The sequence below is a fragment of the Sciurus vulgaris genome (assembly GCF_902686455.1).
Source record: "Sciurus vulgaris genome assembly, chromosome: 1".
Classification (NCBI taxonomy): domain Eukaryota; kingdom Metazoa; phylum Chordata; class Mammalia; order Rodentia; family Sciuridae; genus Sciurus; species Sciurus vulgaris.
The window spans coordinates 157,867,944-157,940,032 of NC_136461.1; the positions used below are offsets into that span (position 1 = coordinate 157,867,944).

The window sequence follows — 72,089 nt, forward strand, 5'->3', positions numbered from 1 at the left end:
AAAACTAGGTCAGCTGATTTGGAAAGACTTGGTAAAAGGATAGGCCAGAACACCATTACAAGATTGATAAAAGGAAAAATAGGCATTCTGTCATAGATTCTTTCATGTGTGTCTCCAGCCTTCATTCTACAGACACCAAAGCTGGAACCTGAGAATGCATCGGGGTACACGAGAGTCGGAAACTCAGTAGTGAAACTGTTATCAAAGAAAGGCCTCAGACCTTGATTAAAAAATTGGCAAGTGAATATATATTTATGTAAATTAGGTTATGTTCCTCTCAGACTTGTCAACATCAGGTAAGAGAGCAGCTGCTCTGTCTGGAGCTAGAATTGATGCAACAGTGGACTAACAATAACATGTGTCACTTGCACAGGCTGCAGTTCACTTCTACTTGGTATTCCCCTCTGTTCCACCTTTAAGGAACAGGTAAAGTGACTTTTTGTTAATCTTGGTCATTTCTGGTTCTCACATCCCTGTAATTCACTATGCATCCCCCTATTACCACTTTTGCCACAGTGAGGAACAACTTTATCCCTGAAAAGAGTTTTAGAAGTCAAGGAAACCTTGATGTATTTAACAGACATTTCCCGTTAGCTTAAAAGAGAAACAAATTTTCTCCTTTTCCTTTTGCTAACAAAATATAAGATACTATCCCAGGTGGATGCCCCGTTTTTTAATCGATCTGCCAGCATAAAATACAGTATCACTCTGAACTCCTTAAAGAGATCATGTGTTTCTTTTATTTTTATAACTCAGTACCAACAAATAATGAAGGCTCAATGTTTGTCGAATGAACAAATAAATAAGCAATGTAATCTTTTGAACTGAGAAATATCTTTGTAAACATTTAATGATGTTACATCCCTACTAAAGTTTATGGACCACACTCTACCCCGCCCCACATCAATTCATTTGTTGAAGCTTTAGTGTGGCTCTATTTGGAGATGGTATCTTGAAGGGATTAAGGTTAAATGAGGTCATTAAGGATGAGAGCTTGATCTGAGTGAATTGGTTTTATAAAAAGACATACCAGAATGCTCACTTGAAGCTCGCACAAAACAAATAAGACATCACTTGAACACGTAGTGAGAAGGTGGCTGCTTATAACCTAAGAAAAGACCTTGGAATGAAACTTATCTTGTCAGTGCCTTGATCTTGGGACTTCTGGACTTTAGGTCTATGAGAAAATTTCTGTTGTTTAAGCCACCCTGTCTGTGGCATTTTATTATGGCAGCCCAAGCAGACTAGTATAGGTAAATATAAAAAATTACACACTTTGTCTCCGACATATATTGTTTGCAGAAGAAGTCTCAGAAGTAAGGGAGCTTTGGTATGTCAAATAGATATTCCCTCCCTTTTTAGCTTTCATGAAAATATTTTTTTTCACTTTTTTTTTTTGCTAACAAAATGTCCAGTATCATTATAGATAAAAAAGCTGTTTTGTACAATTTTTTTCTCCCTTAAGTTCACAATCTACAGCCCAAATTTAAGATGGTTTTTATCTTGATGTAGTTAATAACAAACCCATAACTTAGGGTGATTTAACTAGTAGTCTGAGTCTCCGTGATTCTTTTCGCTCCTGTTTGTCACATGTCCTCTGACCATCATCTGAGGTCAAAATGACAAGGAAGGGATGAGGTTATATCCACAGTATGCCTGCCCTCTTATAGGAAGACTTCCTGGAAGCAACTAGCAGACTCCCATTTGTCTCATCGACCATAACGGTAACACAGGCTCAAATCTATCTGTAAGAGAAGTTGAGAAAATAACATTGCTTTCTGATTCCTGTCTTGGTGGTGGCAAAGCAGAACTACAAACACATTATCTGTTGTGTTAGCCACTGAACAGTGTCTGTTGCCTAAAGAAAACAGACGTTTGGACTAGCAGCTGAACTAATTCTGGAGAAAGTCCTCCAGAATTTCAGGCTTAATAATCCAATGGAGGAGCTCACATTTCATACTTTAGCAAAGGCCTCTAGTTGTGATTTGACTATTGCTATTACCTCTGATTACAATTAGCTAGGTTGCAAACATTACATTAGGTATCGAAGGTTTATACTTATTCTCACCAGTAGCAATTACAACAAAGAACTACCTGTCATTTACTGGTTGTATTGTTCTTTGTTGTTCTGTGATTTTTCCTGCAAATGACAAACATGATAAAGTGGTGAGGTATATTTGAGACTGGTTAAAACTATGGTCATGAACTTATTCATATTATGCTCTGGTCAAGGACCTACCTACAGCTCATTACTTGCCAGCATTTCTAAATTTGAACTCTGTATTCTTTGATCTGCCTGGTTTTTTTTTTTTTTTTTTTTTTTTTTTTAAGAGAACAGTTTAGCTTTTTGCAATTACTGCATCACTCACTGGTGGTGGTAACTTAGGTTACTGGCTGTGGCTAGTTGTCACCTAAGTGTTGTCCAATATGTCATTCAAATCTTTATCAGGACAAAAATACATGGGCTCTAGTGGAATAACTTAAATAAGGAAAATAACTGGAATTAAGAGAAAATAAAATAAAGCTACAACTACTATTACAAAAGTATAACCCATAAAATCCTACCTACGTAGTAGCTGCAGGCGAACTACAACTTGGCTTAGAGCTGTTCAAAAGGCAAAAAAAAAGGAACAGAGTAAAAGTCTTTTTTTGTCGGTACTGGTGATTGAAACTAGGGGCATTTTACCACTAAGCTCACCCCCAGACCTTTTTGAGATAGGGTCTCTCTAAATTGCTGAGACTAGCTTCAAACTTGTGATCCTCCTGCCTTAGCCTCCTGGGTCTCTGAGATTACAGTGGTGTGAATAATAGCATCTTTAAGATAAAGACAAATCAACTGTTTAGAAGTATAGGTTTCACAACTTATGAGACCTAAGAGAATTGTTCCTGAGTCCTCCTCATAAAGGGTAGACTGTGATATCATAGCTGTCAGCCTTAAAAACATGCACTTCATTTACGTGAAATGTTCAGAACAGGTAAATTCCAGAGACAGAAAGTAGATTCATGGTTGAAAATGCAGGAGGAAAGTCACTAGGGTGGGCCCTAATCCAGTATGACTGGTGTCCTTCAAAGAAGAGATTAGAACAGAGAGGAAATGCCATGTGAAGACAGAGAGAAAATGGTATCTTCAAGTCAAGGAGAGAGGCCTTGTAAGAAACCATGCTGTCCACACCTTGATCTTGAATTTCTAGCCTCTAGAACCATGAGAAAATAATTTTTCATTTAAGCCACCCAGTTTTTGTTCTTTGTTATGACAACACTAGCAAACTAACGTGAGGGATAAAGAAAAAACTTTTTTCCAGTGGTGACCAGGTCTCAGCATTCAGGCCAAGGAGATGAAATTCAAAGTTCCTCAGTGGACACTTTAATAAAACTCTCTAAAAGAGGTCAGCATTAACTATCATGTGCTTTCTGCTCTTTATTCTTGCTTTCTTCCTGGAAGAGGAATACAATGCTGACAGTGAAGCAGTCAAATTGAGATCATGAAGCAACAGCTGAGGATGGCTGAGTGGAAAGAAAAAAGACCTGGAGCCTGATAGTATCAAAGAACCATGATACCAACCTGGAACCATCAAACTCCAGAATAAATCATACCACATGTAGTCTTTGTATTTAGTCCATTTCACTTATAATGTTTCTGAGCTTTGTCCATATTGTTGCATTTATCAGTACTTCATTTTTTTTTGATGACTGGATAATATTTCATTGTATAAATCTTGCTTTGATTAAAAATATTTTTTTTTGTTGTCGGTGGACCTTAATTTTATTAATTTATTTATATGCAGTGCTGAGACTCAAACCCAGTGCCTTATACTTGCAAGGCAAGTGCTCTACCACTGAACCACAACCTCAGCCCTGCTTGCTTTAATTTGAAGAGTTCATTATTATCAAATATTTTTTCAAATATTAATTCTGAGACCCTGGAAAGACAATAAATCAAAATTAAAATTAAAAAAAAACCCAAACACAAAAAACAAAATAAAAACATGCATTAAAAATATCAAGTTTTGATGATCATTTCTGTTTAGAAGTCAACAGCATCAAAACAAAGTCCAATGCAATAAAGGTATTTCTATGAAGAGCTAAAATGTGGACCAAATATGTAGCTCTCTGAAGATCTTCAGAGATAAACTGAAATTCATTTTTTTACCAGTTGGGCAACAAGAATTCCTCTTCCTAAAAGTAATAAAATACATTGCAAAACCAGACAAATGATTTTTAGATCTAAGGCCACTTTTCCCGTCTAATGCTGCAGACAGCTGAACTAGATTATATACAGATGTATTGAGGAACACGGTTTTCTCAAGGTGCATTAAGTGGCTACGTTCAGTGTAGTGAAAAGGTGAAATACATTTTAAAATTTGAAGTTTTATGGTTACAATACTATTATGTGAACTTAATTCTTAACAGTGTAAGTTTCGAGACTGCAAAAGTATCTTCAATTTAGTTACATTTAGCTTTTTTATTAATAATGGTTACATATGAAGAGCACTGCACCTATTCACAAAGATTTTTCAAAGATATCAGTGATATGAAGTATAAGTTCAAAAGGAAAATCAGACTCATTCCACACCTGTGAAATGCAGCAGCCCTTAAACATCAATCAATTTACAGTAATTATAGGGAATAGGGAGGACACATAAAGTGGAAGGGGAAAATGGTATTCAACATCTGAAAACAGCTACTGTTGTAATGAAAAAATAATTTATTAAACAAATATAATAATACTGGGAATAAAATGAATTATAAAAGTAAAAAAGTAAATCTAAATCTAAGTAGTAGTGGTTTACCTAGTCAACACAGTTAGTCTTTACCCAACTAGAACTTTAAATACGAAGTTCTGAAAAGTCCGAATTTCAAAGTATATGGTTCCCTTTAAGATGTGTTGCACTGTAATATCTGAAACTTGGCAACGATCATCTTGTTTTATTAGGCTGAAAATGGTTATGAATTCATATAAATGATTTCTCTTTTTAAGCTTTCTGTAAAGTCTAGAATAATAATTTTAAAATGAATAAGCAGATTCATTTATTATATTCATTTCTGTCTCTAAGGATAATAAACATTTCTAATATACTTCGTGGAAAATATTCTGAGCTTAGCATACCTGTGCATTTTGGAAAGACTTAAAATTTTAGATATGTTGGTAAAAAGTAGTCTCCTTTTAAGAAAAAGATAAACAGCCACAGGATATGTTGATTTATGTCAGGAGAATTTTGAACAACTACATCTTAGTATGTACATTAAGATACTGATAAACTTAGGAAAGAGAAACAAATGAAGACTTATTCTACTTCCTAGTAAATGTCTCTCTGATTTTAGAAAGCTTATGACATTCCACATACCAAATGAAGATTTCAAAATGCTACCATGATTACAATGTATACTGAGAGCAACATGCAAACCAGTAGACAGAAAATAAGTGACTAACTTCATACTATAACAATGAAACAAGGCATTTTCAATAACTGTACACAAAGCTGAAACAAGCATAAACATTTTTCATAAAACTGACTCACAAAACCTAGGAGACTTATAAAAGTGAAATAGTGAAGGCACTACATAATTCTTTCTGCTAACTCCACTTACTAAAGAAATTCACCAATTAAACTTGGCACAAAAGAGTTTAATTTTCATAAAGTGCATCACTTGGTTAAATACATTAAAAAGAAAATCAGCATAATACAGCATAACAACATCTTCACAGACACAGAAATAAAACCACAATGCCACAGGTCAAGCCAGTTAGGAAATATGCAGTGTCTATGGTTTTCTGCTTTCTTTTTTTTGTATAACTCCCAATTTAGAATCTATAATATATTTTCAAAAGAATATACCTTGATTAGAAAAGAGAGGAAGGGTTCTAAAAGAGGAAAACTCACTGAACCTACTGGTAGAGATTTAAGATGATGATGTGGTAAATATACTAGTATAACATATTAATAAACTGGGACACTTATAAAATCTTGATATCAATGAATCCGCTTTTAAAATCAAGGCTATTTTGTCACTTTAGCTATATGATTACAACTCTTCAAAAATTTTCCTTTGGTATTAGAAAGTCATTTTCTTCTTTTAAATGTATTAATATTTCAAATAAGAAATTTTTATTTAGAGATGGCAAACATGTCAACATTTCAACTCAATTCATCTTTACCTTTACTGTGATGTTCACTGATTTAAGCCATTAATGAAAGTATGTCATTTCAGAGATACAAGGAAATATACATCACCCAGATAGTAGCATGCAATTAATTTCCATTTAACTAATGTAATTGGTGATCACAAACACACACACACACACACACACACATACCTGTAGCATTATACAAGCAAAACATCATTATAATTTATGCACAATATTTAAGAATGTAGACCTTGATAACAGAATTCTAACTAGATTTTTTTCAGTGTATTAAATACAAAGCTGGATCAAAGACAATTAAAAGCAGCAGTGAATATATTTCCTATCCCAATAACTTAAAAAAACTTATATGTAAACTTTATACATATACATTCTTGCTCTTTTCGTCAATGTTTCATGGTCCTTTTTTTTTTTCTTTTTTAACAGTATTTGCCACTCTATTCTAAATTTGCTGAAACGTTGAAATGGAGAGCTGCTTGTGTTTTGTATTAGTCTTCTTCAGCATTATATGCCAATTCTGCTACTTCTATCTCTGAGATAGCATTTTCAGGTTCACAAAAACTTAAATGTGGCTTATTATCAGCTCTGTAAAAAAAAGAGAAATATATCAATGAAGGGATTGCTATTTTACTTTATTAAAAACTCTTTTTTTGTTTTTTTTTGCAGTGCTGGGGATCAAAACTAGGCCCTCATGCATGCTAGGAAGGAACTCTACCACTAAGCCACATTTCCCAACCCTTATTTCTCTTTATTATCTTTAAACATTGTTTACCTAGTGGAAAGGCTAGACATTCAATGTAAAAGTAATAAAATATTCCATTACAAAATACATAAATTAGTATATTTAAGTTGTTGTCAGGTAACACTTTTGGAAATATAAATAAAATAAAATAAACAAATATATTTTAAATTCAGCTCTCCAAACTACCATTTACCAATAAAAATCTACTCTGTTGTTACCAGAATACAAAATTTGTTTTCATAATTATAGTTAAACAATTACACTAGAGTATTGACAATTACCTTGGATATATATGCAATAAAAAATTCTATGTACTTTCAAATACATTATCTTTTCATCATTCTATTAAGGCAGAAGGGCAGTGGCTATTATAGTATTCTATTTTTTGAATGAAAAGATTTACAAAACTAACTCTGTCAGAGCCCAGAAATTCAGGCATAGCTTCGAATTAAACAATGAGAAAAAACACAGGCTGATGCCAAAGACAATTTTAGGAAGAACCTGAACACCTATGGTCTTTGCTTGCTCAGCAGAGGCAGGACACACTAACACTGAATGTTTAAAGAATGCACTACAGAGTATTAGAACAATTTCCCTCTAATTATTTAAATGATTAGGCTATAATAAATAAAATATATACCTAGATTCTTCATCCACAACATCTTGATCAACCTCAACTCCACAAGACTCCACTCTTAGGATTTGTCCGCCTTCTACTGCTGATACATACAGTGATTCTTCAGCTTCTAAAGATAATGTTCTAAAGTATGTTAGAGCAAAAAGTTATTTTATATTAATAAAATTGGTATATGTTTATTACTGTGAATATATGTAGCTTTAGTAGTCTCCAGTTGTTGTGTCTAATGCAGTCACTTGGTTAATAAATTGCTTACCTCATATGAGAATCAACGGAGAGATTAGTAGTTAAAAGAATTTTCAGCCTCAATTTGATATATGCTGATGAGAAGGTAAATAAGTATATAGCCCAAGAAGGCTTTCATATGTGAAATGTTGGCATATATGCCCAGAAACAAAGATACCCCTTAGGTTACAACAAATAATGTTTGTCTTTGTTGAAAAGCTAGAGGTTGATTTTCCTGATGTTCCCCATTCCACATATGTTTAGCCTTCTAATTTAAATCAAAAGATGATTTTTCCAATTTACAAAGGAGGCCGACATTCTGTGACTTTAAGAATCAGAAACTTCTGAGATCTTATTAAAATATACAGGGCAGGTAGCCCAGAGTATCAGGAGTAGAATTAGATTACAAAGGCAATTATCACAACACACCTGATTCTACTCTCTAAAGCATCTATGTGAAGTTGCTTCTCACTGAGCAGTTTCTTCAAGGATTCCACCTCTTTTTGTTTTTCAAGTAGTTCCCTCTGTAAATGGTAATTAGTCTCTTCTAAAGTTTCACAGAAAGCCTTAAAAAAACGCAGAAAGAGAATAAAATTACTTACTATGCAGTAATTTTCTTAAGTACATTACTGAATAGCCCAGGAAACAGATCAAAATCATAAGTATATAACCCAAGTGGTTGACTCTCTATACTCATCTTCTTAGGTCTCTATTATCTTGGCTCTCTTAGTCTCTAACTATAAATCCCTTTTGTTGAGAATTACTGCAGTGGTAAGCCAGTGAGACTGAAAGTGGGTACACAATTACCAATAAATTAACAGATTTTTAAAATCATGTTAGAATATGAAGAACAGCCTTAAGCAAACATCCATGAAATTATGAATTTCTAAAAACATACAAATTATCAAAATTGATAACTGAATCAATTGTCAATAATTCAGTTCATTGGTAAGTTCTTTAAAAAATTCTATAGGACTTTTGTTTGGAATTAAAACACATTTCTTAGTTTTGGAAAGTGTTGTCTTCATAGAATTGAATCTTCCTATCAACAGATCTTTGTTTACACAGGTCATCTTATCCCATTTTTATGGATGCAAGCAAAAGCATTAAACACACACACACACACACACACACACACACACACACACACACACATCCTATAACTTCAAAGGAGAAATAGAAAATAACTTTCTTAACATAAAAACAAAGACAATAAACAAACAATTTACAACCACCAATGGCTTACAGTAAACACCATATGCTAATGGGGAAATGCAGGATCATTTCCTTTAAAATTAAGAAGGGAGGAAAATGATAATAACTTCAATTTAACTCCAAGGATCTGGGTTAATACAATAATACAGGAAAATGAAATGAAAGCTATTAAGTACTACAAAATATAAAAATGTAACTGTTAATATTGAGGTGATTATGATTATACAGAAAATCCTAAAGGATCTATAAACTAAAAAAATATTTCAGCAAGGATGTGTCATATGAAATTAATATACAAAATCAATAATGTAACAGTAATAATTTAGATTATAATAAAACACCAATTATGATATCAACAAAATGCTAAGAATAAATCCTGTGACTTTTCTCAGAAGGTTAAGAAAAAATTAAACCTTTATTGAAGGACTTTAAAAGACTTAAGTAAGCAAAGATCTATTGATAGAAAGATTTAATACTATAAAAATTTTTCAAAATTAACCAATAAGTATATTGTAATTCCAAACAAAATGCTAACATGAATTTTTAAGGACCTTACCAGTTGATTCTCAAAGTCACATGGAAGAGTAAACAGCCAATTTCAAAAAATAAGAAAACTCTTGCTCTGCTAGATACCAAGATTATTTATGAAGTTATAGTAATTAACAGTCTCATAGTAAGAAAAGAGGCTATTGAGACTGACTAAAAATAGTCACAATGAGTGATTTATGATTGAGGAAGAATTTTTAACTAGTGAAGGAAGGAGGAACATTTCCATAAATAACATATGGTCATCCATTCGTAAAAAGCTAAGTCAATTAAAGGACTTAGGTTTTTCAAGTGTGAAAAGCAGAAGTTTAAATCTAGTAGAAAAAAAAAATTAAGGAGAATATCTTTATAACCTGGGTTTAGGGAACAAAAAAAATCACAGAAAATATGACAAAGGATGGGAACAGAAAATTCATAGAAGTTCCAAAGAGCTACTAGACACAAAAGTTTTATAAGCCAGCTAGTAATCAAGAAATAAAATGCTGACAATATTCAGTATCAATGAAGACATGGAGCAAGAGGAAAATATATTATGGGTAGAAGTGTAAACTAATATAATAAATTTGGGAATTACCTCAGAACTGGAAAAATCTCCTAGCAAATGATCCTAAAAATTGATTGCATTACTTTTCATAATTCAGACTGCATTCTTTATTTACCTTTCTGAATTTCTCAAAATTAGGAACAAGAAAATTCAGTTCTCAACCTTTAGCATAATTGTAAATTGGAATCTGAGAAAAGAAAAGCTTTAATGATTTTAGATTTAATTATTTGTATTCACATGTTTCTTTAAAACAATTTTTTATAATTCATTTCTAATTGTAAGCTATTCATTAATGTTAGTATACTAAGACTTCATTTTGTTCATAATTATTTTCATACAAATAATAGATTTGAATTTTTCTAAAGGAAGGTAGAATAAATTTAGGTCCTTATCCTTACTCTCCTATTTCAGTGCAGGTACACAAGCAGATAGAAGTGATGGCCTTCAACAGAGAGTAGGAAAAGTAGGTTAGAGATAAGGTTTACTGGACTAAGGATTCCTTATTCTTCAAATAAGCTCAATAATCCCACTCTAAGGGATGTGGATTAATAAACCATTTTGAAATTTTTCTTAAAAGTAGAGGTTGCTTAAGGAAATTTGCAGATCAAGGAGATATATATCTCATTAAGGTCACTGAATATTTTATTTTGAAGGAAAAGAGCACAGAATTTCTTTAAATTTACAATGCAAATAAACAAATCTGTGAGCTAGAGAAGGAATGATAAACAATAATCTTCTTTAGCCGAATGCACACTTAACTTAGAAATCTGACTTTCCAAACAAATTCTAGATTAAAGTACAATATGAGCTGGGACAAAAGTGACCACATATTTCTGGGGAGACAAATATGATGGATTTAATTCAGGCAAGTCAGTAAACAAACCAACAAAATAAGAACAATAATAAACACTCTAGGGGGAAGAAATTAGAATCAAGAGTTGTTAACATATATTACCTAAAATGTTTGGTATTCAAGAAAAAATTATGTGACATGAAAATAAATAAACAAGGTAAAACTAGACATATTCAACAGAATGCAAGCAGTCCATAGAAGGTATTTAAATAACTTTAAGCATTGGGTATATGCTTAAAGTTTGTAAAGTGGCTATTACATATCTCAAATGAACTAAAAACAATAGAATTAAAGGTATTTATTACTTAATAAATAGAGAATCTCAATAAAGAGAATAACACAAAATAAGCCAATGGAAATTCTGGAGTTGAAATATCTAGTAACTAGAATGAAAAACTAACAGTAGGGGCTCAAGAGCAGATTTGACATGACAGAAAAATGAATTCACAAACTTGTACATCAATAGAAATTAACTAATCTTGAGAAGAGAGAAGAAAATAAATGAATGGCACCTCAGGTACACAGGTATGACATGAAGTGTACCATGTCATAAGCAGAAGGAAAAAATGGACTGAAAAAATACTTGAAGAAATAATGGCTAACAAATTCCCAAGTCTGTTGTAGAGCACTAACCTCCCAAGAGGCTCAATGAAGCCAAAGTGACATAAATACAAAGAGTGTCACACCTTGAAACATCAGTCAAATTACTGATAAGATACTGAAAGCAGAAAGGGCAAAATACTTCATTAAGAACATGGAAACAATATAATTAAAGGTGAACTTTTCATCAGAACAAAGGAAGCCTGATGGGGGTGGAATGACACAAAGTACTGGAGGAGGACCTATCGGCAAAATTCTCATTCAAAAATGAAGAAAGATGGTGTCAATGTTTGAGGGCACAAAACTTTCCTGTATTACTAGTGGGAATGCCACATAGTACAGCAACTTTAGAAAACAGTCTTTTAGTTTCTTTAAAAAGTTAAATATAAAATTGACATATGACCAAACAATTCCCTACCAGGGATCAACTCAAAGTTAACAAAACCATTTCCACACAAAGGACTCTATGAAACTGCTCATAGCATTAGTCATAGTAGCACAAAACAGGAAACATAAGTATCCCTCAACTAGTAAGTGGATAAACAAAGTATGGTAATGAATACAATGAAAAACCATTCATAATAAAATATAATGAATGATAGCCAAATGCAAAAGATCATATTAACTGTATGTTAATTACACACACACATTCACATACACACATACTATATGATTCTGTAGATATGAAATATCCAGGAAATATAACTTTGGAGAGACTGAAAGAGTCTTGGGCTGATTGCAAAAGAGCTTGTAGGAATTTTTGTTTGAGGTGATAGGAATATTCTAAAACCAGGTTATGGTGATGGCGGCACAGCTCTATGAATTTACAAAAAAATTATTAATTTTTAAAAATTATTAATTTTTAAAAGGAATAACAAATAGCATATGGATGAAGTTTTTGGATAAAGATTTTACTTCAATGAAGTTGCTTTTTAAAAGTTACAGCATTCATGCTAAAACACAACTGTCTCAGTGTAACTGAATAACACTGCTAACTTATCAATTAAATCTGTTCCATTTAAATACCATTAAACATTTGGGGAAAAAACTTACATAAAATGCTAGCTAATCTATTATTACCCAATCTGTTTCGTGAATCTAGCCTACTGCTTAAAGAAATAGGCCACTTTAACACGTCAATTAATGTAATTTGAGTAGCATCAAGCATAAACTGAAATGATAAGGAGACAATTACTTGAACTTCTGAAGATAAATTTTTATTTGATTTTAGCTTTAGATTCTTTACTTGGATATGTGAATTAAGAAAAAAAACCTCAATAAGGAAATAATTACATTAAATGTAGTAAAACCAAATTCCCAAATCACTGTTTTTGAAATAGTTAAAACAAAGACAGGATCTATTTTAGATCTTCACTGACTCTATGATGCTTAGGAATTTTTATTTTTTCACTGAACTAGGTCCATGTATTTCAAAAATAAACTTTTGACTAAAAAAGAGCTTCTGTGAAAACCTCTCATGGTCTGAAATGATAATATTTTGCTGCTTATGAATCCCTCAAGAAACAATGTATTGTACTGTATTATTTGTTCCTCTTCCATGTGATATATAATACAGCACTTACCCTGCTTTCTTCTAGGCTATCAAATGGACCTGGTGGATCATCCAGACAAAGAAATTCTCTCACTGCAAGGCTTTTCAAAGGTAAAAAAAATTAGCTGAGGGTATAAATAAGTTCACAAGAGACAGCAAGAAGCAGAAGTTACTTTGAAGCTATATAGTATTCTAATCAAGTAGGTTTTGCTGATATACCAAAATAAGCAAGTTGGTCATGTGTCTTAATATAAGTAACAAAATACACATAACAAATTATGAAGGATACAAAGATCTGAAGCTATTTTCTAAGCTCTTATAAATAAAAATCACAACTTTACTGCTAAACTATAGGAATATAAAATATAACTAGAATAATGGTACAGGAGACCAATATAAGTAGTGATTATTAATTAGTCTCAACTAGCATAACAAGGTCATTATCCAGTTATGAATAAATATAGTTTCTAATTTACACTTCACTTGCTTTTCCTTTGATGGATGCTTCTAAATAACTAAAAAACATTTACTTTAAAACAACTTAAAGATTGTCCTTATGGTGTTTATAACATTAATTTACTTATTTTTCCTTTAGTTTGATAAAAAATTCTTAACATCCAATTTCTGAATTACCAAAAGTTTTGAAACAATGTTATTGTTTATACTTTGCACTCACCAGAAATAGAAGGCAGATAACCAAAAGGTTTTTTTCTTTTTATTTTTCACCAAATTTCTTTATAACAAAAATAGCTCCCCCTTCTACCAAGTAATTTTAGACTAATAGACAACTTTATCTGCATGTCAAAACATAAATGTGCAGTCTTTACTATTTCATTTATAAAAGATAAGAATATGATTGCTTGATGGACCACATAAATGGAGATGAAAACCTATGCTGAAAAGAGGATGGGATTTTTGGGTTCAGATTGTCCAGATAGGTTGATGATGATGGGATGCTCAGAGAGAGATGAATGAGATTTTTAGTGAAATCTTTCCAAAAGAAAAACCAGTATGAACTAATACAGAAAGGGAGTGTTAAGAAAAATGATCCAGAAAATCCCAAAGAGAGAACAAAGAAGTTGCTGGTGATATAGCATTCAGAAAAGCATATTTTGGATTACAAAATCTTAATAACTCTGTAAAAAAGGATACACATTCAGGGAAACAGAAAGGATTTTGAATACTCAAAATAACAGAATAGAGATGGAAGAGATCTTAAATGTGATCTAGTTCAATCATTCAATGTTTTTGTCCTTGACAGGTTCAGCCAAGAGTATACGAAAATATTGCCAGAGATAAGGGATACTCAACCTCTTTGGTTTTTACATAAACCATCCCACATGTGAATAATGCAGACAAATATTTCCTTTACAACTGAAGTGTTTTTCCTTGTAGCTTCTATTTTTAGTTCTGCTTCTTTTGGGGGCGGGGGTGCAGGTGGTTGGGCATTCAGGGTACACCTAAGTCCTCTTTCACATGGTAACACTGAACATATGTCAAGAATGCTATCCCATTTCCTCTAGCATTCTATCTCCAAGAATCAGTACTGTTTTCACAGTATTTGCACACACAGGGCTTTCACATGCCCTATTTTAATTTTTCAACAATCATGTGAGGTTAGAATAGGCTCTGTATTTCCAATCTACAAATGAAAGTTCATAGAGGTAAACTGACTTGCCCAGTGTCACACAATGCAAATGATAGAGATGAATCTTAAATCTGTCTTCTGATTGTGTCCTTTTCTACTTTTAAATTCTTATATCTTATGTTTTGATTCATTTGCATTCTTTCTCCTAACACATCTCTTCTCTTAAACATATACAACTTGTCTGTATACCTTTTTAACTGAGGCTTTTAGAATCTTATAACTAGTTTAAGAGCACAGAGTAGAAATAGGACTACCACAGTCTTCTGGTATAGATATTATAATTTCATCTGCCCAATATTTTATGGGAGTACAGTGCCTACTATTTGATAAAAATGAACCACAGGAAATTAACTGATCTTGGGCTTGAGAGAACAGAAGTGTGGATGAAACACTCTTATAGAACAGCATTTAGTATTGAAAGGAAAATACCAATAATAATATGGGAGGGCCTTGTTTAATACTTTCAGTGTATGACAATCCAATGTGAGCCATTTTCATATAGGTCTACATTCAGATTTCCTCATATTTTAATAATGTTTTTATGTTCACTAATCACTCCAATTATTGGACTTCTGCTACTAGGAAAGGAAAAGTGAGTAAAGCTGTACATGTATCTTTTTTCACATCTTGTTTATACAGAAATTTGGCCAATATCAACAGTGATGTTAATAGTGATCCCTATTGGAGGAATCTTTTTTTGGAGTGGTTGTTTTATTTCATTCTCCTCCCCTAAACATTTTTATGATTTCTGGCTCATTAGAGTTCTACTTAAATGAAATTCAATGGATTCCTTGAGTTTTTTTTTTCCATACAGTTCCAAGGTTATATTCCATGCCCTACTTTCTTTAACTCTGAAGCATAAGAACAAAATTTGAAACTGACTACAACTTTAATTTACAGCCCACTTTTTCAGTGGTTCACTGTATTTCTTCTGCTTCAACAGGACTCAGAAGTTAACAACCTCAAACTAGGACAAACAAAATTCTCTGAGGAAAGTAAGAGTGTGAGAAAAGATAGAAACTCCAATGCATTCTTTTTTTCTTAGGAAAGAAGCTCTCACTGCTGCTTGGAAATCACTGACTAGGGAACTTTATTTAGATTCAATAAATATCTACTGGTTGTTTACATGTACCATGGGGTCTGCTCAGTGATTTTTCTATACAGTATTAGTACATGATTTATAAACAAGTCAAATGAATTCTAATGACATAGAAACACCAAAGCATCTATATTAAATGATCCATGGATTAAATGGAATAATTTTATAAGAAAAGAAGCTTACTTTTTTTAAAGCTGTTCACAGAAATGTTGAATATAGCCCCCTATCCTTGCTCCTACTTGATTACGACAGTGAATAGACAATAAAAACACCATGATAGTAGCGAAACCTATCTGACTAAGGGGAAATCCAACAATCTTGAATTAAAAGGCAAGGGAGAGTCTATATCACTGAATTCCTCTTATTACCTGGATAATGTATCTGGGGAAACTTTTTTAAATAAAGCTGAGAGTAGCTGTTAATTTAAACTGCCTGAAGATAACATAGGTTGTATCCTTCAGCATTGTTTTTATTTTAGAGCAAATGTACACTACAACTCTGATTCTTTTGAAAAAGCATTCTTTAAAAAAGTTTCACTGTATATTCAAATTATGCTTCTAATAAATTAACTCCATTCATTGAACCTTTATTTTTTCCTTTTTCTTCCTTCATAGGGTATGTATTTCTTTACACTTCACAAAATTCTTTTTGAGCGTAACAGCCTAATGTTTTTTTTTTTTTTTAATCTCAAAGATTGTATTTCAAAAGAAAGCCCCCAAAACCAAGGCCTACAATTCATTAGAAGCTCAATTAAGAACTAAGTAAAAAATGTACTAAAAATACTAGATATCAATTCTGCCAAAAGCAAAATAGGCACAAAAAGTCATTGAATAAAAACATTACAGAAGAATTTCTGATAGAAACCATTTCGTCAATTAATATTTGTCTTCAGTGTTCTCTTTAAAGAAAATAGCAAAAATCTATAAAGTACAACCCTGAGGACAGAGGGATCAAGACCCGCAACAGAGAGGGTCAGAGTGTAGGAGATGGGTAGGTGGGTTTATGGCTGAAGGGCTCATGCTGTGGTAGGTGGGAAAGCTGGGCAATGGAGGCTTAATCACCTGAATATCTCTTGCCTATATACTTTTAGCAATTGGTGTCCCTAACCATCAGTTTGTATCCCTTCAGAGCCAGAATATTTTAAAGGCCCATCTGTGCCTCCTCTAGTAAGAAGGAACAAAGCCAAACTCTTATTAAAGTTGGCATAAAGCACCTGTCTACATTCATGTTCAACTTTCTGATCTGACACTTCAGCAAGAATACATCCTCATAGTTGTAGTGCTGTTCATGCTTCCATGCTGTTACTTAAGCTATCATCCTGGCCCATTCTTCCTACATCTACCTGGTAATTCTTACTCTTCATGATTCAGCTTATCTAATAACTATTCATGAAAGCCTTGCTAACTAAATTCCTTTTCTCTACCTCTTCTATGTATTACCATAGCCCCTTCGTAGGATTATGCCGTAGTACTATTATTCTGTGTTCACCAAGAAATCTGTTCCACTGAAAGGTAGGTGACAAGTTCCTGGACTGCACAGACTATATCAAAATCAACAGCAGAGCACAGAAGAAGCATTCACCAAATAATGACCTTATTAGAATGAAACTATTAAGAATATCAGAACAAATCTGTATCTAGAGGTATAAGCACTATAGTACAATTATCGAACAGGAGATAGATTAGTTTTCAAGAGAAACTCCTACTTTTCTGTGAAAGATCAAAGTCTTAAGAGTTAAAGATTAGAATTTGAATGCTGCTGATGCTCTGATTTCAAGATGCACACGGATTCATAAGGAAGCACAACAAAATGAATAGGATATAAGAAATCTGGAGTTGAAAGGAGATTTTTTAGCATACATCTATTCTAGATACCTTATTTTGTAAATGAAGACACTAATTAAAATCAATTAAGCAATTAGCCTAAAATTATTTTGCTACTAAGGCCAGAAAACCGAGTTTTGTGTAAGGTCTCTGAGGTCCAATTTAATTAGTAAGAGTCTAATTATTGTCAATAACTTACATTCTACCAAACTAACATTTTCTGGCAAAAATCATTCAACCAACCTTAACAATAATGTGTTGGTTCTTATGAGATGGCATTATATAACTGAATTTTTCTTTCATTTCATAAAAATACTAAGATTGACTCAATTTCTCTGGGATATTTACATCCAAAACAATTCAGAGACACGAACAATAAAACTTCTTGTGAGCAGATAGTTCAGAGTGAAATGTATAAAGTAGTTGTTTTCTTGTTCATGAAATACAGAATTATTAATTTTTTTTAACTAGGATGGATGCAACTTGTCATCTAAGCAAATGAACCCCATTTAATCATTCTCTAATACCTCTGACAGTTATCTATCTTCTTCAAATACTTCAGGTAACTAGGGACTCAGTTTTTTAAAAGGCAGAACATGCTTACATTGGACAGCTTGAAATGATGCCTCCTCTTTTTTATTTGAGCTGACAGTGCCCTTCTCCTAACCTCTCACTGTCATTCCTAGTTCTATGTGTTGATTGTTTCTGACTAATATCTATCTTCCTACTCATAATCTCAATTCAATCTTCTAGGCTCTCAAATCCTACTCCTACTATGGGTAATGCTTAATTATTATAAATAGCACTGATCTTTCCCTTCTCTGAGTTTACCATTTTTATAATCTATATCATAAAAAGCAACAATTCATGAACTCCTTTCTGTTTGAACCAGAAGCCTGATATCTCTAAATGAATTTTAAGACCAGTGAGTATATCCTCTCTGATTTTATACAGGGAATGTTACAGGGCAAATGCTTAACATACAGGTGAATAATCCTTCCTCTCCTCCCTCTATTCAGTGCTAATTACTTTAGTAAGAAACCTCTTATACTGAGAAATTTTTTAAAAATGCTACCTATCATCTATAAGAAAGATAATGGATAATCTACCACAATCAAGGCATAAGGATCATAAGAATTATATTTTGAATTTAAGTTTTCTTATTGGATTTCCTAAATGTTAGATGATATATGACAAAAATAGGCAAGCCAATAAATGGGAAACCCACAAAGTTCTTTCACATGAGACTTCTTAGAATCTTTAATACACTAAGATTATTAAGTGGAATCTTTACCCAGTTTATTTGGTCAAGAAACCTTTCTTCTCCTGAAATGCTTATCTGAATCGAGTGTGACCACTACCAATGTTCTGAGGTACACAGTTTTACAAACATCATGATCTTTTATGTCCCTATCAATGCCTAACATAATTGAAATCTATTCTTATTCATTAAAAAAGTACATCTGAATATTTAAGAAAGATACATTTTTGCTACTTAAAAAATCAAGAAATCAAAAAATGAGCTACTTAATGTGGTTCATATCATTTAAAATTTGATTAGTAAAACTAAAGTACAGTCGTTCATCAGATAAGTTAGACTTCAATTCACCACCATATTTTCAGCACAAAGACATAAAGGTTTACTGAATGAGAAGAGAAAAGAGAAAGGATGTGTAAGGATGTGTGGACTTCTTTTTTTTTTTTTTTGGATCCAAATACTTTTAATTCACGTGATTTAAAAGGTTCAATTTAAATCGAGTAAACTAATAAAAGTAAAATGTCTTTAAAAATAACTCACAAGTCTCTAGGTGGTCAAACTAATAAAATGTTGATGTTTATAAAATAGTGTTGACTTCTTTATAAAAGTCTTATGGTACAGTATAAAATATTTCTTCTTCAAAGACTTTCTCCATAATTTTAATGTTTGCTGACTTTTATTTCTGCATTGTGTATCTGCATTAAAACTATCCTTTTTGAGAATATATAGAAAATATATAGAAAAATAGGTATACCTATGTTCCCAACACCTAGATCATGATCACAACTACTAAGTTTGCCATACTTGTTTCAATCTTTTTTTCTAATGAATAGTAAAATAGTGAAAATCAATGGTTTTCTCACTGAAGGACTACTTATTGAGAGTTGACAGTGTTAGTCCTATGCTAAGTGGGACACTAGAGAATAAAATAGCCACATGACCTGATGCTATGTATCTTACAATCTGGTAGAAGAAACACAACCAAATAATCACAGATGTAATTACAAACTAAATGTTTGAAAGTCCAGTACCAACCGACCTTTCAACTGGTATTCCATGAGAGAATTAAACCCTACTGATAATGACTTAAGTGATTATTTTCTCAATTTTTAAGACTGTGGCACATAGCTAGTAACATCCTAGAAATATAAGAGAAATTGATTAACTCATTATACAATGAGTGTCTCAAGGATTAAGGAGGTGACCCTCAAGCTGGTATAGGCAGTGAAATAAAATGAATTAGTCTTTGGTGGTGATGGGCAAGGAGTCAGTCAGGAAGGTCAGTTATCTTAAGAAGTCAAGTTTGTGTTGAAATCTGAAGGATGTACTGGAGTTACTTAGGCCAGGGGTGGGTAGGATAGTAGTGTGCAATACTGACTTTCCAGGGAATAGCAAATTTGAAGGAGCAAGGTGTTTTTGGAGAAAGAAAAAGATGATCAGTACAGCAGAGATAAAAAGAATGGGGAATGGGGAGGAATAACAAAATCTGAGGTTGGAAAGACAGGCAGGTAGGTAGGGACCAGAAATGACTTATCAAACTGTATCATAAAAGATTTCTAAGCCCCTAATGAGCTACAGAAATAAGAGTGGGTGAGAAAGACCAGTGGGAAGATTTCTACAGTAATTAAGGCAAAGATACCTGCTTGGATAGGGTGGTAATGGCATCAATGGAGAAAAGTAGACATGTTTGAGTGGGACCTAAAACATAAAGGAAGGGATATGAGTAGATCATGGTAGATCATGCAGAAAACATGGGGAAAACAATCTGGAGACTGCTTTTAAATTTGTTTTAGGTATGAGGTAAATTTTGTTCTCAAGCATCTGAGGGAGATGTCAAGGAGATTGCTTCATGTATACATCTGGAGTAGAGAGAAGGGATCTGGTTTTTAATTTCTTATTGAGAGAAAAAGAGCCATTAAGCTTAGGCAGCACACACTGGGAAGCAAGTTGCTTATGTACAGTGTGTGTGTCTTATATATGACGCAAGGCAATATACATAAAGACAAACTGAGCAAATAGGGTAGAAAGTGTTTTATCTTTAAGAGAGTTACAGATATATATGATACACTATTATAAATATTCTCGTTTTTTCCAAAATAGTTCTAATTTATCTGATAATAAAAATCCCCAAATGAGATAACCATTAAGCAATTTTCTTACAAATATATTCAGAATTTGACTAACATGTGAGCCATTTTGTTCAATGATTACAAAAATGCTGAATATTAAAATCAAGTTGACAGTTGGGTAACTTGCTGTGAGTAGATAGTAAACTAAATTTTTTACCTCACTGACTTTGCAAAAGCTTTAATACAAATGAAATACCAAATAAAATCCTTAGTTGAAAGAAAGCAAGAAAATCCTATGTAGTAGTTTATTAGAGAAGACAAGTAATTATACTCCTTCTCTATATTATGTGCTTAACTATGGTCCTATATTAATTCTTTAGTTTAAGTCAGTCGTTGGAATGCTTTTATTATTTCAATTTGTTACATACCAGTTAGCAATGTCCTTGTGAGCTACTAAATTTTGAAGAAACGCTTGTAATCCTAACTGTCTGTCTTCTAAAAAGTCAGTGTTGTAATTATCTTTAAACCAGCGTTTTGGTGGAAGTGCTAATCGAAAGCCAGGAAACATCTCTTTTAGCTGAAAGAAAAAGAGAAAATACAATGTTTAGTTCAATTACAACAATTCTACGAAGTCTATTCTGTTCACTATGTGAAATTATTCATGAAGTAAGCTTAAAATAATGAAATTCAGCTAACTTTTTATGCCTTATTTTTCTTCTTGATTTCTACAGTCCTGTGTACAAAGATGTTCCAGTTGCTTCACATTCTTGCTGGAACTTGGCATTGTCTATCTGTTTAATGTCAGCCATTCCAGTGGGTGTGTAGTAGTATTTCATTGTGGTATTTATTACATCTCTTTATTTGACTTTATTTACTGATAACAAGATAGAATATCTTCTCATCTGCTTATTTATATTCACATATCTTCCTGGATGAATTATCTATTAAAATCTTTTGAGCACATCCCCCTTTTAAAATATTGGGTTGTCTTTTTCATAAGTGCCAGTTCTTTTTTTTTAATTTTATTTATTCTAATTGTTGTATAGGACAGAATGCATTTATACATTTTGATAGATCATACATAAATAGAGTGTACTCTCATTTTCTGATTATACATATTGCAGGATCACATTGGTCATGCAGTCATACATGTACATGAGGTAGTAGTTCTTTCGATATAGTCCACATACAAGTCTTCATCAGATATATATTACAAATATTTTCCCTCAGACGTGTGGTCTGACTCTTCATTTTTAATAGCCTTACTACAGGGCAGATGTTTTAAACTTTAATGTTAATTTGTTCATTTTTTTCCTTTTAGGGTTGGAGACGTAGCTCAGGGGTACAGCACTTGCCTAGCATGTACAAGGTCGCATCTCTATTACCACAAAAAAAAACCCATATCCATATACAACCTGACTCTCCACCCTTTTAACTTTTATGGCTTATGCTTTTCAATCTTAAGAAATTTTTGCTCATTCCAAGGCTACAAAGATTTTCTTTTTTTTTTTTTCTCTAAAAGTTTAGTGCTCTAAGTTTTATATTTTGGTTTATGATCTGTTTTTCTAAGCAGTTAGCTTAACATTTACTTTCTTAGGGAAGACTTGCAAAATCAGGTTATCTATTCATATATTCTGTTCAAGTTACTATAACTGTATAGCACATGATCTCAAAACTCAGTGGTAAAAAAACAATTATTTATTAATCTCATGGAATCGGTGGGGTGGTAATTCATACAAGGTACAGTGAGGCTGACTTATCTCTGTTCTACAATAAACTGGAGAACATTTGAAGGCTGGAAGCTGGAATTATCTAAAGTTCACTCATTCACATGTATGATACCAGTTTTTGGTTAAAATCTTAGCTAGGGCTAGTCAATAGCTTTAGTAATGGCAGATGTCCTGGACATTTTCACAGCATGAAGGCTGGGCTTCAGAGGGGAGCAACCCAAGAGAGAAAGTGAAGATGAAACTATATACTTCATATGATCCAGGCTCGAAAGTCACACAGCATCATTTCCACTGTTCTCTATTGTTTCATTCAAGTTCAAGTGGAAGGGAAATAATTCTCTCTCTTAACAGGTCTTGGGAAGATTCTGGAAGAGCATATGAACTGAAGACACTGCTATGGCCATTTTTTGGAAAGACATTCTGCCACACATTGTCAAGTCATTAATATGTCTTTCAATTGTATTTATTGCAATGTAAATAAAACTTATTTAATTTTGGGTTCTCTTACTAAATGTTGCCTGCACACTAGAATCATTCAAAGAGTTTTAAAAAATATGAAAGACTGTGTTCGGCTTTTGATAGGTCAAAATTTAACTTTTTGGAGTGTGACCTGTGCATCATAATTTTAAAAAGCTTTCCCAGGGAGTCCAAAGTGCAATTAAAGATTAAGAACCATTTACTACATTGCAATTACTATGCTGTCTTATTCACAGCTGACCCTCAATTTCCACCATCATGCCTGGTATAAAAAAATAGTCAACAATATATGTTCAATAAACGAATGAAATAAATCTACATACATTCACATTTTTATATATAAAGCTAAATATTACAGTTATGAAAAAAGTCTATTAAGAGGGAAAAAACTTATACAGGGTAAAATGTTAAGTAAAAATGTAAAATATAACATTCTACATTTCTACAAATATGTGAAAAATAATAAGCAAGGCAAAAGGCAGAAAATAACATGGATAACTAAAAACTATGATTTGATTTAAAGATACAAATAGATATTTTTGGCCTTGGAGCTTTGTTATTTAATATATCTGCAATGAAAATAAAGTAATAAAAGTGAGGAGGAGTAAATGAAAAGTCTTTTTATTAATTTTAAGCATTGCAATTTAAATATCATCTATGTCCAAATACGTTTTTTTTTTTTTTTCTTAAAAAATTATCAATGGAAAAAAGGGAACTATTTCAAAATTGAGTAATTCAAGAAAAGAAGACTTGAGATACAGGAAATAAGATGCAAAGTGAAAAAATATCCAGAAAGACTGACAGGCAATCTTAGGATGCCATTTATAAACCACAGGAGGGTAGAGTTCGGGATAGAGAAAAGTGACTCAGAAGAAAGACACATTGAAAACCATCAATGAACTTTTTCTTTTTCCTTTTTTAGTACTGGGGATTGAAACCAGGGTTACCACCCAGGCTTTTTTTATTTTTTATTTTGAGACAGGATCTCCCTAAGTTATTTAGGGTCTCATTAAATTGCTGATGTTGGCCTCAAAGTGCTATCCTCCAGCCTCAGTCTTCTGAGTTGCTGGGATTACAGGTGTGTGCCCACCCCACAAGCTGAACTTTTTCATGTGAAGTTGCATGTGGGGAATATCCAAGCCTGGCCCTGATACTCATATAAACTTGGCTTGTCTTGATAATGAGCTGATGATGGTTCTGTTTCTTCTCTCACTTTGCTCTGTGGACTGGACTGAAAACATTCAGTTTACATATAGAAATATTCAGCTTTGACATGCTGCTATGATTTAAAGTAAAAAATACTGAGTTCTGAAAAAACCACTTCTCTTGGCCATATTTCTGCAACCAATTCATCACCAGCCCACTCTATAACTCTGCCTGGCTACCTCAATTCAGGTAAGGATAAACATTCCAGAACCTACTTGGGAATTGCCCTCTAACTTCCTCAGCAGAAAAGCTAAGTCAGATTATAACTCATAAGATTAATAAATAAATAAATAAATACATACATAAATAAATAAAAGAAAAAAGTTGATTTTCTATAGGAAATTTTTCTTTCTAATCAATGTTATTTGAATGATGTTCAAAAATTTCCATAATGTCAATTAGCTATTTTTTCTTCACAACTATAAATAAGTAATGTAGGCTTAAAGTTTGGAGCATATTTATATAGTTTCTATATTATCATATTTCTGGAACAATGCTGAGCTCAAACTACTCATTTCATAAAAATTTCATGATTGATCTTATAAAAGACTGGCATTTTTGAATCCTGACAGTGAAAGTAGGTGACTGATAAAGCTCTTTCTGGTATCTATAATAGTCCTCTCTTAATTGCAGTTTTCCTCTTTGTGGTTTCAATTTCCCTCAATCAAATGTGATCCAAAAATATTAAATGGGAAATTCCACAAATATAAATTAATAAATTTTAAATTGTGTGCCATCCTGTTCTAGTGAAGTGTGAATCAACCCTTTGTCCAATGGATCCATACTTTATGACACTTGCCTGCCTGTTAAGTCACTTGGCAGTCCTTATGGTATCAACTGTCATATTAGTACTTATAAGAAACTCTCATATCATGTCTTAATGCTATATAACATGTCTATCTCATTCACATCACTCTAAAGTTTCATGTCATGAGAGCATATCTTGCATAATCACAAGAAGGGTGAGTACAATACAGTAAGATATTTTGAGAGAAAGATCATATTCGTAACCTTATTATAGTATGTGAACATAACTGTCCTATTTTATTTTAGTTGTTATTGATCTTTTACCATGTTTTATTTATAAAACTTTATCATATGTACATATATAATATGAAAATCAGTATGCATAGGGTTTGGTACTATCTGTAGTTATCAGGCATCTGCTAGGGGTCTTGGAATGTATACTCAGAGGATAAGGGTTACAACTAAGACTGATACAGACATTTATTAATGATTTTAAATGCACAACGTAGAGAATAAGGAGATACTCAGAAGATTTAAACTCCTATTGATATCTTTTTTTCAAAATGGTTGAGTTATCTAAATCTCAGCTTCCCTAAGATAAGCCTTTGAGCAAAACAGGTCAATGTAGAGAAAGAAAGAGAAGTAAACACTAAATAAATAATAGTTGAGCCCTGAAAAGAAAAATAGTAAGTCATAAAGGATTAAATAGCTCTGAGTTGAAAATGCTTGAAATTAGTTTGAATGAACAAAACAACAATTTTATAAGAAACCTAAGAATTCCATTGACGTATCTGGTGACCAATGAACTGCTTTCATCTTCCTGTTATTTAGTTATTAAAGAAGCAACTGAAGTACAGAATTATAGGGTCTTAATTCACTCGTGTAATTGAAGCTCAGGAATAAAAAAATCCATATAAATGGTAGAAATACAGTAGAAATAAACAGTCAATATTCTGTTGTATAGGTTAAACATCAAAATGTTTGAAACCAGAAGTGTTTCAGACTTCAGACTTTTTCATATTTTGGAATACTTGTATATTATACAATGAGATATCTTGGGGATGGGACCCATGTGTAAATATGAAATTCATTTAGGTCTCACATATACCTTATATAAATATAGCCTGAAGGTCATTTTATACAATATTTTCAGTGCACCTGTATTTGGTTATTACCTGTCACATGAGGTTGGATGTGGAATTTTTTTGCTTGAAGTGCTATGTTAGTAGTCAAGAAGTTTAGAATTTTTGGAGCATTCTGCATTTTGGATTTTCAGATTAGGGATGTTTAACCCATATTGAAAAGGGGAATCCTAAGCACACCTTAATAAAAGATAGAATAGTTGAGCATTCTACATTTTAATTTCTCATGTAAACTGAGGTTTTCAGAGCAGAAGAAACCTTTTGGCAGTCAGTTGCTAAAACACATAAATTGACATTCCCAGCACCAAACATTTTAACAATACACTAACTTTAGAAGTTTTGAGTAGTCACAAAAAGAGGAAAGGGAGGGTGGCAAACGAGGGCAAACAAGCCAATTACACATCTGTCAAAATTGGGGAAAAATTTCCAGATGTTCTAAAGTTATTTATTTGGCCTCTTAAAAGCATCATAAATCACTTGCTTCTTGTGAAAAAAATTATTTTTCTCTTGGCTTCCAACATATCAATCACCCCAACACCTAACCCATATGGTTTTCCTTCAAACTCTGTGGATAGCTCTGCTCTTTATTACATTCTAATCTCAATTTATTTAATACCTGTTAGAAATTTAGGATGGTACTAATTTTTAGTTATCAAAAACAAAAAGAACACAAACAAAATCACCATAAACAATATGTTAAGTATCCTTAGATACTCATACTCATGACTGCTTATATAGAATAAATCCTAGAAATGTGATTATTGTGTTGATATTATGCAAAACTTAATGGTGCCCTCCAGGAAGATTTGCATTTCCAGTGCTTGATAATACCATTTAAACATCTTTCAATTTGACAGGGGAAAAATAGTTTTGTATTTTTCTTTTCTTGAAATACCTGTAAATTTTTCAGAATTTATTGGTCTTTTGTATTTCTTCTGTGAATTAGCTGGTTCACATCATTTATTATACTTTTTACTTTTGGGCTCACGTTTTATTTTTAAGGGTTTTTAATATATCAAGATTTATTATTATCCTGTTTCATATGCGCAGTAGGCAGAACTCGAGATGGCTTCATGACCTTTGCTGCTGGTATTACTCCTGAGATTTTGTTATGTTATATAGCTAAAGGGTTTTTGCAGCTGTAATTAAGGTTACTAATCAGTTGCCCTTTAGACAGGGAGATTATCTAGGTAAGCCTAATCTCATAATTTGAGACTTTTATAGTGTCTTCTCTGGTTTACGGCAGAAGAAAAATTTGGAGAGATTCAAATCACAAGGTCTTGGCCCACTGTTGCTGGCTTTGAAGATGCACAAGGCATGGAGAGCAGTCTCTATGAGGTAAGAATTATCTCTGGCTGTTAGCCAGCAAGGAAACAGGGATCTTGATCCTACATCTTCAAGAAACTAAATTCTGCTCACAACTTCAATAAACATGGAAGCTGAGTCTTCCTTAGAGACTCTAGATAAGAGCCTGGCCCAGTCAAAAGCTTGATTTTGAGTTTTTTTAATCCTGAAAAGTAAATCAAGCTGAACCCAACACAAATGACTAAATAATAAATGGGTGTGATTTTAGGTAACGAGGTTCAGAATAATAGTAGACAGCAACAGGACTAATGTAATATGTTAAAATATTTATTTTGTTCACTCTTGCAGTCATACATTTTATAATGTCATGATCTCACTATATAGGTCTTTTTCAAACTTACACAATTACATAAATACTTTTCTATATTAAAAATGGAACTTATGGTTATTAAAGTAAAATGAAACAATTTTCTCATCAATTAGCAAAGATTTACTTGACTCATAATTAACAAGGAAAAAAACATAAAAATATAATAGAAATGTAAGGAACAGATAACTCAATTGAAAAGGCAGGTTGTGATATATTAAAGTACTTACTTTGTCATTAAGCCTAGAAAAGTCAGTGTATCTTCTGAAAACTACCCAACTCTCTTCTGGGGTTTTCTTTACTAGAATTTTATACACCTAGAGAAAGATAGAAAGAATTAGTTATAAAAAAGTAAAGATATTCAAACCTAATATATCAAAAACTTTTACTTGATAACCCAAACTGAAACAACTACTATCCAAAAACTATGAGAAATCATTAATCAAAAGTACAGATAACTAACAGAGATATCAAAGCCAGAGTTTATCCCTAAGAAAATCAATAAGATGAACTTGAGATGAAGGCTTTTTCTATGCACACCAATCATAATGAACTTGCCAGCCTCCAAAATGTTTTATGCCAACATATGCATTCTAAAAATGATAATCACTCATGCTTAAAGAATCTATAAAAACCAGCTACTTTTGTACTGTATGACTAATTTAATTTCTAAACTCAATTATCTATAAAGCTAATTATTCAAACAAGTTCTATATTGCCTTAATTTTTAAGGCTGAAATATAAGGTTGAAACCCATATTAAAAAAACCCATATTGTTTACAAAATTGTACATAATTACAATTTTGCACAATGATCTAGGATACTAAATAGAAAACATTATTAAATCAAGTCAACATATTTTTAAAAGAACATAATTAAAAAATATAGATTCTATTTTTTAAAAGTATAATTTTAGAATTTATTATGAGGAAGTATTTAGGACAAAAATCACAGTGAAACATCAAGTAGTTTTTGGTATTATAGTCATTGTTAAGGTAACACACAAGTACTCAGTATTTGTTGAATTAGTGAAACTCTTAATAAGAGTAAATTATTTTACTGAAATCTGTTATGCAATAATTTTCTAGAGTTAGGCCTTAGTCACATGTGGCTGAGTACTTGAAATGTGACTAGTGCAAACTGGCATGTACTCTGAGTGCAAATACACACTGGATTTCTAAGACTTAGAGTGAAAAAAGATATGTCTTTATTAAAATTGTTTTATATTGATTACATATTAAGGTGATAATATTTGGGGATATACTGAGTTGAATAAAATATTTTATTAAAATAATTTTGTTTCTTTTTAATTTTTCTTTAACTCAGATTTCAGAAAATCTAAAATTACAAGTGTAAGCCATAAGCATGGTTCACATCATACATCTACTAGCTAGTGCTGCTCCAGAGACAAGTCCTTATTTAAGGACTGCAGACTGTTTTTACTATTTGATTTCTACCCCTTCACACAGACTATGTTTTCAGATTTTAACAGGGAAAAGCAGCAAGGCTTAAGGATAAATTTTTTGCTTTGAAGTAATTATCTTTCTAAAAATATAAGCGTAGAGAATAAGAGTCCTTGGATACCCTTTAAAGTCTACCAAAAGTCCTGACCTAAGAAGTCACAATGGAGATATACAAGAATCATTATTTTTAGTCACTCATTAAAACAAAAAAGGATAAATTAATTCAATTTTTTTCCCTCTTGCAGTGCTAGGGCCTCCAAAATATCCTAAGCACTGTAACACTGAGCCACATCCCCAGTTGCAATTGAGTTAGTATGAATAACTAATGAATGATAAAAATCAACTTCATGTAATAAGTTTAGCTACAAATCCATATGCTTTATTTTCCTGTTTTAGAAACTATTGCCCTGTCCCTCAATTAAGCTATTTCCCACTCTGACTCCTGAACAGTGCTAACGTCTAAGAAAGATAAAGATCTTTATATTTTCTTTTCTAGAACGCATTCTTTCTACCTTTCTACTTGTTTGAGTAGTGCTTTCAATGAAAACTTTATGTACTCAAACTTTATGTTCTAAAAGCAGTTACCACTAAGCTATTTGCAACCACTATAGTACAAAGTGTATACAACTTTGTACTCTCTTCGTATGTTGTCCTTGTATGGATTTCTAAGTGAATTATAACATGCAGAAGCAAATGCTAAATTACAAAATATATATAGAAAAGTACATAAACCTTAAGAACACAACTTGATATATTTTCACCAAGTGAACACACCCATGTAAACAGTACCAAGAACTAAAACCATTACTAATTGAAGAAGCCATTAGGGCCTTATTTCTAATACTAATCACCTCTCATCCTAGTTACTTTTTGTTTTTAAACATTACTGAAACACTTCTTGACACTCTACATATTATCAGATCTCAACAGCCAGTCCTATGCTGTCTTCAGTCAAAAGATCACTTCAAAGGTACAGTTCTAGTCATGTGTCCGCCTATAATCCCAGCAATTTGGGAGGCTGAAGCAGGAGGACAGCAAATTCCAGGCCAGCCTCAGCAATTTAGCAAGACCCTCTCTCAAAATAATCGAGATAAACAAAATTAAAAAGACTAGGGATTTAGCTCAGTTATACTGCACCCCTGGGTTCAATCCCTAATTAAAAAACAAAAACAAAACAATAGTTTTAGAAAAAAATATTTTGTAAATCTAAGGCTCCCAAGCTAACTTTCTACAGCTCACAGCTCTCCCCTAAAAGCAATTTACATACACACAAAGAACTGGGGATATGGCTCAGTGGTAGAGCACTCACCCAGCATGCTAGGTTCAGTCCCCAGCAACACAAAACCAAAAAATAAATACATAAACACAAAACCCCATCTCCTCCAAAAAACACCTTTTCAGAAGATTGCCATTTTATGGAGAGTGAAATCCATAGTCCTTATAACAGCCTACACAACAGTAAGTAATCCTTGTCACATTCCTCTGCCTTTCCTTGTTATCTCATTTCCTTTTATCTCTCCTCTGTTGTTTACTCTGCTGTCAGCCACAGGGTCTCTGTAGACCTCACATCTGTATGGAAAGCTCTTTCCCCAGATAGTCTCATTGCTCACTCCCTGATAGTAATAACATCTTTTCTGTGAGGCTGTGAATGACAACCCTATTTAAATCTAAATCCCAGCTTCAGGAAAATTCCCTGTCTTTCCTGTTCTGTTTCTCTTTAAAGCTCTTATCACCAAGTGACATACCAGCAGTCTTTATTTACTTATTAATTATCCATTCTTTCATTCACATTTCTATACCACACATTACCAGGAGGAATAGTATCCGGCACATAAAAGCTAATCAAAAAATGCTGAGTTAATAAATTAATAAACATGACTAATTTCACTGTAACTTACATTTTCCTCTATACTGTCATGAAAGACTTTATAAAAAAGACTTTATGTACCACTGTTTTAAATTTGGTTGCAAATTTGCATTTTCACACATCACCTATTTAGTCTATTTTGGCTGCAATTAACAACACACCAAAAACTGGATAGCTTATGAATAACAGAACTTATTTCTAATAATTTTAGAGATTGGGAATCCAAGATCCAGAAGCTAACAAATTTGGTGTCTAGTGAGGACCTACTCTCTGGTTCAGAGACAGTGTCTTACAGCTGTGCCCTATGGCAGACAGAGAGGACACACAAGGCAGCTCTCTGGGGCCTCTAATCCTATTAATGAGGGCTCTGCCCCCATGACCTAATCACTTTCCAAAGGTCCTGCTTCTTACTGCTATCATCTTGGAGGGTAGGTTTTCAACATAACCTATGAATTTTGGGGGGACACAAACGTTCGTACCACAGCATCACCTCAATGAATGCTCAGTATTTCATAAGAAAGGGAGGCCAATGTAAAGAAATGAGCCATTAGTTTATTAGAATTTCTAAAACTGCCTTCAGAAAGAAAGAGTTCCAGGCAGATTCCCCATCATTTCACCAGTTACAATTCTAAAGACTCTACCTTTGTAAATAATGTCAATATTTTTTCCTAGATGCCCTCTCATTCTGGCATAAATTTACATAAAACTTAACTTTACATAAAACTTAACTGCAAGAAAATCCAAAGAAACAAATTTTGATCTCATAAGTGAGTTTAACAAGGTTGATGGACACATAAACATAAAAGGTCAAAATATACAACTGAGTAATGAACAAAAGGAAAAAAATTTTCTCTTACAGAGCACCAAACATTACCGGAAATAAATCTAACCAAAAGAGGAAAGAATTCTGCATTGAATCTAAAAAACATTAATTTATTAGAATAAATTAATGTCAATGGATTATGGTCATAGACTTGAAGACTGCTTATTGTAAAGTTGTCTGTTTTCCTCAGGTTAATTTATAGATTTAACAAAATCTCAACGCAAAGGGCCAAGTATATCCAAGATGATCCAGAATAATAATACAATTAGAGTACTTAAACTATTAAGTATCAAGAACTATTATAAAGATTCACTAATTACAATTGTGAAATTAGTAAAGTATAAAAAAACAGAACACAGAAGCCAACCCATACATTTATGGTCATGTGATTTACGACACAGGCAAAACTGTAAAGGCAGAGAAGCAAGAGTGGTCTTTTTAATATAAGCCTGATTAATGGATTCCACATAGGGGAAAAAAAAAAAAAAACTTGACCCTTACCTCATACCATGGACAAAAATGAATTCCAGATAGTTTACAGATCTAAATGTAAAAGACTCAGTAAAAAGAGCTTATAGAAAAATACATGGAACAATATACTTATAACTTTGGAGTATGCAATGTTTCAAAAAGTGCTAGCCATAAGAGAAAATATTAATAAATTAGACTCAAATTAAGAACTTTCATTTATCAAATCAAAATAGAAAAGCCATCTCTAAAGAAAAAGGAACATATATTCAAATGGTCCCCCAAAATTTTAACAATCTTTAAATTAGTCATTAAAAACATTTAAAACCACAATGTGTTATTCTATACAAACCAGAAGAGGTAAAATAATGGGGGAAAAAATCATATACACTGCTTATAAAGGATAGGCAGGTACAACCACTCTGCAACACTGTCCATTAGTCTCTTCTAAAGTTGGGCCCATGAACAAGCAATTTTACTCCTACAGAGATATCAAACGTTTGCTCTTATCAGGTGACAAGTACTAAAAATGTTTACAGCAGTAGAGTTTGAAAGAACCTAAAAAAAAAAAAAAAAAAAAAGAGACATATTCACATAAAGGAACAGTATCAGTAATAACAAGAAGCTACGTACATTTCCTATTAGATCAAGAATAATTCTCACAAACACAATGCTGAAGAGACCAGATGCAACAGAGTACATACTCAACAATTCCATTTACATAAAGTACAAAAATAGGCAAAATTAATCTAGGCTACCAGAAAAGTTTGGGTGAGTGGGTTATTGACTAGCAGAGAGCATGAGGGGCTTTTAACATGCAAATAATGTTCACTTTCTTGATCTACATTCCAGTTATACAGATGTGTCTAGTTTGTGAGAATTCATTAGGGTAAAACAAAAGTTTACTATAGAGTGACAGAATTCAGTGGTATAAAAATCATAAAATTTTATATTCAAGAAATTATAAGTTCAGGCTTAATTAACACTAGTTTAAATACACAGGTTAGCCAATCTTTTGCTTTCTACTGGTGTGTAGCAGAGATCAATACTTACAGTAAATTTGGCTCTTTCTTCCATCACCTCATAACCCAATATAGTAGGTGTAGATGGTCTATCTTCCCAATTCACTGTTTCACGACTTTGTTCTTCACTTTCTCTTGGTCTAGTAGAATACTCAATGGAAGAATCTGTACCTGTAAATTTAGTCCTGATGAGAGGACTGTTACAGACAGATGAAGTACCGTCCATATGATCAGGCACACTTATCTGTTTACAATTACCCATATTTGAATCTTCTAACTGGCCTTTAGAAGAGTTTGAGCTTGTTGAGATACTGCCAAATGAAGAACTCCTTTGATTTCTGTTGGTTGTAAAACTGGAAGCAGAGTTTCCTATGGGCATAGGAACTGGGACATAAGGAGTTGCCATCTTCTTTCGGCCTTTGCAACAAACCTGTACACTGTTGAGTCCAAACACTCAGAGAACAACTAATATGCAATCCATTATTTTCTTCTTAGGAATTCACTATCTAAAAAATAAGAACATATTGAAAAATTAGTCTTGGTCTGGAGCATAATCCCAAAGAAAGCAAAATGTTATTTTTAATTTTATGACACTTTTAACTGAATTGAAAGCACACCTCAAAATACTTCTTAACTCTTAATTCTCTAGGGACTCTTGCTTTAAGGTAGAGAGCAAAATCACTCCATATTTCTTTTCTTGACCTTCATACTACATTTCATCCTTTTTTCTTATTTATTTTCTGGTGAAGTATTTCTGTAATGTTCATTTTAACCTGACTTGATTTGTAGAAAAAAACCCCTCACATAAGAGTTAAAGGGTGGAAAAATAATAGTAAAGACCCTCCTGAAGCTGTATTGTAGGTTACTGTAGACTTCTCATCCTAAGTACTTTAAGTACTTTATACAGTATAGGAAAGGAAGGGAAAAAGGGGGATATTTATTCACATCACCTTTTGATTTAATTAGTGAAATTCTAAGGACTTGTAGAGTAATAACACTGAGTCAGAAGCTCAGATGCTATGTGGTAACTACTCCTCTTAAAATAAGGATTGAATGTATTTTAAGAATAAACTATCAAATAAATTAAATAAAATACAACAAATATTAAACTTATATTCAACAAGATTAAAGTTTGTTCCACATTTTCCAGGTCACCTACAATTCTGCTTTGTAATAAACTAAGAGTACTTAACAAATCTTTAAAACTCATACTTTGTAATGTGTTTTATACAAAGTACCAGTATATCTTGTATTAGAAAAATTTCCTAGTAATACTAACAATTAATGGTTTATTTACCATTAAGTTATTGAATAACAAACTCACAAGAAATTTAATAACTACAGTCCAACGAAATGACTCTGCATAACAACAATGGATCTGCCTGCCCAACTTCATCTAAGCAAATCCACTAGTGAAAAAGGCAGAAGAGTCGCCTAGACTTGCAAAGATGCTGAAACAAGATTTTTTTTTTAACTCAGCACGTGGCTCTGGGCAACCATCCCCATTATAAGAAATTCAAAAAACTTGAGCTGCTGATTCACAGGTCCTTGGTTCCGCCTCATGATCTCCCCGCAAAGAAGTAAATAAGTGTGATATCTCAACCTTCTCACGGCCTGTGGGATGGCCCTGCCCTTTGTCGGAGCTACCTGAGGCCGCCAGGCTGGGGGAAGGCAGGATATCAACACAATCACTGACGTCTAAAGAAGTGAGAACCGCCCGAAGAGAGTTAGGAAGGCGTCTTGTGCTCATTAGGAGCGTCTTCACCTTTGTCCTCGCTTGGAGATGCTCCCTGGAAGGTTCATCTCAGGCTCACCTCGGGCAGGTGAGGTGGTCGGGGCAACCAGGTGTGTGGGAGAAGTGGGCGGAGAGAAGAACGTGGGGTCGGTCGGCCCTGGCAGGCTGTCGTCGGGTCTGCGCGGGGCACAGGCATGTGGCCCGGTGGGAGCAAGCTTTGCAGCTCTCGGAGCTACCTGACGACCCAAGACCCTCCCGCCTCTGCCACCCCGTGCGCGCGCGACCAGCCTCCCAGGGACGCCGCGGAGTTAGTGGTGTACAGACGATGAGGGGGGTCGCAGCAGGGGCGGGAGATCCTACAGCGTCTCTCCACCTTCGGACGCCTCCCGCCAGCCATCCGGGGTGCAGGTGTCACCTGCACGAGAGCCCGGGGCAGCGCCCGCCGCCCACTCCTTACCTCAGCGCACTCGGTGATCCTGCTCGAGCGTGCTTCCCGGTGACGGTTAAACCGGACTCTTCGAACTGCAGCTTCTCGCCTCCTCCCACAGCACCGAGCTGCCTCACGTGACCCTCGGCTCCGAAAGCAGCAGCTCCCGCCGGCTCCTACCTCTGCCGGGCCACCGGGCCCAGGATCCTGAAGAGGTGGAGGGCGGGGCTGGCCTGGGACGCCGCTCCCGGAAGTGACGTCACCACGGGCACCGCCCCCGGAGGCGCGGGCGGAGCTGTCTGCCGCTGGTTCTCTAGTAGACGGATTAAACCTAATCGTGTGATAGGACATCCACATTCTCGATGCTAGCTTTATTTTTTTTTCGAAGTGAAATTCTGAGAAATAGAGTCACGTTATCCAGTTTGCCCCGCAGGTGATTAGACTTAAAGACACAGCAGGAACTATGGCCTTCGTGACCGCACTACTGCTTTGCATCATGGGACTTGTAGTCTTCACCAGCTTGGACTGATTCTAATAGGTTATTGATTGTTTTCCAGAATTAGCAGAGCTTTAAGGGATGACAATTGATTTGAATAGTGGAAATATAGAACACTGCACTTTTGTCTATCCGTCCTACTTAATTCAGAAATCCTCGATGGTAGAGACCCCTGAAATTCTTTAGCGTGTTTTTTTCCCTCCTCTCTGGGAATCAATTTATGTGAAATGATACAGTATATTAGTCCTGCTGGATTTGCTCATGTGAAAACTAAGGTTTTCAGGAAAGCCATTCTGTGGAGTCAAATAGCAAGATTCAGAGGGGTGTACACGACTGTTCATCACTAAAGATATGCAATTGGATTTAAAGAGCATTCTATGATTTCTAGGGCTTTGAAGCAGTACCAAGAGTGGGAAAAATTGATAGTGGTAACTTCAAAATGAATGTAGAAAGATAACCTGTAGCATAATGGCGGTTTTGGTTTGAGAGATAATTTACTTTAAGTATGATGAAACATAAAAATAGAATTCTATAGAAATAGAATACCAAACCTTTGTAGTTTTCAGGACAAACTTGGCAGTCTTGACCTTAGATGGCAGTTATTTCCTTTAGTTATGTGAGTAAGGGAGAAGAAAAACAAAGCAAAAAAAAATTAGCCTTGGAATATTATCCTCAGTTATGGATGGGGCTGCAGGTGGTAGCAAAAAAAATCCTGAAATGAGGTATACCTGATATTGGTATACCTGATTTAGGTATTGGACAATATCTAGGAAGCCAAGGAAAATTAAACTTTCAGGAAGTAAGAGTGTACAGATGCCACAGTTAGAAGAAATATAAAGATTTGGAAAAGATCATTGGAATTGTCCAAGAAGAACTTTTTATTTTTGGTACTGGAGATTGAACCCAAAGGGACTTAACCACCAAGCTAATTCCTAGCCCTTTTTATTTTTTAATCTTAAGACAGGCTTAGGGCCTTGCTAAGTTATTGAGGCTGGTCTCAAACTTGTGATCCTCCTTATTCAGCCTCTGGAGCTGCTGGGATAATAGGCATGGGCCACTGTGCCCATCAAGAACTTTTTTTGCAGATTATTGAGTGAAGCATAACAGAATATATATACTATATGTTTTATCTTCTAGAATGTCTGGTAATGACAAATGTCTAGATTTTACTTTCAAGAAATAACTAAGTAGCTGTAGTAATCAATGCAGAATATCCTGTAGTTGGTCAAAGCAAAAGTTCCTACATTCTAGCAGACCATATTTGATGGCTAGTTGCTATATTTGAAATGTTTTAGTTTAGCTCCTGGATACCTCTATATAGTGCCCACAATCAAATTGAATTGCTTACATTTTGACTTGTGGAATAACAGAAGATTATTTTTCTGCCTTCATTGTTTAATTTTACATAAATTATATATCCTTGGAAAGGCATTTTGAGCTCACCCAAGATATAATTTTATACAATGATATATAGTTATTGATAACTGAAGGGGTGGTTACATGAAGGAGGAGGTAAAAATTACAGCAGAAAAATCATGTGCAATAGATAGGCATCTTTTGAGGTGGCTTCCTAGAGTCCAATGTTTCCCCTTTCTCAGAAATTGGTATTTCTTCTGTAAGGCGGGACCTTTGGTTGTCATGTTCATAATATGTCACTCTTTGGAAAAAAGTTTTCATTATAGTTCATTGTGCCAAGTGGAACATTTGACCCAAGTTGTGTCCAACAGGTGCTATTCCCTAGGGATGAAAATTTGGGCAGTTGAGGAGAGAGACAGGTTGGAAGGCACAGAAAGTAAAGTCAGAACAAAGGAAATTCCGTGATGAGAAGGTCCATGAAGTTCCCCTGCTAAATTCCCTGAAATGAATCTGGTCTCTCCCCGTGCTTTACATTCCTTGGACTCTATGAGATAACCTAGTGTTCTTTGAATATATTAATTTTTGCTTAATTTAGCCAGAGTTGGTTCTTCTGACTTAAACAAAAAATACAACTAATATAGAATGAGGAAACTGAAAATGAATAGTAGGTATCTATAAAATGCCTTTCTGGCTTTTGCAAATAGCTGTCAATGATTTATAATCTAAGGTTTTAAAACAAATTATGATATTTCATAATCTGATATCTGTTTATAACTTTAAAATTCCTCAATAGTTACAACTAAAATAATATAGGAATAACTTAATTAATTATTTTGGTTTCACTTCATATACTCCCTAGTTCACTCATGTTGTTTTCCATAGGCAGTGTTGCTTTAATCTTAATATATACAGTGTGTGTACTCCACTTTTCCCTCTATTTCCTCGCTGCCATGAAACTATGAGTCCAGAGAAAGAACCACAAAGGACCTATTTTTAGAGTAATGGGAGGTAACCAAAGTAGTAACATGACAACATAACAGCTGAATTTATCTCAGTGAACCCGTGACCTGTGTGATTTCCAAAATCCAGGATAGGAATTATATGGCATTTATAATGGTACAGAGATGACACTCTTCGATACTGCTGCCATTGATTAGTGATTTTTGACTCATATATTACATAAAGTTTTGACAGCATGTGTGGAAATCCTGGGTACTTAAAAAAATGGTCAGAATTATTCCTGCAAGTCACAGAGTCAAAATCTTAGAACTAAAAGGAAGTATAATGATCATAAGGATAAGTCTCCATTTTATAGCTAAGGATACTGAGGAAAATAGAGGATAGGCCATTGGTCTGAGCTCATAGAGCCAATGAATCCTTGTTAATAAACTAGTTACCTTCTTAGCACACACAATATGATATCATTTCCCAAGCAGTGTTATACTCTGTCGTGTTCTATGTGTCTTTTAACTTTCCAATGTTTAGCCTCTGGTATATTTTCAATTAGCATGTGTTACCTAAGAGATCTTCCTGGATTTTATGTATGAAGAAATGTCTGTAGTAGGACTTTGGAGGTCAGTAGGAATTGGATAAGTAAAGGAGGAAGGTGAGGCACACATCAGGCAAAGGTGAAGACTTGAAAGAGAACATAACAGAGGGTGGGGTGTTGAAGGACAGTTAGGAGACAGTCTGACTGTACTGAAAAAAAGGGGTGTTAGGAGATAGCTAGAAATAGAGACACGAGATTCTTATTATCCCTTGAGTCCATCTCAAATGTAATCACATCGGTAGTACCTTTCTGTTTCTCTCAGTTGGTATTAAATAAACCCATCCTCTATGGCACTACTGTATTTAATCCATGAATGGAGAAAATTATCACTTTATATAATGAGTACTTATTTATGTGTACAGTCTAAGGGGCAGGATCATGTATTAGATATCTCTGTGCTGATAGTAACTTTTTTGATATCTGAATGAGGTATAGTCCCCATAATTATTGTTGTTTCACACATAGCTCCCTTTACTTATTCACATTCACTGCAAGATCCCATAGACATTGCATTTTCAACTCCTAGTTTAGCGAATAAAATCCAAATACTTTGAGTAGGCCTGTACACTCCTTCATGAACTGACTTTTACAGCGTTATTTTCTCCAGAATAATTAGATAACTGGTTAATCAATTATCCAGCTATTTATTAAGGACCTGCTGTATATGATAAACTTCAAAGTTCAGCTGTACCAGTTATTTCTCATTTTGAGCTATTTTTTTTTTCTCTTTCCAGCATTTGATGCTTTTGCCTGTAATTCTCCCTCATACTACATAAAAGGCTCAGGTGTAGGCTATGTGCTCTTCAAAACATTGTCCCATCTCCCCTCCACTGTGTCCTCACAGTCCTCTCTTCAAGCCTCTGCTACCACCTTAACTCCATCGTATATGATCATCTCCGTGTCTGCCTCTGACTAGAACAAGAACTTCTTGAGACTGAGACAGGGACTTTTTCTTCTATGCTGGTTGGAAGAATCTCTGGCACAGAGTGCAGCTAAATTGCATGAGTAAATGAATGAAAATGAATGAATAAAATGTTCCTATTTGATGTGGCAGTTTAATATAAGTAAACATAAACACATACATTCTCCGTGGAATTACACTTTGAAGAAAAGTTAAATGGAAGCTCACTCTATAAAACAAATGAAAGTGAAGCAACTGTGGTTGGAAAGAAAGGATTCTTTAATTACTGAGTGATTTGTAAACCACTGGACTAAATAAATTATTTCTAAGGTCCACTTCAAATCTAACACTTTATGAGTTTATATCTATTACTTGAGACCTGAAGTAGAAATCAAAACAAATACCACAGTCTACTTAGCACACGAAAATCCATAAAAAGCGTTAGGCAAATGCAAAACAAAATTAAAACAACAAAGAGCTAAACTGAAATTAAACAAACCAGTGAATCAGACATTATTGTGTATTTAAGTCTTTGTCTTAAATAAGTTTGAGACATACTTAACTCCTGGTATGTGGGTAAAGAATGAAATCTGATATTGAGTTCCTGGTGCCAGGGTGTGCAACATCTTAGTTTGCAAGAGACCCTTCCGAAAAGGCAAGAAAGTAAGTTTCAAGGTAAAAAGCAGAGTCTTGAGGGGAATAAATCTCCAGTCAACACCATGATTCCTGCTTGTGTCCTAGTCAAGCCTGGTACCTTCTCAAGCGGGACTGAAAACATTGTTCAACACCTGAGTCTTTTGTTTGGATTACTTCTGACTTTTTTCATCTGTGTGGGGTAACAAATAGTCCTTTCCCATGGGATTATTATAAAAATTGAAAGGATACTTGTTAAGTGTTTAGTATGGTTACCAGTAAAAGGAACAATAGCTATTGTCATTATCTCCTGAATCAACTAGGCAGTTCAACTGCTTTGAAAAGATGTAAAAGACATTAATAATGTACTGAGATATATGCTAAATGAATGAACAGTAATTAACTATACAGGGAACTGCTGTATTGACTACATGTATATTAATTAACCAATATTTTGAACCTATATTTCTGTGAGTTTTTCCCTATGACTTTTATTTACTTATTTATTTTTCCTGTTTTATTGAGATACGATTGCAAATAAAATTGTATGAATTTAAGATATACAATACAATGATTAGATAGTCATATGTATTGTGAAATGATTATCACAATAAAGTTAGTTAATGTATTACATTTATTTACTTAATCCTCATAATAATCCCATGAAATTACTATAACTGATGTTATAATTATATTATTATAACTGATCTTTTATATATTGAATCTCTTGTCCTTTTTTTTAAATGGAAAGTTTAGTCTAAAAGGTTATCTTGTTTTCATGGTTGGGACTCACACCTCATCCAAAGCCTGTACTCAGATTCCCACTCCATTATACTTTCTCCATCACTGTAGCAGGTGCACACTGGTTCTTCAAAGAGTCACCTTGGCAAGACGTTGGTTGAAAACAAACTCTCACGACTTAGTTTCAGGAATCTTAATAAACATAATATCTAGCCCAAATGATTTAATTTTGTTTTTCTTTTTCATGGATTATTAACTTGTTCTAATATGCATCTTAGCTATAGTTTCTAAAATTGTCTTGATGAACTAATCTAATCATGTGCCTATTCTGTCCCCAGCTTTTCTATTGTTATTCTGACTTGTTCTCTGGTATTGGTTCTGATATTACCTTATTCATTTTCCTTGTTGAAAGACTGGATGAACTGGAAAGATTGGGAAAGAGTTGACCAGATGAAGTGTATTTCTAGGAGCAGAAACAAGGAGTGTAGTTGGATAGAAGAATAATTCAGGCAAAAGGGTGTAAAAGATATTATGGAGAAATTCCTTAAAATGAGAGACAATGTCGTTTGAATTGAAATAATACCTTGTAGACATAGAATTTGGATTATTATGTAATTGTGTCAAATGGCCTCAGCGCTGTGAAGAATCAGATCTTAATCCTCATTCAACAAATATTTATTGAGTAGCTACCACATGTGCCAGTTATTGTTCTAAGCCTACAGGAATTTACTTGTAACAAGATATGCAAGGTCACTATTCTCATGGAATTCACATTCTGGTGAATGCTTTTGTGGAAACAGTCACAAACATAAGACATGTTTTAAGAATTTAGGAAAATTTATATTATTTTTTATTCTAAATATTTATTGTAAAATAGAGTAATATAATAAGGGGCAAGAGGAAGTGAAGCAATTATAGATTGGGGCATCAAATCAAGGGTCTCTCAGCCTATGTTTTGAATTGCTAAAGTTTTCATGTCCAAAAGAAAAAAAAAAAAAAAAAAAAACCTTTGCAAAAACCTGATGGCTAAGCATTGCAGGAAAGCTACCTCACATACACCATAGGAGAAAAAAGGAAACAGACCAGTTAGCAAAAATGCTCCCTTCCCTTCTCCAATAGCTCTGATTCCAGGAAATAAGATGCCAGATGTTTCCCTAATCACAGGTGTGATACATATGTCCCTGAGACTTTGGATTTTTAATATTAATACTCAAGTCCTGCTGGTTTCAAATTCCAACTTCTTCGTTAAAGAATTCTAGTGTCTTGTAAATTTTCCCTGATTATTCTTGGCGTCCCCAAGGGTACATTCAATGCTTCAGGGGACCTGTTCTGGTTATTGCTCTCTGTCTGAGTTGCTGGATGAGCTGCTGTCATTGCCTTTGCCGCTGGCTGAGTCATGCTTGCCTTGACAGCTCTACACTAGCCTTTGCCCTAATCGAGATTAGACATGCAGTGTCTCTTGACTTAAACCATGACACCACTGCTGCAGGCTGGAGATCTTCCAGTAATGCTACCTGACTCTGCTGAACTGGAGACCACGGTGGTCTGCTGCTGGCTGAAATGAAAAAGCTTTTACTTTTGCTTGAATTCTGAAGTATTACAGAGTTTGGAGAGCCAGCCCCTTCAGATTTGTTCACAGTCATCTTTTCCCCAGGGAACACTATACCACATGGGTGGTTCATTTAGCAGAAACTCCTGTAACAACTCTGTAGTAGATCTTATTGGCTGTCAGTTCTGAATCTTTTTGTGTCTATGGCATTCCTGATGTATGAATCTTGGGAAGAGGTCAGAGCCCACATCCCAAAACAATTTTAAAGTGTCGAATGTTTGTTTTAACAGCCTCCCTTGCAGCTAATGTATTGCTAATCTGATGAACCATTTCCCACACATGCCACTCTGATGTCTCAGATACAGGGTCTAATGCTTGATCAACATCCTAATAAGACAAGTTTTATGGTTTGATTTTAAGCTTTGTTCTTGGATGCAGTGTCCCCAAGCTTCCTAGAATTTCTGTGAGTTTGTCAATATCTTAAAAATATATCATTCTTTTTAAATTGGACACAAGTTGACATATACATATGTGAAGAAAAAAGTCAAGAGAAAGACCAAGAGAAGGGAAGGACTTATTTCTTGTACTTGAGGGGAAGAATTCTCCTCAATTACATATAAACAAGGTACAGAGTTCTCATTGCCATTGGCAGTCAGTGGAGTCACTTTGTCCTGAAGCCAATAGGAGAATAGCAGAGTGAAAAGGGCTATGGCAGCTGGATGATGCCATTAAATCTTTGATGGTACTGTCCCTCGAGTCCACTCTGCTTCTGGATGTGAAATCCCCTGAGATAATCAATTTCTTATCAATAGGCAAGCTTGAGATTTTCTGTTGATACTAGTTTTACCACAATAAATACAAATAATAATGCCTAGCCTTTATTCAGAGCTTACAATGTTAAGGGACTTTTTATTCATTCATAATATTCATTGAGCACCTACATATATTAACCCACTTAATCATTTTAACAGTACTGATTTGGGCAATGAAGTATTATGTGTGCAGCTGGATGTATGCACCTATACATAGATATATACTTTGATATAGACATACATCTAAACAGATATGGGCATATAGATGAATACAACTATAGGTATTGATGTAGTTATAGTTATGGGTATTGGTATAGATATAGGTATAAACATAAAGATATGCAACTGGGTGACAAATGAGATTTCTATGCTGTCTCAAAATGGTGGCTAAAACTCAAAGCTGAGGCTACAAATTGGTAAATACTACATGTTTTAGGGGGTATAGTACATAAGTGGCTGGAGACTTTGATATTCTCTAAAAATTCTTATTTAAAGGGTGTTCATTCAGAGAACTGGCCCAACCGTCAGGGTCACCACGTATTATTAGAAAAGGCCTCAGGAGAGAGGATGGCATGCCCTTTTGGAGAATGTCATGTCTGTGAAAACAGACTATTTTTCCCCCATCACAACTAATTGAATAGCTTAAACAACATTTTTTTTTTTTTTTTTTTTTTTTGTTACAAGGGATTGAACCCAGGGGCACTTACCCACTGAGCCATGTCCCTAGCCCTTTTTAATATTTTATTTAGAGACAGGGTCTTGCTGAGTTGCTGAGGGCCTCACTAAGCTACTGAGTCTGGCTCTGCATTTACCATCCTCCTGCCTCAGCCTCCCAAGCCGCTGGGATTACAGGTGTGCACCACTGTGCCCAGAAATAACATTTTTTGACCTCATAATCAGGATGGCCAACTATTCAGTTTGAGATGGTGCTCTGTACCAGCTTCTCTCACTCAGTCCATTTCATATCTTGATATCAACTCTGAATCAGAATAAATATGCTTTGGGGTATAGGTAATAGAAATTTTGACTCACACTTGCTGAAATATAAGAAAATTTATTGTGTTCATTACCTGAAACCGCAGAACCAGGACAGATTTTAGGTTTAGGTGATTGCTAGACTTAACGGTTCTGTTCTGATTTCTGTGCCATTAAGCTAAATTAGCCTCATAGCTATAAGTTGACTTCTAGTAGTATTTAAGTATTAAGTATTTCTCTGTTTATTCTAGCAGGAGAAAGAACTCCTGTATAAATGTTCCAACCAAGAATCCTGATATTTATCCTGATTTAAGTGTTTAAGTTCAAATACACTAGTGACTGTGGTCAAGGGAATAGAATACATTTGCTTTCTTAGGTTAACCAAGGTCTACCCCTGAGTCTGGGGGCTTTGAATCAGCTTTACCCAAGGTTGCCTGGAGCATGGAGATAGAAATCTGAATTAAAATATGAAAGCCATTAGGAAGGAAAAACAGCATGGATGCTGAGAAACAATCAATAATTTTCTCTCCAAGGAGAGTTAATGACCTGATGAGAGATGATCAATAATAGGGATATATTTGAACCCAAAGTAAGAGGCAGAAGAATTTGGACAGTGTCCCAATTGATAGGCAAGGATGTGCAGATTTTAGAGCTTTGATAGCTTTGAAGAATTTTTTCTCAATAAAGACCCTCTTCCACTTTCATTTGGATCTGTAATCATTTGTAGAAGTCAGGATAGATGATCTGTAGAGCAGGTTGAGGAAGGGAACCTCCCTCTGTTGATCCATTGGTCGAGATGCTGGCTTAGTGATCAGTCTGCTGCCAGCTGGAGAAATGGTAACATGGACCATACCCCTAGCTTGTCTTTTCCCAGAAGTGAAGAGCTACACTCTGTGGAACAGGGAAAGAAGAAGCACTTCTTCTAGATTTGATTCCAAAAGCTGGTTGGATGTCTCTATTTCTATATCCCATCAGACCTTTAAAGTTATCAGTTCTTAGTATTTCTTTCCTCTCTACCTAGGTGTTCTTTTCCCTCTCTGCTTTGTTTGGTGATGATATTGCTACCTACCAGGACACCTCAAGCACCATTTGTCCCCAATTTTCCTTCTTCCCTGGCATTCCTTGGCAGAAGCAACACCTGTCCGTTGTTTTCTAAATATTTTCTAAAATTGCTTTCTCTTCTGTCAGCATAGTGAATGCACTCCTTGGGCTTCCACACTCTCAGATTGCTCTTCTTCACAATGGGCATGCATTGTTCACTTTTAGCAAGGATTCTGGGACACAAAGCTACATGCATTATAATCCATTGGTTCAAATTCTTTATCATGTCAGTCACTTTTGAGATAATGGTGCAAAGCCCTTTAGACTGGTATCTGGCAGCCAGGGACCTTTATGATGTGGCCCTGCTTATCAATCTAACCTCAACACTTATAATTTTCTTTTTCTTGCCTCTTAATCTGGTTTGGGGTGAATCCCTCGTTCTAGATCCTTTCCTTGGTCTTGCTGCTTCTTCCCGCTCCTCAAAAACTCCACTCATAAAGCTCACAATCTAAATTTCCCTTACATTTTTCATAAATCTCTCAAGTTTATTTGGCATTTCTTCTTCTATGCTTCTGTTTGTCCTTTGTGTAGATTTTGGCCTTTATCATATTTTATCAAAATTGTTTTGATATTTGTTTTCCCATTCATTTAGTTAGCTCCCAGTTCTTGAGCACCTTGTATATGTGAAGAATAATCCCAGATTCTGGTCATATTAAAATAAATACTTGTTCAGACTTCAGTCTGAAGTTAGGTACAGATAGGCATTGAGATCAATAAACACAAAAGTATTTTGACTAAATAGATCTCTCAAAAGCACTTCTCAGTTTATACCCCAAAGAACTTAAAATCAACAGACTAAGTGACACAGCCATATCCATGTTTATAGCAACTCAATTCACCATAGCTAAAATGTGGAACCAACATAGATGCCCTTCAACAGATGAATGGATATATATATATATAATGGATATATATATATCATATATATATATATGATGGAATATTACTCAGCTTTAAAGAAGAATGAAATTATGGCTTTTGCTGGTAAATGGAAGGAGTTAGATAATATCATGCTAAGCAAAATAAGTCAACCCCCCCCCCCCCAAAAAGTCAAATGTTTTCTCTGATATGTGGATGCTAATTCACAATAAGGAAAGGGGGGATAGGGAAGAATAGAGTTACTTTAGATTATGTAGAGGGGAGTGAAGGGAGAGGAAGGATTATGAGGGTAGGAAGGATAGTAGAGTGAAACAGACATTATTACTTCATGTACATATGTGACTGCATGACCAATGTGATCCTACAACATGTATAATCAGAAAAATGAGAAATTATACTCCATTTATGTATGATTTATCAAAATGTATAAATGCATTCTACTGTCATGTACAACAAATTAGAACAAATAAAAACATTTTTAAAAAGTGTATCTAAGCTGGGCATGGTTACTGATTACCGCCACTTCTTGCCCGGGTTGCTCCAAGCGGCTCGCCACTGCTTCTTGCTCTTACGGTCTGACCAGCGGGACAAAAGACACGTACTCTTCAGAAGTTCATGAAGCAGCTTTCCCTTTATTCAGATAACACCCTCAATATATAAGCAGTCTCATGCATAAGCAATTGTAACCAGATATGTCCATCCAATCCTGTTAAAGGTCAAGCGATCACTAGCTCAAGCATACATGTAAAGTGTATCTGTCCACGTGCTAGGCGGCTGAACTGATTATCATACAGCCAATTGTAAACGCTTCCTGCCTCTCTCCAGGTATAATCAGGACGCCGTTTGCTCTCTGCCAGTCGCCATCTTTAGATGCACGTGGCATAACCCTGGGCCCCAGGTCTTGCCCACCACACATGGTGACACACACCTATAATCCCAGCAACATGGGAGGCTGAGAGGCAGGAGGATCATGAGTCCAAAGCCAGCCTCAGCAACTCAGTGAAGTCCAAAGCCACTTGGGAGAGACCCTGTCTCAAAATTAAAAAAAAAAAAAATTTATATATATATATATATATATATATATATATATATATATGTATTTGTGGGTGGGGATGTGGTTCAGTGGTCGAGTGCCTGGGTTCAATCCACAGAACAATAACGATGAAAAAGTACCTAATAAGCATAAAGAAGAGACGGGCAATTTTAGTTGGAGTTGGGGATTACATATCAGGTTTCATATTAATGACTACATATGTTATTATCTTTATTATTTTTGTAATCAACAAGTATTCATTGAACATTTATGGCTACCACACACTAAGTGAAACAGTGGTGATTGAAACAATTAGTTATCATCCTCATGGCATTTACAATACAGCTTGGAAGAGACAGAGTAAGCACCACAATTGGGTAAAGTAGAAGGGGCTCATACAAAAGTGTGATGTCAACCCAGGCTGTGGGGTGAGCAGGCAGTGAAAATTTCCAGTAGGAAATAATATCAAAGCTCAACCTGAAGGATAAAGAGAAGCTAGGCAGGTGAATTCCTCTGTTTGTGTGTGTGTGTGTGTGTGTGTGTGTGTGTGTGTGTGTGTGTATGTGTATTTGTGTGTGGGTTAGATTGTTCTGTTCAGGACAATATTTCCCAAAGTCTGAACATGAATAAATAACACAATAGATAAAATATATTAGGGCAAGTAATTATCTATATATGAAAATATGTAATTTTCTATATAACCTTGCCTTTTAAGGTAGAAGGTTAATTTTGCTTAGTAAGTATTTTATATGACCTAGTTATGGGTTGATTTTTTAAACAAGGAAAATAATAGAGTAAAAACTGTCTTTCCCAGGAAATTCCACATGTGCCATCCTTTTGAGAATATCAGAAAATTGTAGGTCCTGCATTTGTTGGTTCTGTCTCTTCAGAGTGTGTTAACTGGGTTGTTGGACTTGAGTGGAAGTCTGGGGACCAGCTGTCATGCATGATGAGAAATGGTAGTATGAAGGAGGTAGTATTAAGAGAGAGAGGAAAATATTTTTTTTCCTGGTTTTCAGAATGGGAAGGCTTCAGGAAAAGGAGTAAGTTAAAGGAAGTGCTTAGGTAGTTTTCTATGGGATTCTGTACATCATTCCTGTGTAACCCCTTTAAGAATTCTGTTGTTAAGATCTGCCCTATCCTTCAAATTTTCAGAGGCAAGGCTCATGTGTTTGTGACTGGACTGCCACATAGAGATTAGGGGGCCCTGGAAATTATTTGGATTTTTGTAAGAAAATGTAAGAAGAGAAGTTGAAAAAGTTCACAGAGCCCACCTCACAGAGTGTAGAGTGGGGAGGTCAGGATGGAGCAGAGGTAAAGGAGGGCCAGGTCATCAAGGGCTTTGTAAACAAGGACGGGGGGTTTAGAAATTAACCATTGCGATGGACAATGGGAAGATGAGGATAGGAACTCAGCACGAGATTACTCTGTCTCTGGTGTTCAAAATAAGTGGAAGGGAAGTCTGAAGGCAGGGAGATGATTTGTGAGGGTGTGTAGCAGTCATTCAAAGGCAAGTATTATTATAGTTGGACCTTTTATCTGTATGTTGTATTTTTTAAAAGTATTTTTTTAGATGTTGATAGGCCCTTATATTTTTACTCATTTATTTACATGTGGTGCTGAGAATCGAACCCAGTGCCTCACACATGCGAGGCAAGCGCTCTACCACTAAGCCACTACTCCAGCTTCCTGTATGTTGTATTTTTTATGTGTATGTTTTATATCCACAAATTCAATCGTAAGTATTTGAAAAAAATTGCTTCTATACTGAACATGTACAGGCATCCCCCTCCTTGTCATTATTCCCTAAAAAATAGAGCATAACAACTATTTACACAGCAGTTAAATTGTGTTGAATATTATAAATAATCTAGAAATGATTTAGTCTATGTGTAGGTTATATGCAAATATGCAATTTTTTTGTGGTACTGGGGATGGAACCCAGGGCCTTGTGCATGCGTAGGCAAATGCTCTATTACTAAGCCCCAGTCCCAGCTCTACTATGCCATTTTATATGAGGGACTTGAGCATGCTTGCATGGGTATTGGTATCAACTGAGTGTTCCTGAAACCAGTTCCTCACAAGTACTGAGTGATAGCTGTATGCTGAATTTCCAGATTCAGAAGCAAAAGCTCAGTGGTGCATTTGGCAATGAACAGAGAGAATTAGGACCCTGAACTGTTTGGATCCAAAGTCCATCCTTTTCTTCTTAGTTAATGCTTCCCTTGTACTATACTGTATTACTCTTAGAAGGTAGAAGCCAGGCCTTTCTATTTTTGGGTTACAGGGCCTGTTCTGGTTACCCACTGATGCACAAGTAACCACGGCAAAAGTTGATGACTTAAAGCAATAAGAGCACTTATTTTGCCCCTGTATCTGCCATGTGAGCAGGGCTGGGAAGACTCAGTTTAGCCCGGTTCTCCTCAGTCATAGCTGGGGCAGTTTGGAGGATGAAGACTGAGATCACCTGGAGGTATTAACATGTACATTTGCCAGCTGATGCTCCTGTGGCTTGCAACCTTCACTTGGGCTTCTGGCCAGAGCACCTCCAATGGCTTTTCCTTACATGGTGTCCCTTTTTCCTTATAACATGATGACTGGGTTCCCAGGTGATCTACTTAAGACAGAGGGAGCACTACACCGAAGTTGTGTCATTTTTTTCTAATTGGCCTTGGAAATCACTACATTATGTCCTTTAAGAATGCTTCACTCAAGTGGATCCATATCTGACAAAAAGAGTATTAGATTCTTTTGATAGGAGCAATGTCAAGGAACTGGCTGACATGATTTAAATTCACAACAGTGATTAGTTAAAACACCTAATACTTATAAAGTACTTAAGTATAGCAAGCATTCTTCTGTGCTTCACATATGAAGAAAAGTAGGCTCAACAAGTTAAGTATTTTCCTGAAGATCACACAGATAATAAAAGGTAGAACTACCTCAGACTGTCTTGCTCAGACTCTCTGGCTCCAGGGTCTCTGTTCCTAATCCCTATACTATATTGTCCACTGTGATGTCTGGAATACAGGCTGTTGTATGAATGAATGTTTTGCATCTTGGGTTCTCTTAAATACTAGTCAAGTCATCACTCAGATGAATGATTGTGTATGTCACCATGCATCACATATTGAATGGAACACATGTTGTTACACAAGCGAAGGAACAATCATGGACTTCCTAGTGAGTAATGAAAGAATCTATTCAAGGTGGCTCTGCTTTTGGAGTGGTCTTAGGTACTATATTCTATACTCGTTACTCAGGAATCTTGGACACTAACTACATAACTTATCTAAAGAGATAAGTCTCTCTCACACTTATAAACATATCACTGAAACTGTGTGTTTATATACACACCACAAACACACACACACGGCTTAAATTTTTTTCTCTTTCCCACAAACTGGGTTGATTTCCATAATATTCATTTAAGAACAGAAAAGAGATTGTATATTCTCTATGGAACAATTTTAAAAGTTTACTCACAATATACACTCTAACAAGAGCCACCTTGTGGCAGAATTTAGTATTTTACATTTATATATTTGTAAAGAAAAAATTACAAGCAACTCTAAAAGAAATCTTTTGGAGAGCAAAATAGAAGCTATTGATAATGTCTAAACATCACATAATTTTGTTGCTGAGATACAGAGAATTTATTTTAACATTAGAAATATTATTGAAAGGTATTTATTTACGCCGGGTGAGGTGGCAAACGCCTGTAATCACAGTGTCTCCAGAGGCTGAGCAGGAGGATTGAGAGTTCAAAGCCAGCCTCAGCAATGGGGAGGAGCTAAGCAAATCAGTGAGAATCTATCTCTAAATAAAATATGAGATAGGGTTGGGGATGTGGCTCAGTGGTTGAGTGCCCCTGAGTTCAATCCCCGGTACTCCCCAATCTCCCCCAAAAAGGTATTTATTGAGAATTCAAAAAGCTGAATAAAACCTGCAAAAGATGATATATTTGTTAATGAATTTTTATTTAAAATGCTCACTTCAAGTCCTCAGGAATCTCCAAATGATACAGTATTTAATTCATTCTTCAACAGCATAGCAGATGAATTTTAAATAATAAGTAAATAAATGTTAGGGGAGAGAGAGAGAGAGAGAGAGAGAGAGAGAGAGAGAGAGAGAGAGAGAGAGAGAGAGAGAGAGATATGAGTGAGAGAGAAGAAAGGAGAGGGAGAGGCATCAATTTTTAGACCTTTCCTTGAATATCATGGCAGCATTACCTTCTGCCGCAATTATTGAATGATTAAGAGGAATGCCCAATTTCAAGGGAGAAGAAATTGACCTGTCTCCATGGAAGAGTGGCAAGGATGGAAGAGGAACCCAGATGCGATCACTTTTAGAAATTACAGCTTACCACAGAGTCTCAGAGAGCTAAATGACTCTCCCAGCAAAGACCTAGTTGGTGGAGCAGCTCTGGGCAGAAATCAGAGCTACTTGTCTCTTGGCACTTGACTGTACTGTGCAGTAGAATGTTGTACGGTCGATACAATTTCAAAAGAACTACTAAGAAATAAGTAGGGGTACAAAACTCGACGATTGATTCCCAGTACTGCAGACAGAGAGAGAGAGAGAGAGAGAGAGAGAAATAAGCAAGGACACTTATAAACAACTTAAATTTAGATTTTATGTATTACAGAAGACTCCCAGAGTTCAAGATTTACAGATCACTGAATAGTTTTCTCCTTTTCTTATATCTTCCTTGATGACGCCTCTTTACTTTTTACTTAGATAAGGTTATTTATGAACATATCTTAATACTCACCATCTAAACATATATATTCTGGGCTGCTTATTATACTAGAGAAGGATCTTTGTCTAATTTGGTTTATTTATCTGCCATGACTATACCTGTTATGAGAACCTGGCTCATAGTAGACCCTTAGTAAATGCCTGTCAGATGAATCAATTAATTCATACTGATATGAGAAGATGGGATAACTATACTATTGTTGAACTTGTCTGAGTAACCCAGGTTGTAGATACTGTGAGGGTCAGATTGGATAATTAAAGTGGAAGTGCTTTAAAATGATAAATGTTAAATTTGAGTTGTAATTAATGTATGGTAGTGGTGATTTAACAGGGAACTTTTATAGACCTCTGAGGAAGATATGGAGATATTTAATTTTTGGTTTTGACTTGTGGCATCAGCTAATCATCTAGAAACAACAACAACAACAACAAAATAGATCACGGTCAGAAGATCAAAAGAAATGAAACATTAGATTATAGGAAGATCTCCTCAATCTATTTTCTATCATCTATCACTTGTCATGTATTTGTAATTTTAACATAGTTACATATATGAGAACATGTTATTTTTTAGTATTATTTTGCTTTTAATCTTAAAAATATATCTTACGGGTCTTTTGATGTAACTACATATGATTTACCACAGTCACACAAATTCTGTGAGGTGACACATTGTATTATATTGAAACATTCCTATTTGTGGACATTAGGTTGTTCCTTTTAGTTTTGTTGCAATTATAAGTAGTGCTGAAATGGTATAATTTTGCATAGCGATAATTTTTATTGGATGGATTCCTAAAAGTGAATTACTGGGTAAAAGGATATGCTTACTTAAAATTTTAATAGATACTGGCAAATTACTCTCCCAAATGGCTATATAGTGATATTCCTTCCAATTTTTCCCCACATCCTTGTCAAGGTTGACTTTGATGTGATTGACTTGAGGATATTATAGCATAGTAGGTTAAAGTTTCCGTGTCAATAGAGGAAGGATTTTTGGATTAACATCTGGTTTAAAAATTCTTACTCTGCCTGTAGCTAATGGAGTAATCTTGGGAAAATTGCCTGTCCTTTCTCTGCTTCAGATTCTTCATCCATAAAATACAGGCAGTGGGACCAACCTTCCTGAATTGTTGAAAAGCATAAACAAGATAACTACACATGTAAAGTGCTTGAAGGAATGCTTAAAGAATTGTAGTTAAATTATTCTTTTCTTTCATTTATCAAATTTTTATTTAAATATATAACTTCAAAGTAAAAGCCCTATTTGGGCCCTTATGTACCTTCTTACAAAATTCTGCTTGATTATTACATATGCAGAAGAATAACATTTCTTCTGAAATTATGATTTGAATTTAACAGATATGTATTTGAGAAAATGCATTTTGATTTTTCTGACCAAATCCATACATCTGGCTTTATAGTAATTTTTAAAAAAACTTCTTTGGATTTCTCTCTGATCATGCAACAAAAATCATATACTTCCTGTCACTTGGTTCTTATAAAATGTATTTTAACAGTGTCTATCCTATGAACCATAGATTCAAGCTGCAGTTTTCTCATTTTCATAGCAGATATGCTGCTGTAAGGAAATACTCCAGAAAGCTGGAGTTTCTACCTATTAATATAAAATTTTCTCAAGAGAAAGATGGACAACATTAAATTTCACAATTATACTGTAACCCTTGATTGTTTTTACAGAAGTTGCTTTGGATGAATAAAATTGTTTAGTTTGTAATGAGTTTTAGAAGAAATGATGAGAATGGAGGTATTGGAAAATGAAATATGTCTTTTAATTGAAAAGACTATGATTGTTTTCTTCCAATCTAAATCAAATTATTATGGCAGTGGTGTCAGGCAATTGGAAAAGGAATTATTCTCTGAAAATAATGACCTCATTATATAACCTAAAAAATATAAGCTAAGAAACCCTTTCATTGTCTTTCTGCTGAAATAAATGATATAAAAGTGAAAATATACATAATGTTCATGTGCGAGTATTATTTTTTTTCTCAAAATAATATCTAAGCATTAGAAGAAAGGTATTTGATTCTTACTGGAATTATCATTTGAGGCCATCATGAGATATAAACCACCTAGGCAAGGGAAGTGAAGCTATTATATATATATTACATACATATAATATTTAGTATTTGATTTTTGATTTATTTCCGTAGAAATTTCAAGGAATTATTTTAAAATGTAATTATATACTTTAATTTTTTGGGAATATATTATATGTGCATTTTGTATTATGCACACTGTTAGGATATTCTTTACTTTCCACTGAAAATCTCATGAGTTAGGAATGCAAGAACATTGAGAAGTGAGATGATTAGATTATGAGTCCTAATCTCATCAGTTTGATTGGACTATTGGGTGGTAACTATAGATGGGTGGGTGTGGCTGGAGGAAGTAGGTACAGTGTTGTGCTGCCCTCAGGCTGTATCTGTCCCTGGCTCCTCACTCTCTCTGCTTTCAGGCTGCCATGAGCTGAGCAGCTTTCCTCTGTCATGTCCTTTCCCCATGAGGGGCTGGGGATATAGCTCAGTTGGTAGAGTGCTTGCCCCACAAGCACAAGGCCCTAGGTTCAATCCCCAACTAATGCATAAAAGAAATAACAACAACAACAAAAAACCCTTTTCTCTGTAATTTTCTGCCTCACATGAAGCCCAGAGCAATGAAGTTTTCTGACTGTGGACTGAACCCTCAAAACTGTGAGCCAAAATAAATTCCTTCTCTAAGATGTTTGTTAGATATTTTGGCCACAGAAATGAAAATCTGACAAACACATGACATTAATACAAACACAATCACAGGACATGAAAAAATGACTACAAAAAGACCACTACATTGGATGTAGATGTCTCAAATACTGATTCTTGTAAAGGAAGGACATGCCATTATATGCCATTTGGAAGGAGGAATACTTTTAATTATTTTTAAACTTTTTTACAAAATTATCTCCCCAAATTCTAATACTCTCTGAACTTTTCAAAAAAATAAAATAGCACACAATTTCACCCTCAAGAACAAATGCTAATTGTCCAAAATCCAGATGTTAGAAATAATTACCAAAGATTTCAATCATTTTTCTTTTCCCATTTCCTGCTAGTAAATTGCATAAATCATTATTTGAGTATAGCTTTTGACTCTTGTAGTCTTATCTTGATCATGACCTATACATTTTGGAAACTGGAAAAATTTCTGAAATGATTTACTTATACTAATTTATCTGTTTATCCATCTATCTGAAACACCTGTCAATCTGTCCTATCTGCCAATCTATCCATTCATCTCTCACCAATCCACCCATAAAACATACACTGTGCATGCTCCTCTTTCTTCTATTGAACACATGCTATCTTTTTCTGTATATATGTGGTATCAGTTATGCTCCTTTCCCATTTTTTATAACATTCAATAGGTTGAACTTTTAGTATTAGAGGCATTTGGAATTAAACACTTAAAACAATTAAAACTTGGATAGTTTCACATCATCAAGTGTACCCTTGATGTAATTGTTTGGACCTTCGTGTTTTAAACTAAAACTTCAAATTCTACCTACTGGGGCCCCATTCTCCCCACAAGCAGCAGACCTAAGGTTTCCTATAACATTGATCTCACTTCAGAGCTCTGGTCCTTCTTTCTCCTTCACCTTCAACCTAAATCCTCTCTTGTGGACTTTTACTTTCTGCTTTGGGGCTTTGTTTAAGACATAGCTCTAAACAAAAGTATTTCTGTGTACAGCTATACATATACACATATATACTCCACTCTCCTGGGTTACATTTTCCTCTGATTGTTAATCGTACTCTGATTACTAATCTGATTGTTAATCGTATTCCCCATAAGTCTCAGTTGCAAACAGTTTCTAAAGCTTTTACATATGTTCATCCCACTGTGTGGAGCACTGGTAACACAATTAATTTGAGATAATAAACCAGTGTGATTAACACAATTTCATTGGTCTAATTCTGATTCCTTCTGTATATACTCTCAAACATAGAACTTACAAAAAAACAACACTTAAATCAATTTTTCAAAGTCTTTCACTAGTTCCACACTAAAGGGTAAAGTAGAATGCTGTACCACGGCATTATAGACCCTTTAATCCATCTTGCCAACTTTATCTATCACTATTTTCTCATTGAAAACTTTAGCACAATAAATCTGCTCATTATTTCCAGATAGGCAAGACAAGGGACCAAGCTGCCTGTGTTTAATCTGTGCTCTGTCACCTCTTCACTGTGTACTTTGGGGAAATTAATTAAATTTACCTGATTTAACTAAAAAAATCACACCTCACTAAAAATGAGCTAGCATTATTATTTGCATATTTAGAGAATTAAAAGTGTTAATCCATGTAAAGCCATAGAGAATTGTGCACGACACAATTGTCCATGGTAAAAGTTGAATATGTCAGCAAAAGATGGCCAGCATGCCTCACTGAGATTATTTTCACATATTATTCCTTTTTCCTATAAAAGGGTCACTTTTCTCTTGGTGTTTTTACCTTTCCTTTCTTCAAGATAGCATTTAAAATCTAATCTTTAGCAACATCTCCCCTTCTGAACTGTGTGCTTCTTTTTGGTGTCATTGATGGGTGCTTAAGTAAGGGCGATCACATCATGTATCATTCAAGTGAGGGCTGTTAGTTGTGAAAGTGAGTACCTTTGATAATTGCATAGGTACAAGAGGCATAAATTGGGACTGACTTGGCAGAGGTAACAGATGGTTACCTTATGTAGAATGGAGCCTTAAGTTATCAAATCTGTTATTATAAAATCAAAGCAAACACTATTTTTTAAAATTTGCTCTAATTAGTTATACATGACAATAGAATGAATTTTGACACATCATACATAAATAGAGTATAGCTTCTCATTCTTCTGGTTGTACATGATGTAGGATTACACAGGTCATGTAATCCTGTATGCACATAGGTCATAATGTCCAGTTAATTCTATTATCTTTCCTATCTCCACATCCCCTCCCCTCTGACTAATTCAAAGTACCTCTATTCTTCCCCAGCCCCTGCCTAATTGTGAATTAGACCTGCATATCAGAGAAAACATGCAGCGTTTGGTTATTTGGTATTGACTTATTTCACTTAGCATGATATTCTTCATCTCCATCCATTTACTGGCAAATGCCATAATTTCATTCTCCTTTAAGACTGAGTAATATTCCATTTCAAACACTTTTTTTTGGGGGGGGGCAGGTATGGGGGATTGAACTCAGGGACACTTGACCACTGAGCCACATCTCCAGCCCTATTTTCTATTTTATTTAGAGGCAGTGTCTCACTGAGTTGCTTAGCACCTTGCTTTTGCTGAGGTTGGTTTTAAACTCATGATCCTCCTGCCTCAGCCTCCAGAGCCACTGGGATTACAGGGGTGTACCACCATGCCTGACCTACAAACACTATTTTTATGAATAATTTATCATGGCAAATCTCCTATCAACTTAATTGTCAGGAAACCAGGATCATCAAAATGAACCTCAGCTGTTTCTGGCTATTCTCTGAGTGTTGGTTCTCATCTATTCAGGCACAAACTCCTTAGTTTCTTCTCTTCAGGCTTCTTCATTTGTTGCTCATTGTCTGCCTTCCTGACTACTAGCCCTTATAAGCCAGCCACCCCACCTGTGTGGAGGGATTGCTCATCTCTTCTGGCTCCACCTCTCCCTTCCCTACCCTACACTCGCATCTTCCTCTGGGGTCTAGGAAGAGAAACAGCCTTTATTTACTTCCTTCTTTCACAAAATGCGTGTGTCAGGCTTTTTTAAATTATTGGCACTGCTGAGGCCATGATAATTCTTGCTTAGGTGTTACTGAAGCATCATGGCTAAAAGAAGAGAAGTTAGTATTAGAGAATTCTTAACAGCCATTACCTAAAACCAGTCCAAATCTATGGTCACTTGTCAGCTCATTCTTTGACTTGCTCTCAGCCTATCTCCTCTCACGAGGAACAGCTCAAACCTATCATTTGAATCCTCCACAAATCTTAGACCTCTTCATGGGTCATGTGCCCTTTGCCCACAAAGAGACAGTGTCCCTAGTATAGAAGTTCCTGCCCTTACCTTCCAGTTTGAGCTTTTTAATGATGATTGACAATAGGAAAGCTGCTCATTTCTGGGGTCTGTTTCTGTGTCCTTGATAGGATGATCACAAGAGCCTGGATGTCATTATATTTCTCTGAAACGGGATATTTAGTTTTATTCTGCATCATCTGTTGCATAGTATCAGCTATGCCATTATGCTATTTGTCTTTTCATATGTGTGTCCTTAACAGGAGCTTGTATTCCTTGGGAACAGCTACTTCTTTTTCCTATTAAGTTTCCTGACACCAATAATGTGCTTAATAAAAGTTACTGTGGTTGATGAGTGTGAAGGCAAGGTAATACCTAACACTCTCTGTTTGCAAAATACCAATTCCTTCCTCAAGTGTCATTTCCTCAGTTTCAGACAACAATCCTTTGTAGAACATGCCATATGTCTCTGGGTTTCCCTGGCAGAACCATGTAGTTGATGGATCTACTCAATGCTTTTCCTTTTGGCCCATGCTGTTTACATTGGTTATAGCTTTCCTCCCTGGGCAAGGTGACTTTATATTCTTGGCCTAATGCACAGGTTAGTGCAAATACTGGTCATTACTCATTCGAGCACTCACTAGGACCATTAGTAAATCATTATACTGGAAAGTGTTATGGTTTGCATATGAGGTGTCTCTCAAAAGCTCCTGGGTTAATGTGGGAATGTTTGGAGATGAAATTGTTGGATTGTGAGAGCCATAACCTAATCAGTCCATTCTAGTTCGCTCTACCATGCCTTTCCTTCATGATGTGTTACCTGACCTTGGGCCAAAAGTAATGTGTCAGCCATCTATGGACTAAGGACTCTGAAACCATGAGCCCCAACTAAGCTTTTCTTCTTCTAAGTTGTTCTCATTGGGTCTTTTTGTCACAGCAATGAACAAACCAACTAACATAGCAAATGAGATCCACAAGAGATATGAGCCACAAAAACACCAAGTCTGACGCTAGGTTAACTGTGATTATGTGTATTAGGAAACTCTCCCCCAATCTCAACATCATTTTTCTCTAAGAATATCTGTCAGTATCATTTCTATGGATTATTTTGGCAATTCTTTAAGGGTTTAATACAGAAATATTTCTATCAAGTATAAATTTTCCTCTCTCTAATAATTTTCATGTAATACTATTTTCGTGTGCAATTTCACTGTTAGATATCAGACATGACACAAAGCAAGGCAGGTCTTACTAATTTATGAGTGCAATGTTTCTTTCTATCATTTATACTAGCCTGGTGTCAGCAGCTATTTTATTAGATATCATCATCAGCCCTTACGTTAACTACAAAAGATATTATCAGATTTTGACCTTTTACACACTGAGGACAAAGGAGAAGAAACAAATGATGTGAGAATCAGGAAGAGTAATCTTAAAGAAATATCCTGTCATTTGTTAAAATTGAGTAATTTTTAAAACAGCCACACCCATTTTTGCTAAATATTTTGAAATATTCCATAACAATATCAATCTGTTATTTTTATTATTTACCCTCGTGCTAAATGATTTTAGTTCTTTGCATTTTTGCTGGGCATTGTAGTTTCTTCCTGGTTTTGAAATAAGTAATTGAATCACAACTTAAACTTGGGCAATAGTATTACTTATCTTATACTTTGTTTACGTTGGAAAAATATAATTTGATTCAAAAGACTCTTAAATTAGTATTAGGTGGGGATCATTAATAAACATGCCCTCTTTTTTTTTTCCAAGAAGCAAGACAGGTGGGAGTCCAGACTTTATGTCATATGAAGGTGCTATTTCAGAACATTGCCATATTTGCAGACAAACGTGCTTCTTACTATTGAATTCTGGAAGTAGGCAATTTTTTCAGCAAGTCAGAGCTCCTTGTTCTCCCCTATGTCATATCCCAAGGGGAAGGAATCTATAACCTGGGCTGAGCTGATCGTCTACTTGCTTGCTGTAGGTAGGGTCTACCTAGGAGAAGGAAAAGAGCAGACTACAGGGCTTTACATACCTAGTTTCTGCTTCCAGGCTCACCTGCCACATACATCATTAGGAAATCAATAAAGAAGTGGAGAGAGGCTAGGAATTCTTTGCCAGTGGGGTTCCTCCTGCATCAAAGGAAACATTAAGGAGTGGGCAAGAAGCATCTTCACTAAAATTTCTAGACTTTTAATACATTGGGCTTAACTATAAAATCTTCAGTCAATGAGAGATGTGGCCACGCCACTAGGAAAGTGGTGTAACAGTCAGGATGACCCTTCTCTACTTCTTTGAGACTGTTCTGCAAATACTGGTCATTACTCCTTTGAGCACTCACTAGGACCATTTGTAAGTCATATGAATTTTATATCCAGAAGACTCTGAAGTAGGTCATAAAATAAGCAATTACATTAATTTCTCCTAGGCAAATTTACCCAATCAGAAGTTGACTTACATGCTTCTTTATGTCCTTCATATGTCCAGCCCTGTATCCAAAATGGCCTATCAGAAGTTTGTCTAAGAGCAAATGACAAGTTGTATGATACAATCCCCTTCCTATTATCAAATTCCCAGAGAGAAATTGAAGTTCTAAACTTAAGCTGTGTATAGCACTTCCTAGCAGGAAGCAGATAGCACAAACTGAGTAACTGAAAAGGGTTTAATAAAGAGATTGTTTATTCTTGTATGGACTTGGTTTAGGAAACCAACAAGGATGGATAATACTTGTGTTATCAACAGAGGGGCCTATCACCATGTAATGCTTGATTTGAATTGTCAACTTGATTGGATTAAGAGATGCTGATGATTAGGAGGCTTCTGCGTGTATCCATGAGGGTATATCGAGGAATGATTGGAATGTGGGATAGTGAACTGAAGTGGAGACCCTTCCTAAGTGTGGGCAGCACTGTCCAATAGGATGGTGGCTTGGATGGAATAAAAGTTGGAAGAACAAGGAAGCAACAGCAGATAAAAGCTTGACTCTTCTTGAACGGGTTCTTGATTGCTGCTTCCATTGTCTGAGAATTCTTGCTTCTTCACTCTTCCAAAGCTGACTCTGCCAGTGATCTTCCAGGGAGTTTCCAGAAGCCTTGGTCTCAGACTAGGGTAGCACTGTTGATCCCCTCTTGTTTTGGGGCTTGTGCCTCTTGGACTGAGCAGCTGCTGATTCTTCCAGCTCTCCAACCTGCAGATGGCCATTGTGGACTATCCAGTTTCTGGTCGCGTAAGCCAATCTAATAAGTCCCCTTTTTATAACCATACTTCCTGTTGATTCTGTTCCTCTAGAGAACCCTGACTAATATATACCACGTTAGCTCTGAAGAGGCCTGGGGTGGGACAGTTCCCTGGTATGAACTATGAAATTGTATGGAGAGGGATGCCTTAACCTATTAAATCACAATTTCTCAATTTTTAGGAATATTTCAATGCAAATTGACATAGGTACTTTAAAGTAAGCTGGAGATTTTAATCTAGAGCTTATGTATATTACTATACCAATTAATATTATTTTATAATCATATTGTGATATAATTACTTTATTATATAATCATATAGTATATACTATATTTGAGTTTTTATAGGCGTTCCACATTTGGTCAAAATGAGTTAAAATGGAGGAATGCCACATAAGATCTGCTGTCTGGAACCTTCATCTACCACTAAGAATTTCTAAATAGTAGCATGGTAACCCACAGGAGCAGGAACCAAGAAGAAAATTGCTTGGCTTACTTTCCCTATTGTTGCTTTCCACTGACTGGGTCCAATGTTAGGCCAGAGGAAAGCCAGTGCAGCACCCAGAACACAAAGCAGGGGGAGAGTAGATCTGGAGGAATAGGCAGGAAAGATCTAGCCCATAAATTCAAGTTTAAGGAGAAGCATGAAGGAAATAAAGCTCAAAATCAAATTCTCTTGCCCTTGTCTTCCAAATGTTAAAGAAATCGATTTTTTTTAACTTAATACTCTGCTCAATCTCAGCTAGAGGGGATATAAGTGCTTTGTGGAGTTGGGTTTCTTATGAAAACAGCAGCGTGGTCTATCTCTGACGGGAACAGGTGCAGACCCATCAGGGCCTCAGAAGGTGTACTAGCCTAATGCCGAATGATTTGTGAGCTACACTTTTAAAGAGTTCAGATGATAAATGGGACATATCAGATGATTGAAGCTCCAGAGGTCACACCTGACAAATTTTGAAATGAACCAATATCAAGTGTCTAGAAAGTTATATAAGGCACAATAATGTACCCAGAATCCAGAATCCAAGATCTAGTCAAATCAATGATTGTTGCCAAAGACAACAGCTTGGCTCAATTGTATCTGAGTGAAGGAGTTCAGACTGAGAAAATTGCCTTGGTTTAGCATTGCTATAATGCTGGTCAGTTTGTGTCAGTTGTCTGGGATTCCTAAACTTGGTTGGGAGAAATCCACAAAAGGGTAATTTTAGCATGATGTATACGGGGGGGAATTCAACTGTAAGTTATCTCTTCTCTCAGATTGTGGCATATGAAATATTGCTGCTATTTAGAAATTCTTAGTGGTAGATGAAGGTCCCAGACAGCAGATCTTATTTGAGGAAACCTTTCCTCATTCCATATTGAAAGCCTTTTATTTTTTGCATTTTTTCCTTAGTTCTGTTTGTCTCTGCCAGACACTGATAATGAAAAACCAGAACCTTACAAGTGCAGTTTAGCATGTATAAAACTAAGGGGCAGCACATGCCAATCCTCTCAACATGGTAGCAGCAAATGACATTCTGTTCTTTACTGACTAATAGGTCTGTATGTATCAAAAGACTGTTAACTATACTTGAACCTTTGCCTCAGTCAAACCTGCTTAGGAAGCTGTACTTGTGTGGACCAAGGTCAAAATGCCAGAATCCTGAATGTTGAACTTGCCTTAGTTAATCCTTTGGCGAAACTCACACCCCACATTCCTTATGGCTAGTATCTGATTTTGACTGGTGCATATGAGAATGACCACAAAGAAAACTGCCAGAAGTTGTGGTCACCATCAAGTTAATATTAAAAAAACATGAAGCTTAAAGCCTTTCAACGTTGTACAGAAGAACAAAACAACAACAACAACAACAACAAAAATAATTGCACATTTCAAATTTCAAAATAGCCTGTTATAAATTTCCACACATGGACAAAGTTAAAACTGAAGCCAGGTATCACAACTGCCTCAAAACCTGTTTCACAATCCATATCTGTCAGTCTCCCAACTTTTAATTCTCATTTCTGTTACAAGGACCCTGGCCCCATTCATTGTTCACAACATGCTCCAGATATTTCCTCCCTCAAAAACAGATGTTGCCTCTTTTCCCTCCATGAGGTAAATCTTATGTTCTGACCTGGAACAGTAAGAAACATAATCTTTTGAGGGTAGTTGGGCTTTCAAAAGAAAGGAGGGAGGAAGGATTTAGATAACACCTAGTTTGTCTTTCTGTAGCAGCTCTGAGCAAGCACTGCTTACGTCAGTGGTAGGGAGCGTAACTCACTGACTGCCTCATTTCTGTCTCTCTGGATCCACTGTGCAACTGCTTTAGAGTCATGTTACCTGTGAGCTGCTTCCAGCTAGTGACCATACTGCTAGAGGACTGGTGCTGATTCATTCCTTCAGACTCCTCTATTGGGCAACTTGGGATTGAAGTCTTTGGTTGGTTTTGCCAGTCCTCTTTTGGAATGGCACCACGATCTGAGCCTCTACTTATCTAGCCCTCCTTAACAAGCACTGGACCTGTATCACATTATGAGGGTTTTCTCTTCCTTTCTCTGGCTCCCTTTCCCTTAACCTTCAGAGACATTTCCCCTGATAAATGTCCTGCACGTCTAATCTGCCCCTCAGAGGCCCTGAGCTAACAGAACTTCCAGACTCATCAGACTGTTAGGTAATTCTGTCCATTTCTCCTAGGACTAAGGAGAAGAAGAAAAACAAGAGTGTGAAGCTAATAAATATTTTTTTACATGGACAATCACATCAGAATTGATAAACTATCCTCTCTATGGTTTCATTAGGGGAAGTATGGGTGGAGTACACATCTGATCTTTCCTTTACTTCAAATATGTATATAACAGAAGATGTCTTCATGGAATTGCCAGGAACAGAATATTGATCTGGCCTTTAACATGTTCTCACATAACTTTTCTTTGTCATGAGAAAGTCCATCTGATTAATTTAGACAGTTGAATAAAGGTGTCAATTGTTGAGTTTTTAAAATTTCAAATTTCAAATAATCGCTGCTGCATCTTGTAAACACTATATCCTCCTGATTCTTTCTGTTTGTGCATTTATCAGGTTCCATTCATTTATCCAGCCTGGAAATCCTGAGTCATCTCTTTTCTTCCTGGTCCATAGTTAATCAGTCATCAAGTCCTTTAGAATGTACTCTTCGAAGATATTCAAGATCTATTTCCTTCATTTCATTCTTCCGGGTAACTGCTCTTGTCATCTCCTTTGACCTATTTAAATAGCCTTATTACAGCTTTTCTGCCTTCCGTCTCTTCATTACTCCAACTGATTCCTTTTCTAATGTATAAATCAAATTATATTACTCCCTTGCTTAGAAATTACTTCCCATTACCTACCTATAAAGTGAAGTTGAAACTCTTTATCATGATGCAGAATGTCCTTCACAATCTGACCCCAATATCTCTCCTGAGAGTCATTATCAACAGACTCCCCTTTCTCCATTGTTACCTCTTCTAGGCATATATGAAATCACAAGATGATCTTATACTTTCTGATTATTTCCCTTCTCTGTATTAATTGTGGATCTTTTCTGTTGACTATGAATCTTATCGCTTTCTCCCACTTTCCTTCTTTTATGACTTCTCCCACATTCTTTAAAGCCTGGATCAAAATTGCCTTCTCTCAAAAAATTCCAGAATTTCTTTTTTTTTTTTTTTTTTTTTTGTGGTGCTGGGGTTTGAACCCAGGGTCTTGTGCTTGAGAGGCAAATGCTGTACCAACTGAGCTGTATCCCAGCCCAGAATTAAACATTTCTAATATTGTCTTTTAAAACATTATATATAGAGATCTACTGAAGCTCCCTTCAATTTTACTTAAATTATTTTTTTCCATGTGTCTCTGTCCCTTTTGATTTTGAATGCCAATGCAGGTAGGTAATTTTGTTTGGCACATGATAATTTAAGTGAAAACCAAGATTTCATAGAAAAAGAGTTTAGAAATAATCATTAAATGGATAGCTTCCACCCAGTGTGATGGTATATACCTGTAATTCCAGCTACTTTGGAGGCTGAGGCAGGAGGACAGCAGACTTGAATCCAGCCTCAGTTACTTAGTGAGATCCTCAGTAATTTAATAAGAACCTGAATTGAAAATAAAAAAATTAAATAAAAGAAACGTATTGCTTCCTTCACTGTTATATATATTTTGTTCAATAAATAATAAACTACTACAACTTAATTTTCAATATGAAAAAATTTTGAGCATTTATCCTTTATTCAAAGATCTGTAATATATAGAATTGCTTGAATTATATGATTGTACCCCCATTTCTCTTATTATTATAACTCCCAATAAAAAGTTAGAGTTCAGGGTATAATTAGTCATAAGTCCAAAAATGATTGATTATTTTGTGTGGAACATGTATTGGTAAGTTTTTGTCACTGTGACAAAATACCTGATAAAATAAACTCAAAGGAGGGAAGCTTTATTTAAGTTTATAATTTCAGAGGTTTCAGTCCATGGTCACTTGGTTCCATTGTTTCTGGTGAGGCAGTACATCATGGTGGAAGGTTTGGCAGACTAAAGATGCTTACCTTATGGTAGTTGGAAAGGGGAGCAGGGCCGGGGAGACAGACCAGGGACAAAACATACCTTTCCAGGGCAAGCTCCTAGTCACCTGCTTCCTCCGACTAGGCCCTCCCTATCTACAGTTTCCACTGCCTACTAATAGGTCATTCAATTATGAATCCCTCAATGGATTAATGGGATCAGAGACCTCCTGACCTAGTCATTTCCCCAAAACCCCACCTTAAACATTTCTGTGTTAGGGACAAAACCTTCAACACATGAGCTTTTGGGGGAAGTTCCATATCCAAATCATGACAGATTACACCTCATTGTTCCTTCTTCTTTCATTGTATAGCCATCATTTTTAAGCAGAAGCAAAAATAACCAATGTAAGCAAAAAGAATCTATATGTAGTTGAGTGTACTTGCCAATTTTGAACTAATTTAATGAAGAAACTAATTTAATGAAAGTGTAAATACAACTGATAAACCATACAGCATCAATGAAACATTCATGCTGAGTACAGATTTATTTTAGCAACATTTTAGTTGTTCTTTCTTACTGAAAGAGAGGAGGAGATATTAAGCCTTTCTGGGTCTCAATTTTCTCACCTGTGAAATAGGAGAGTTGGCATAGGTTTATTAATTTATTCAAGACATGCTTATATGCCAGATGCTCATGCTGGAAATACAAAGATGAGACAGATATATGGAGTCTCTGCCTTGTAGTGACTTATAAGATAGAGTAGAATTTTAAGTTATTTTTCCCTCTAGAGTTTTTCATAAGGCTGACATGACAGTACAAATGAAATGAGATGGAAAATGAAATGTTATTCTTATTTGTTTTTGAATGTATTCAAAAGCACATATTACTGAAGTTTATTTGATTAAAAATTTGTATTGGCAGACAAGTTTTCTGGTTGTCTTGTGATAAACATATTGTCACTATTTTGTGTAGTAATTAGCTCTTTTTTAGTCTTAAACAAGATTTCGAAAATTGGTCAATGTATTGACCACATATAGACTAAGGTTTAGTTAGATATATGCACTTTAATTCCAACACAGAATACCTTATAGAAATTTTACTTTACACACTGATTCTTATTGAATTCTGTATTGGCATTAATGTCTATGACCTTGTACATAATTTGGTAATGAGAAGAGGGAATTTCTCCTAACTTTTCAATATTGTGCCAAGGGGACAATTCATTCAACAATATGAATCATCTACCCCACTTCTCAAATGCATATTGGGTGAGGAGTAGGAAGGAAAAAGAAATATGCAAATATCTACTTTCGTAGTAAATCTTCCCCATAGAGGTTTTGGGGAATAATAAGAATGATATAAAGACACTCAAAGGAAGATTATTTTGAGTCTGTATTATAAATTATTTTTATCTTTTAATTGCTAAGCATGGATTTGTTAATATCATAAAAGATGTTTCCACTCTGAGGCTCTGATGGTATTGAAAGAATCAGACTTTAAAATTTAAAAACTTGATATTGTTCTTTTAAATATAATTTCAATAAATTCTAGCTCTGCTATATTTCCATGAAGTAAAGAAATGTATGACAAACCAATCAACAGTAAAATAAGCAATTTTTTCCATTTAAATATTGAAAACGTGATATTTCTTAGTATTACAGGACCATGATTTTCAAAATACTAAGTCAATGTGGATTTTTTTCTTAGTAATTTTATGACTTTCATATGAAAAGTCATGAATTATATCTAAGACTATACTACTTATTTTTTAATGTAGAGGGAATACCTCTTCTACTGAGGCTGACCTATGAGCCTTAAAGTCCATGGAAGAAAGAAGATATCAAGGTGAAGCCTTTGCTGGAGAGGAAGCACAAGGAGATACTCTCCTTACCTGATCTTGTGGACATGGGGAAGCAGAAGAAAGAAATAGATTTGGTAAATAGAATAGGTTTCCAAGTCTTCATCTTCACTGTTTTAGAATAGAATTCGGTATATGTGGTAGGAACATCCAGACATGTGTAGAATAATTTGACACATCACAGTGTTAAGTAGCTGTCTGCCTCTCTCTTCATTTTGTCTGAGCTAAGAAACAATCCAAAAAGGAGGAATATTAAATGGCATATGAAATCTTAATTTCTATATGTTATTCACTGACTTTTATCCCTGTTATTTTAATACTGAGCCTTTATTAATATAATCTTGCAAATACATTTAAATAGAATGTGTCTTGTGTTTTTTAGTTATATTTTTTCTTTTTTAAATTATTTTTTATTTAACTTTTAATTTTTTACAGACTGCATTTTGATTCACTGTACACAAATGGGGCACATCATTTCATTTCTATGGTTGTACACAATGAAGATTCATACTATTTGTGTAATTATACATGTACATAGGGTAATGATGTCTGTCTCATTCCACCATTTTTCATACCCCTCTCCCTCTTATTTCCTTCTACATATTCTAAAGTTCCCCCATTATCTCTCATTCCCCACCCTCCCACCTCCATTATGTATCATTCTCCACTTAATTATTTTTATAGTTTCTAGAGGAGGCAAGGATTCAAGGAAGTTCAAATACATGCCGCTACAATCTCACCCCAGTTAGAAGAACTATAATCAAAAGGGCAAAAAATATTAAATGCCAATGAGAATGTGGAAAAGGTGGAACTATTATACATTGTTGGTTGGAATGTGAATTAGTATAACTTTGAGGGAAAATGGTAGGGGAATTCCTCAAAATATTAAAAATAGAGCTACCATATAATCCAGCTATCCCGTTACTAAGTAATAGCTAAAGGAAATGAGATTGGTGTATCAAAGAGATCCCTGCGTTCCCATGTTTATTGTAACACTATTCTTGATAACTAAGACATGGAACTGAGATGTCCATCGATGAATAAACTGATGAAGAAAATGTGATATATTTACATAGTGGACTATTATTCAGCATAAAATAGAAAAAAATCCTACAATTTGGGGCAAAATGGATGGAACTGGAGAGTATTATGTTAAGTGAAATATGACATACTTAGAAAGACAAATGACATGTTCTCGCTCATATGCAGAAAAAAGTGGATTTTATAGACTAGAGGTTAGACTAGAGGTTACTAGAGTTAGAAAGTGGGGGGAAGAATAGAGGAAGATTGGATAATGGGCATCAAAATTCAATTAGATGAAAGGAATAAGTTCTAATGTCCTATGACATAGTAGGGTGACTATAGTTCATAACTTTTTATTGTGGATTATGTAAAGAGTTCAAAGTTTCACAGACAAAAGAAATGATAAATATTTAAGGATATGGAAATGCTAATTACCCTGATTTAATAATTTCATTGTTGTATACATATACTAAAATATCACACTATAGCCTGTAAACATATAAAATTATTATGTCAATTAAAAAAGAAAAAAAGCATATTTTCTTATTTTATATGTACACACACAATTACTTATATATTATGTTTTAAGATGACATATTACAAAGGTTTTTAGAGAGAAGACTTTGTTTTGGACACAATTTTACTCTTAAATAGGAAGTTATTTCTCTTTTCTGGGTCTTTAGGTTCCTCATAATAAGCAAAAAAAGATATACTTGGTAAAATAATTCCAAAGTTTCTGTCTGGCATCATGAAATTATTAATTTATTTTAATTTAAGGGGGCATTGAAGAGTAATAAAGAACCGATAGCTTAATTTTGCAAAAAATGACTCTCCCTATTCTCTGTTCCATACTCTGTCCTTGGTCACATACTGACATTTATGAGGAAATTGCATTAGGAGGTTTTAACTATTTTTTATCTATATAACTTCAAGTAGATTTTGAAGAATCTTGGTTTAATTATTGAAGTGGTTTTCATTATAATGATGGAAAAATTTCTCTATAATAACAACTCTTGAAACAAATTTCAAAAGAGCAAAAATGAACAAATGTGAAATTAAATTATCCTTGAACTCCAGTCATAAGGCATAATTGAATTTTGCTGTGCAATACAGATGCTTCATTTGTGTTCATGTGGAAAAAAAAAACAGTAAAGATAGCAGTATACTTTGGCAAAAAGTTTTGATTTAAGTGAAAGTAAGTAAGAATGAAGTGACATGTATCAAAAAGAAAAGAAAAACATATCTATCTAGCTTGATAATTTTTCTGAAAGAGAATATACATGTTTTAGAAAAGCATATCTAAATATTTAAACTATGTCCAGATTGAGTGTATTATCTTATATTATGATATTTTGTGGTACCTAATTACATTTGAGATTTTACTTAACATTATATTACATAAACCAGTAGCTGAGAATAGAAGTATCTTTATTTTGAAAACCATTGAACATAATGATCTGTTTTAAAGATAAGGACTAGAAATTGTTTTGCATATATTTTTCTTTTATAGAATAAAATTACATCAGCAGTGATTTATGTATTTTTAGCCAGGAAAATTTTTCTCCAAACAATGTTGTACATAAAATTGTAATTTGTCAATAGAGTCAAAAATGGGTTAGAATTGTGCTGGTGGGCTCTGATATAGTTTGGATCAGCATTGTCCTTCAAAAGCTTGTGTGTGAAGACTTGGCTTGGGGTTATTGGGAGGTGGTGGGACCTTTAGGAGGTGTGGTCTAGTGAAAGGAAGTTATGTCATTGGGGGCTTGCCCATTCAGGGAATATTGAGACCTCAGTCCTTTCCCCTCTTTCTCTTTGCTTTGCAGAGACATGAGATAAACATCTTTGCTCATTGACAAGCTCCTCACCACAATATTCTCATTGACATAGGCCCCAATACAATGAAGCTAACTGACATTGGATAGAAACTTCTGAAACCATGAGCCAAAATGAACCTGTTTTCCTTTTAAATTAATTTTCTCAAGTATTTTGCCATAGCAACAGAAAGTTGACTATCACAGCCCTGAGCTCAATTCTCTTGACCCCTTAGTTCTCTTTCTTTTTTCATCCAACAAGCCTTCTTATATATTCCAGAACTCTGAACCTGGGTAAAGTATCTTGAGAATCAGTATCTGATGACTTAAAGTAAGTTCATATTCATATGTAAATGGAAATAATAACTTGAAACATGAATAGTGTTTGAAAAAGGTATTATTTATTAAAAATTTTCTTTTATCTATATACATGTATATATATATATAATCCAAATAATTATTTCCTTACTAATAGGTATTAAATCTTTATGACTCAAGGAAAGAGGCACATGGAGGAAAGGTAGACTTGTTAAAAATGGTATTCCTGATTGCTTAGAAATAATTAAACTAGGAAACTTCTAAGAAGGAAATCAATGTGTATCCTCAAGTAAGTGAAATGAATTATTGCTCCTAAGTTTGCTCAAAACCACTACATTAAAATCCTGGCTAAAATCTTGTTTATGAAAAACATCACACTATTGATTTATCAAAATAGTAAAAACATATTTTATTTGGGGTTATTTTTTATTGAATGTCTCACTTTTGAAGGATTTAAAGTGACTAGAATTTCAGACCTAGGTGTTTCTCTGGATGTTAATGAACTGTTCAGATTTACTCAGACTGGGTGAGCAGGAGTTGGAAATCTCTCCGACATGTTTTACGGCATTTATATAATAATGTTCTTGTCTTCCTAGAATGTTTGCCACTGAGCATCTTCCTGAGCAGCAGCCGATAAATACTTGACTGACAGGACACTGAGCTACTAAGCTAACAGATGTCTTTGTTGACAGTCTCAATACAGCAAAAGCAGACTTACTCGCCATTGTTTACACATTTTCTTCTCTTCCCCAGTTTTATGTCATCCTTAGTCATAAACACTG

At 34.8% G+C, this 72,089-nt stretch overlaps 1 protein-coding gene across 2 annotated transcripts; it reads right to left on the reverse strand.

Moving 5' to 3' along the window:
• Positions 1-4,685: 4,685 nt before the first annotated feature.
• SNX16 (sorting nexin 16) lies at positions 4,686-35,988 on the reverse strand. 2 transcript variants are annotated; one of them, XM_079105668.1, is made up of 9 exons: positions 35,766-35,988; positions 33,832-34,079; positions 33,605-33,744; positions 28,161-28,247; positions 21,385-21,533; positions 13,091-13,160; positions 8,179-8,315; positions 7,528-7,647; positions 4,686-6,730 (listed from the first exon to the last, which is right to left on the reverse strand). In XM_079105668.1, the coding sequence occupies exons 2-9, from the start codon at positions 33,977-33,979 to the stop codon at positions 6,634-6,636; spliced, it is 948 nt and encodes a 315-aa protein (XP_078961794.1). In that variant the 5' UTR covers positions 33,980-34,079; positions 35,766-35,988; the 3' UTR covers positions 4,686-6,633. The 2 variants fall into 2 exon arrangements, with proteins under 2 accessions (XP_078961794.1, XP_078961793.1); XM_079105667.1 differs by having other exon boundaries at positions 33,605-34,079.
• Between the last annotated feature and the right edge of the window lie 36,101 nt (positions 35,989-72,089).

Coding starts and splice junctions, on each gene's coding strand:
- SNX16 (XM_079105667.1), bottom strand. CDS start 33,979: ATGGCAACTCCTTATGTCCCAGTTCCTATGCCCATAGGAAACTCTGCT. Junction 28,248..33,604: donor AAGAAAGAGCCAAATTTACT/GTAAGTATTGAT, acceptor ATCTTTCTCTAG/GTGTATAAAATTCTAGTAAA. Junction 7,648..8,178: donor GCTTTAGAGAGTAGAATCAG/GTGTGTTGTGAT, acceptor AACATACTTTAG/AACATTATCTTTAGAAGCTG.